Below are 71,761 nucleotides of genomic sequence, written 5' to 3' on the forward strand. Positions count from 1 at the left end.
CACCTCTGAAAAATGAGGTGATTTTTTCTAGGTGACCAATTATAAAGTTAGATACTCACAAGTTTGAAATATTTTTGGGTTTTGGGAGCCAAGGGATAAAAGAATAATGTCCAGCAAAATGATTGCAAAATCAGGGGTTTTCGGGGAAGGTAAACGGTCATGTGTTAGCCTGCTTCTAAAACTAAATCTGTTTTCCGTGTTTCTGTGGGAAATCAGAGGATGTTATTAACTGAGTCATGCAGCTGTTGACTTTAGCAAGCAGGCAACTGATATAAATAGAGAAACACTAGTGAGCCTTGGACAGAAGTGATTGAGAGGTCTTCTGTAAGGGCTCATAGGACACAGAGGCAAAGATGAAAATGAAGATCCTTGCTTTCCTTGGGTTACTGCATATTGCATGTTCTTATGCTTTCCCTGTGGCTCCAGAAAAGGAAAAAGAAGATATGCAATTTGCTCAGGTAAAGACTATAGACAAAATACAGAGAACAATTTATTGAGAAAATTAATATAGTGATGAGGAATATTTTACTAACAATGCTCTTCCATTGAAAAGAAATATTTATGCTCTAAATTGTTGCTTTTCTTTCCCTATCAGAAATATCTGGAAAACTTTTATGATTTTAAAGAAGAGAAACACTCTCTCTTTAAATCAAAGAACCTCGACCACATGGCTGACAAAATCCGAGAAATGCAGTCATTCTTTGGGCTGGAGGTGACTGGGGAGCTGAATCGTAAGACAATGGACATGATGAAGCAGCCCAGATGTGGTATACCAGACGTTCATTCATACAGCACCTTCCCACGGAACCCTAGGTGGAAGAAAGAAGATATAACATATCGGTAACGCATACTAAAGCATGTTTCTCTGTATACCACTGGGAAGCTTTGTGGCTGCCAGGCAGAAGTGATGCCAGCAGGTTCTTTACTATTTTCTCCTGTATTTATCCTCACAAAAGCCCCATTCAGGATGACAGGGCCAAGAATGCGGTGAGCGTTTAGATCTTTTGCTTTAGGTTTCCAAACAGTGATAAAAGAGACCAGAACAGTAATCTACATCAGTTTGTTAAAAGCATATTAAATAGCATAATCAGTGGATAAGAGGGTTACAACTGAGAATATCTATGTTAGGATTTCTGAAAGAGATGATACCTTCAAAAACTTCCTCTATTATGTAAGCAGATAAAGAGAAAATAAACAACCAGACCTATAAATAATAACAACCAGTGATTAAAACATTTGACCTCCATACTATGTGTCCTAGCCACTTGTGATCTGCTTGTTTTTAATTCCTTTTGTCTTGTTTTACAGGATTTTGAACTACACTCCAGACATGCTGCAAGCTGATGTGGACGAAGCAATTGCAAAAGCCTTCGATCTCTGGAGCAGTGTCACCCCTTTGAGATTCACCAGGATCTACAGTGGTGATGCAGACATAATGATCTCCTTTGCTGCTGGATGTAAGGAGACCTCCTGTCCTAGGAATAAGTATTTGTTACTTTTTCCTACAGAGCCGATGAAAAGCATCTCGTTTTTTTCTTTTTTTTTTTTCCTTTTTAGTTCATGGTGACTTCTATTCCTTTGATGGTCCAGGAGGAACTCTGGCTCATGCCTACCCCCCCAGCAATGGGATAGGAGGAGATGCTCATTTTGACGAAGATGAAAACTGGACCAAATTTACCACCTATAATGGTAAGTAACCTTAAAAATTGTTTTGTCTGTTTTTTATTAGACAGCGTTTGTCTTGAAGACACTGTGAAGTCACAGACACCATGTCAGTAATTCCAGTATTTGCTGAGGTGTAAAGTGTCAGCATAATTTAGTACAATGATTCTGCATATTCTGATCTGCAGAATCACTTTTTTTAAAATAAGATTATTTAAAATGATGGAAATCTTAAAATTCTGCAAATGAAAAGAAAAAAGAAAAACAAAAAGGTCTTTAATTTGTTGATAGTATTGAGGTTTTCTGGTGTCTACATGATACTGGTCTTTCTGAAGTAGTTGTCAGATGTGTTCCATGTCATTTATGATATTTGAAATGTGACCAGATGATTAAAATGTCCTCATCTAATTTTCAGTCTACATTAATATTAAAGAATCTTTGATTCTTTGTTGGCAGTAAAATTTTTGCAGCATGAACAGTGTTCCCAGATTAGTTTCCCTGGAAACTCATTTCTTTTCCAGGGTGCCAGAGAACCTCATACCCCAGACATAGTTAAATTTTGCTGTGTTGTTAACACCATGAATGATATGTCATGAATGAGAAGATGAAAATTTGTATCTCACTGCCATGCAAGAATACTTGTTCAGTGCTTGTTCTCTGTGCTGGAATTTTGTTTTAGGATACAACTTATTTCTTGTTGCTGCTCATGAATTGGGCCACTCACTGGGTCTTGGCCATTCCAATGTCTTCGGTGCCTTGATGTATCCTATATATATGGCCAAGGATACGAGAAACTTCAGACTTCCTCAGGATGATATTGATGGCATTCAGGCCCTCTATGGTAAGCAAGAAGTATCATTTTTGTTGGACAATAGATAAGCATTTATAAGAAATTTTATTCTGAAAAGTACTGATCTTAGTACTATAGAAAGGATGCTGAGATTTAATTTCCTGATATTATTTTGGGTAAATTGCTCAGTTTCTTTGTGGCTAAAAGTCAACAGCTGAAAAATGGAATCTGTGGGCTGTGTTCATGCCACTAAATCAAAAAGTCCAAGAGCTTTTCTCTAATGCTACTGGAGGAACAGCATATAACTGTAGTATTAACCTATCTTACCTTCCACAAAAGGGCAAATATGCACAACTGCCATTAGGAAATTTTATTTGCTCTACGTTAACTCCAGAGCACATACATTTTGAGAGAGCAACAGCATATTGAGGCAAAATCATACAAGACTATTTTAACAGGTTAATATGTTTAAGGCTAATATCTTTAACCTTAAAGAACCTATACACTTGGGTCAGTGGTGTATATCCTGAACTTCTGCAACATGAAACCCTAATTCATCTTCCAATTCCACATTTATCTGTTCCCAAAGGACCCCCAAGGGAGTCTCCTGCACTGCCAACAGAAGTGCTTCCCTCACAAGAACCAACTGAAATGACACCTACAGAAGTACCAACAGAAATGTCACCCCGAGAAGAACCAACAGAAATGACACCCTCAAAAAGACCAGCGGACTGTGACCCTCATTTGGCATTTGATGCTATCACTACTCTTCGTGGGGAAATATTGTTCTTCAAAGACAGGTGATTTCTTTTCTAACAACACCTTCTTCCGAGACTCACAAAGGCAAAACATAAAGTTCAATTCAAGGAACTTATCTTCCCTTGGTTACAAAGGAAGATACTTATTTCTGAAAGTACTAAGGCAACTTTGCAAATTTGTACTAGCCCAGCAAGAGCTGAGTAAGAAGGTTTATTGACAGGTGAGTAAAATGTTATAAGCCATCATCCATCATCACCCAGGTCTGTTACAATTGCACAAGACTGAATAATCCCAGCATCACTCCTCATATGCAGCCACAGCCTTATCACGCCAACCCACATCTGGGTCATGGAGCTGTGGAAAGCACTGCTGATGACTTTAGTGGTTTTCTGACCTAGGGGCCCACACTGAGCCAGTGCCTAGTACTGCCTGTAGACAAGCCCTGACATTAGAGGTGTCATTTTGGGTATGTTCTGACACTGAGTGCTGTAACAAGGTGGTACACTCCCACCTTGGAGAAAGAGGACAGCATGTCAGGCCAGCATTTCACGCACTTCTTGGGTGGGCAATTGTGTTCCGATTGAACAAACTTCTTTTGATGAAGTGTGTCTGATTCCTCTCCGAAAGCATGTAATGAAGAATTGTAGCTTAAAAACATTTTAGGAAAGGGGAACAAGGAGCAATTCCTCCTTATTTTGGGTTTGGACATATTCTTCAAGACTGTCTAGTGAGTATTTGTAAGCAACTTGAAGTTAAGAACAAAGCTGTGCCAGCCCATATGGAACATGATGAAGACAAAGCTTCAATGGTCAGCACTACCACAGGCATCACACTTTGATGGGCAAGCCATCAAGGTATCAGTGGAGCAGTCCTCAGGTCAAGAGGCTCTAGGTGGTCCTGCTTGCACAAGGGTATTGGACAATGTGACCTCCAGAGGTGTCTTCCAATCTCAACCATTCTGTGACATCAGTGCAAGCAGAAGTAAGGGACAAATGTCTGTGTGAGAGCAGGGCAAAGTATAGCACTGCATCCCAAAATGGGTAATGGCTTTGCCATACAGGACTGTCTTCAGCACCAGACGTGGGATTTTAAGTACATTTCTGTGCCATTGATCTCCTAGTGAAATTGGAACAATGAAACATTGTTTTTTTCATTTCTATCAGCTACGTCTGGCGTAAAAGTCCCTACTTCTCAGAGATAGAGCATGACACCATCTCCACATTCTGGCCGTCGCTGGCAGCTGGCTTTGATGCTGCTTATGAGGTTGACAAGAAGGATCGAGTGATTTTTTTTAAAGGTATTTCTCTTATATTTCCATCAGTCCTTTTCATGAATAAGTGAAGTAATGGTAGTTCTGCTAGCTTGTCTATACTTGTGTATGTGATGGAATAATGGGAATAATATAGTAACAACATATATTCTTAATATTTAAACCCATTTTCATTTTTAAAATGCTCTTAATGTCATCAGTTAATGCTGCTTCATGGCAGTCCTGCACAATATGATGTTACTCTTTTTAGTGATGTTGCTCTTTTCAGTGAGAGAGATCAAAGCTGTGATAAAATTCTTTGAATGCATTGCTATTCATATACATTTTAAAAGATGACACACACACCTAAAAACATGCTGAGTTTTAGCTATTGTGTTTTGTAATACCATACTGAACATTAAAAATGGAAAATCCGATATCCAGTCTCTGAAATATTCAAAATTATGTGTGTCCTAAAAAGACATTCTCAGCTGGACTTCTGTGCTACTTGGATGCACAGAAAACTCTGGGACTTTGATAAAAAGGAGTTCAGCTTCTTCAGGAATACTTAGTAATATTTTCTCTTTTTCTCAACAGACAACGAGTACTGGGCTGTCAGTGGCTACAATATAGAGGCAGGATTCCCCAAGCCTATTCAGAACCTAGGTTTTCCCAGAAGCGTCAGGAAAATAGATGCAGCTGTTCATGACCAAAATACCAAGAAGACCTATTTCTTTGTAGGCAACAAGTATTGGAGGTAAGGCCAGTTTCTCTCTTGTGTAGGAGAGAATCAAAATAGCTTTTAAAAAGTGAAGTTATATTAGAATTTATACAGTAAATTTGTGGACTCTTGTCAGCCTTCTTAGCCAATATAAATCTGAAACTCAGAGGCAATTACTCAACTCTATTGTAGCAAAAAAAAAAAAAAAAAAAAAAAAAAAAAAAAGTTTGTAAAGAAAAAGATAAAGATATCCATTTGCTATTGCCAGTTTGTGATTAAGAGACACAAGCAAATGAGCTTGTAATTATTGTAAAGCAGTATTACATGAAATTTGTACAAGAAATAGTACAAAAAAAGAGTGAGTAGACTTTGTCATCATGTCATGCACTAAATCTGTAGCTGTTAAGGGTCAGCACTCTGAAAATTTTAAATGAAGAATCTATTAAGAAAGCTATGGAAAGAGATCAAAATATTGATTTCATTGATTTCTTAAAGAAACAGTTCTGCTAAACAGTATTATTAACCCTAATAATTGAATTGTAATAATATTATCTTGTAACAGTGTTAATACACCAGAACTTTACATTACACTCATGGAGTCACTTTTTAGGTTGAATACTGTCAAACTGAAATAATCAATTTGAATAACTATTTACTCTATGCTTAAGATTATTACTCAGTAAGAACCCTGTCCAGCCCTATTATCAATCTCAGGGACCAGAGTTGAAATATTTAGCCTAATATTCTGAAAACAGCCTTGCATAGTCCAGTAAAGATGTGAATATTCACACAGGCAAGATTTATAGAGTTCACTGAGTTCAATATACAGCTCATAGTTACTGGGTTTTCAGTAGGCTTAGTTAGTAAAATTTCCACCTGGTTTCAACATTGACATCACATGCTTGTTTCTTGTTTTCATTAATTTCTTTATTCAGTTTTGATGAAAATACTCAGTCAATGGAAAAGGGATATCCAAGAAAAATTGCAGCTGACTTCCAAGGAATTGGCCACACTGTTGATGCTGCCCTTCAGAAAAATGGTAAATACATTTAAATGTAATTAAGAACAAAATAGAAGACCATCAGCTAATACAAACAAAAAGTATATGCTCCAAATATATGTGTTGAAATGATATATTTTTTTTAATTATCAAGGAAAATACCAGGTATAGGTCAATATGTATGTTGAACTTAAATATTAATTTGCCATTGTTGTGTCCATCTAATTCTAGGGCATTTCTACTTTTTCCATGGATCAAACCAGTATGAGCTTGATGTCAAGACCAAGAAACTTGTCCGTGTAATGAAGAGCAACAGCTGGTTTGATTGCAAGAAGTATTAAATGATGGTGCAGGACTGCATTTGCCCCAGAAATGTTTTTTCGTGTTCCTATAGACAACATCATTCAGCTGTTACTGTGCATCTGATTCTAAAATGACGGCCTTTGAAAAACCTAATTTAAAATCTTAATAATGTAAAACTTAATGTACAGGTTTAATTTATTTTTTCCAACTATTTATTAATCAAAATTTTTTTGAGTAATAAAAGTATTTTGCTGGAGAATAGCATCATTTGTGTATTTTGGTTCAATCCTGTGGTGTCAAGGCACAAGGCAGAATTGAATGCAAGCCTCAATAATCCCAGGACCCCTGCAGTGTTTTTAGTAGTGCTGTGCCTGTAGCAGGGAAGTTAAAGAGAATCAGAGGCAGTTGAGCAGTCTAGAGTGGCAATGAAAAAAGACCTGAGAGAGAGAACAGGAAAGAAAGACACTAAGGGAAGTTGTGGGAAAAAAGTAGAAACAGATCCTACAGAAGGAGATCCCATATAGTAGCACTGGGAAGGTTTATGGTAGCTGTGACCTCACCTGCCTTGACCCCATGGCGTTGGGAAAGAGGATGTATACCTGTTGGTGAAAGGGGAACATGGCAATGTCCTGAGGGGACACATGTTTTGATTCCTCTGTGAGGTGGTTTTGGTGGGCAGAGTTAGGAGGTTGGTATGGCAGGACAAGAGCAACTGGAGAGGAGTCAGTTTGGGGATAGAGACAGTATGCAGGCCAAATGAGATGCAATGGAAGTACAGTCACAGGGTAATCACCAGGGAGTCAGGAGATCATCCACACTGAATTGTGAACATGTCATGGGAATGACATCAGGGCTGACTGTCCAACTCACAATGCTAGACAAGAACCACTGACAAGAACCACTTCCCACAGCAAACAAGTCAAAGTGATAAGAAAAAAACAGGATTTTCATGTAACTACTGGAGATGACTCCTCTAGAGGAAGAGTGGGAAGACACAAACAAAAGCACACGCACTTCCTCTGTCCATCGTGTTTGGGTTGCAGTGTGAACCTCCTCATAGTCTCCCCTGCTACCTGGCCCATCGTGTCATGACATGTGCTCCCTTGGCAAAGCCATGCCACTACCCACATGAACACGTACTGTGATCCCTTTGCAGTGTATGTACATGCAAAGCAGTGAAAAGACAGACTGTGGATTTACTCACTTCTCCTCAGTCAGCAGAAAGACTCATGACCCTCCCTCCACTAGTCCAAACTAGTGAGGTGTTGGGCTGTTCAATCCACCAGCCAGAAGCCAGCACAGAGCTATGACATTGTCCCTTCTTGTCCCAAGGCTATGTGGAGTAAAAAGCCTTCAGATCAACCTGATTTCTCTGCACCACTAGCTGAGGGTTGTGAAAATCCGGCTTGCTGAGGAAAGACATCAACTATTCAGAGACCAGCTTGGTGAAGCATTGAGCTCTCTCAATTGACTGTTGTTGAGGATCTGAAAACTTGGGGCATAACAATATCACCTGAAATTCAGGGCCAGGTTTCTGAAAATATCTTGAACTGCAGCAAGACGCTCAGCACTGCCTTTGTGTGAGGGATTCCCCTGCTCCTGAGATCACCACACCTAAGGCTCATCCTCACTGTTCGAGGCCTTGCTGGTGCCAAGTGTACAGCCTGATTCACACCTGGCTGGACTTGAGGCTGTGAAGCTGGGGAAATGGCTGCATCCCCACAGCTCCTGGGCTGGGCTGGCACCCCACAAGTCAGCCTGGAGTGTAGGCTGCGGAGACATGACCCAACTGCACTTGCTCTGTAGGCATACACGTGGTTGGGCACCAGGCTTACTTGTGGTGCACCAGCCTGGCCAGGAGCTTTGGGAGGATCTAGAGTCTTAAGGACAACACTTAGGGCACCAGCACAGTAGCTGGGGAGCAGCCATGATAGGTGCCTTGGTTAAATATAGCTCTAAGCTCTGCTGTTTCCAAACAGACATGTTGCTGCGGAGAAATATCTCAGTGACTAATATACCCCTTGGGCTGTAAGAAAGCTTGGCTGATGTCCATCTGCTCCTTGAAAGGATTTGATCCCATCTCTTATAACACTGCTCTGGTGATGTGATTTTATGAGGAAGCTGACTCCTCTTAACTGTTCCTCTTTCTCTAGTAGAATCAGAAAAGGCAGTGAGAATGAATGGGAACGACTGAAGTCTTCCAGTTCCCACTGTTCTAAACCTCTTGTTCTGTTGTTCATGTTCTGTTCATTGTGTAAGAATTGTGGGTTACTAGGTGAGCTTTGCTAAAACGGGACCTTGCCCTAAACCAAGGCAGGAGAGAAACTAAGCTGTGAATCTCAGACTGGTTTAGAAGTCCTGTAGGGACTGAGCGGCTCAGCATTACCTCAAAGGCTGTGGTGTACCAGGCTGAAGTCATGGGCTGAGAAGTTGGTGAGCTCACCTGGCAGAAATCCAGGCAGGGAAGATACATGGTAAAGCTAGTGTTGCCTCAACATCTCCCAGTATCTTTCTCAACAGTTTTTGCTGTGTACACAGCCTATACTGAAGAAACTTAGTCCAAGGACAAAAGATGCCTCCAGGGTGAGGCAGGGCACTTGTGAATGCTCCTTATACATTAAGAGTAGAGTTAAATCCCTTTGATTTTAAAAGTGCCTACACGCTTTTATATCCAAACTAGATACCTGCTTCTACGTCAAGGCTACCTGTGGAAATCAGGCCTTTAGGCCCTGTTTGTTTGCTGAGTGGTGGAAGTGTTGCAAGAGGAATCAAAAAGAACATCTCAGCAATGGAGAGGCAGAACATTGATGATGTTAATGATGTTAATAATGACTCACCATTGCCATTATAATAAATATATAATATAATATAATATAATATAATATAATATAATATAATATAATATAAGTTTAAAACTTATTTATTTAACACAAGACTGGTCCTTTTTCTTAGTTATCACCTCAGTAAGACAGCTACCTGAAATTAAAATGCTGTCTCCCACTTCCAGGTGTTAATCAGCTTAAACTGCTAGTATGTGAAAAAAGCAGTGGCAAGGCCGGAGGATAAGGTAAAGGCCCAGCTGAAGTGCATCTACACCAATGCACGCAGCATGGGTAACAAACAGGAGGAGCTGGAAGCCATCGTGCAGCGGGCAGGCTACGACTTGGTTGCCATCACGGAAACGTGGTGGGACCAGTCTCATGACTGGAGTGCTGCGATGCCTGGCTACAGGCTCTTCAGAAGGGACAGGCAGCATGGAAGGGGTGGCGGTGTGGCTCTCTATATTAGAGAGTCTTTCGATGTTGTAGAACTCGAGGCTAGGAATGACAAGATCGAGTCCCTTTGGGTTAGGATCGGCAGGGACAACAAGGCTAGTGTCCTGGTCGGGGTCTGCTATAGACCGCCGAGCCAGGATGAGGAGACGGATGAGGAGTTCTACAGGCAGCTGACAGAAGTTGCGAAATCGTCGGCGCTTGTACTCGTGGGGGACTTCAACTTCCCTGATATATCCTGGAAGCACAACACAGCCCAGAGGAAGCAGTCTAGGAGGTTTCTGGAGAAAGTGGAAGATAGTTTCCTGACGCAGCTGATTAGTGAACCTACCAGGGGTGGTGCCCTGCTAGACCTTCTCTTCACAAACAGAGAAGGACTGGTGGAGGATGTGATTGTCGGGAACAGTCTTGGGCAGAGTGACCACGAAATGGTGGAGTTCTCTATTCTTGGCGGGGCCAGGAAGGGAACCAGTAAAACCACTGTATTGGACTTTCGGAGGGCTGACTTTAGGCTGCTCAGGACACTGGTTGGTGGAGTCCCATGGGAGGCGGTTCTGAAGGGCAGAGGGGTTCAGGAAGGCTGGGTGCTATTCAAGAGGCAAATCCTAATGGCACAGGAGCGGTCTATCCCCATGTGCCCTAAGATGAGCCAGCGGGGAAGACGACCAGCCTGGCTCAACAGAGAATTGTGGCTTGAGCTTAGGAGGAAAAAGAGGGTTTATAATCTTTGGAAAATTGGGCAGGCCACTAGGGAGGACTATAAGGATGTAGCGAGGCTGTGCAGGGACAAAATTAGGAAGGCCAAAGCTCATCTGGAGCTCAAGCTGGCTACTGCCGTTAAAGATAACAAAAAACGCTTTTATAAATACATCAACACAAAAAGGAGGACTAAGGAGAATCTCCATCCTTTACTGGATGCAGGGGGAAACTTAGTTACAAGAGATGAGGAAAAGGCGGAGGTGCTCAATGCCTTCTTTGCCTCAGTCTTTAGTGGTAAAACTGGTTGCTCTCTGGATACCCAGTACCCAGAACTGGTGGAAGGGGACGGGGAGCAGGATGTGGCCCTCACCATCCACGAAGAACTGGTTGGTGACCTGCTACGGCACTTGGATGTGCACAAGTCGATGGGGCCGGATGGGATCCACCCAAGGGTACTGAGAGAACTGGCAGAGGAGCTGGCCAAGCCTCTATCCATCATTTATCAGCAGTCCTGGCTATCGGGGGAGGTCCCAGCTGACTGGCGGCTAGCAAACGTGACGCCCATCTACAAGAAGGGCCGGAGGGCAGACCCGGGGAACTACAGGCCTGTCAGTTTGACCTCAGTACCAGGGAAGCTCATGGAGCAGATCCTCTTGGGAGTCATCATGCGGCACTTGAAGGGCAAGCAGGCGATCAGGCCCAGTCAGCATGGGTTTATGGAAGGCAGATCCTGCTTGACGAACCTGATCTCCTTCTACGACAAAGTGACGCGCTGGGTGGACGAGGGAAAGGCTGTGGATGTGGTCTACCTTGACTTCAGCAAGGCTTTTGACACCGTTTCCCACAGCATTCTCCTCAAGAAACTGGCTACTCTTGGCTTGGACTGGCGCACGCTTCGTTGGGTTAGAAACTGGCTGGATAGCCGGGCCCAGAGAGTTGTGGTGAATGGAGCCAAGTCCAGTTGGAGGCCAGTCACTAGTGGCGTCCCCCAGGGCTCGGTGCTGGGGCCGGTCCTCTTTAACATCTTCATCAATGATCTGGATGAGGGCATTGAGTGCACCCTCAGTAAGTTTGCAGATGACACCAAGCTAGGTGCGTGTGTCGATCTGCTTGAGGGTAGGAAGGCTCTGCAGGAGGATCTGGATAGGCTGCACCGATGGGCTGAGGTCAACTGTATGAAGTTTAACAAGGCCAAGTGCCGGGTCCTGCACCTGGGGCGCAATAACCCCAAGAAGAGCTACAGGCTGGGAGAGGAATGGCTGGAGAGCTGCCAGGCAGAGAAGGACCTGGGAGTGATGGTGGACAGTCGGCTGAATATGAGCCAGCAGTGTGCTCAGGTGGCCAAGAAGGCCAACGGCATCCTGGCTTGTATCAGAAACACTGTGACCAGCAGGGCTAGGGAGGTGATCGTCCCCCTGTACTCGGCTCTGGTGAGGCCGCACCTCGAGTACTGTGTTCAGTTCTGGGCCCCTCGCTACAAGAAGGACATCGAGGTGCTTGAGCGGGTCCAGAGAAGGGCGACGAAGCTGGTGAGGGGCCTGGAGAGCAAGTCCTATGAGGAGCGGCTGAAGGAGCTGGGCTTGTTCAGCCTAGAGAAAAGGAGGCTCAGGGGTGACCTTATCACTCTGTATAAGTATATTAAAGGAGGCTCTAGCGAGATGGGGGTTGGCCTGTTCTCCCATGTGCCTGGTGACAGGACGAGGGGGAATGGGCTAAAGTTGCGCCAGGGGAGTTTTAGGTTAGATGTTAGGAAGAATTTCTTTACTGAAAGGGTTGTTAGACATTGGAACAGGCTGCCCAGGGAGGTGGTTGAGTCACCATCCCTGTAAGTCTTCAAAAGACGTTTAGATGTAGAACTTAGGGATATGGTTTAGTGGGGACTGTTAGTGTTAGGTCAGAGGTTGGACTCGATGATCTTGAGGTCTCTTCCAACCTAGAGATTCTGTGATTCTGTGATTCTGAAGGGTAATCCAGAAAGTTTCCTGTGTTTTGGTCTGATCTGGACCATAAATGCAAGACAACATGGCATGTTTTTTACCCTGACAGAGGGACTGCTGAGTATTATTAACTGTGGATTTTCCATCTGTATTTCCATTTTGTTAAAGTCTTAAATTTTGGCAAATAAAGAATCTTATTTTGGTCTGGGAAAAGCAAGGAAATTCCTGGCAAATGATATAATAATAAGTAATTCAGATTGTTTTAGAAACAGGAGCTCTGGAGCTGCCTATCCACACTTGGTGAGCAAGTGAAAATTTCTTGTTGCTATGATTTCATTATAACTCATAAATGGTTGCTGGAATTAAAGGTCTCCTGGATACCAGTGGGTGAAATTTGCCTATAGACATAGTTTTAAGAACTGATTCCCTAAGAATATGGACTTCCCCTGGAGTCTGAGGCTGGGTCTGCAAAAATAGATATATAAAAACACCACTTCTCAAATTCATCACTGCACATCTGTTCCAGACACACTCTACTCTCTTGCACTTCAAAACACATTCAAAAACTTAATGGCTTAAATGACAGTTTTATAAGGTCTTTACAGAATTTTAGCTGTGTTAACTTGTAACAATGTGTGCTGACACAAAAATATCACAACAGGTGGCAAAAACAATCTAGGGAATGCCTACTCTCCTGGGACTTCAGCTACATGTATATACCAGACGCTTGTAAATGCTACAGCAAAGCAGTGGACTCCCGACAAAATGTAAAGCTGTTCATTCACAAGCACTCAGTCTACGGTTGGAAAACTGGTTTAATCACAGTAGGTGTAGTGTCATATGTTGCTTTTGGGGAAGGGAAAAAATTGTGTCACACAGAAATCTTTGGAGATGTTATGAGAAGGATCTTCCCATGGCAGAACTGCATTTCCTCTTCCTGGCCAGATTTTCGAGATTGTTGTTTTAGTTGTGGAGGAGATGTCTAATATATGTCTAAATATATGTCTAATGCTGTTCTATGTGTCTGGGATTTAAGATCTTCCCTGTCAGGTTTTGCATACAAAGCAAGTCTCCACTCACAGAGACAGACAGCACTGCTACCAGTATGGAGAAAATGAAGATGAATTAAGCTGCAAGGAGGCACTGGATACTCAGCACTGGAGAGGCAGTGTAACCTGTGTGCAAGCTGACCAGCACAAGAGGAGCCCTGCTGGTGAATCAGCATTACTGTGATAGAGACAGATGAGAAATAAAAACATCATACGATGGGTGAGCAATTGGCTAACGGGCAGGGCCCAAAGGGTTATGGTAAATGGGGCTGCGTCAGGCTGGCGGGCGGTCACTAGTGGGGTCCCTCAAGGCTCCATTTTAGGGCCGGTACTTTTCAATATTTTTACAAACGATCTGGATGTAGGAATAGAAGGCATTTTGAGCAAGTTTGCTGATGACACCAAACTTGGAGGAGTTGTGGACTCGAATGAGGGTGGAAAGGCCTTGCAGAGGGATCTGGATAGGTTGGAGAGCTGGGCGATCGCCAACCGCATGAAGTTCAATAAGAGCAAGTGCCGGGTCCTGCACCTGGGACGGGGAAACCCTGGCTGCACGTACAGACTGGGCGATGAGACGCTGGAGAGCAGCCTAGAAGAGAGGGATCTGGGGGTCGTGGTAGACAGCAAGTTGAATATGAGCCGGCAGTGTGCCCTGGCAGCCAGGAGGGCCAACCGTGTCCTGGGGTGCATCAAGCACGGCATTGCTAGTAGGTCGAGGGAGGTGATTGTCCCGCTCTACTCTGCGCTGGTGCTGCCTCACCTCGAGTACTGTGTGCAGTTCTGGGCACCACAGTATAAAAAGGACATGAAACTGTTGGAGAGTGTCCAGAGGAGGGCTACGAAGATAGTGAAAGGCCTGGAGGGGAAGACGTACGAGGAACGGCTGAGGGCACTGGGCCTGTTCAGCCTGGAGAAGAGGAGGCTGAGGGGAGACCTCATCGCAGTCTACAACTTCCTCGTAAGGGGGTGTCGAGAGGCAGGAGACCTTTTCTCCATTAACACCAGTGACAGGACCCGCGGGAACGGGGTTAAGCTGAGGCAGGGGAAGTTTAGGCTTGACATCAGGAGGGGGTTCTTCACAGAGAGAGTGGTTGCACACTGGAACAGGCTCCCCAGGGAAGTGGTCACTGCACCGAGCCTGACTGAATTTAAGAAGAGATTGGACTATGCGCTTAGTCACATGGTCTGAACTTTTGGGTAGACCTGTGCAGTGTCAAGAGTTGGACTGGATGATCCTTAAGGGTCTCTTCCAACTCAGGATATTCTATGATTCTATGATTCTATGACTGTAATATAAAAAACAAGTTGGTCCCACACTCACTTTATGATATTTTTTGGGGCTGCACAGTGTTTGAGGCAAAGCCAGGCAGAAGACACTGAGTTAAGCACTGCTCAGCAGTAGCACTGGCAGAGGCTGGTCAGAACCATCCAAGGCAGAAGACTGACTCTGGAAGAGGGAAAGGTAAGGACAATCTTAAGAGATTATCCAGGCTCTTTTAAGGGTCAAAAGGAAGAGAACATAACAATTTTCACACTCACGTCTTTAAGCCAGAACATGAGATTGTCATTACATCTTGTACTACTTCTTGATGAAGTTTTGTCAAAAGACAGCTTCAGAGGAGATTGCTGAGGAATGTTGTTCATAAAACATATTCTTGGTGGTCACAAGATGTCTGAGGAGGTGGCTGATCTCTTGAGGGCAATAGAGAACAGTGAGAAAAGTGAGCATTTGAGAAAGCTGCTCATGAGAAAACTGTATAAATTCTATCAATACCCTGCTTGATTGTTTCTGTCTTCTCTAATGGCCCTTCCATTAGAAAGAAAGATGAGTGAGGAAAATGTACCAAATCCTACAGGTTGGAAAGTTACTTCTTTCTTCTAAGCCCATGGAGACACTGTACACACATAGACACATTGAACACTAGATTAAAAATTGCACTTTGTATGGGAAGAGAGAAAAGTTGGAAAGCTACAGTGAAATAGCTAGAAGCTATTTCTACAAGTGATATTGTGGGTGTGTTAACGGCATAGGAGAACACTGCATAGAAGTTACAGATTTATCTCACCCACTCAATGTGAGACACCTAACAGAACTACATAAGCACAGCCATTATTAAAAGCTCCTTGTATGAGCTCCTTAAGTGGTTCTCTTCTCAAAGCAGCTCAGCCATCCCAGTTCCGAGTTGTTGTCTGAGCATGTCCAAGTCTTTCCAGGGCCAGAGAGGGAGACTTTTCCCCTAATATAAATTCCTCAGTTAGATGTCTGCTCACAGGATAGGAATTCCACCCTCAGTGACCAGGCTTCCCCTGCAGAGCCCTGCCAGATGTCCTCTTCCTTCCACTTTCCTGGGGTCTGGCCCTGCTCCATCTGCTTAGATCTTGCAGTCTGTTCTCCACAATGCTCTCCACAATGCTCTTCAGCAGGCAACAATTTCAGCAAATATCCCAAGCACACTATTTATTTATAACCTCTCTTTCCATAGCTCTATTCTGCTACCTGCTCTGTGGAAGGGGGGCTTATTTCTCTGAACATACAACATCCCACCTGCCCTGCAGTGTGGCAACTGTCACCTAAATCTTGTGTCAGGCCCACACAGAAGCCTCAGACAGAGTAGGTTGCCTCCAGTGATGGTATAGTACTCTTCAACACCCATATGATCTTTACCAACTCACCTCTACTTTGTCCTCATTTGTGGTAGTGCACAGAAAGTGTGATGAGGCATGTAGCTGTTAAAGGGGACCTATGTTGGGATAGACCTGATGTTGAATCTCAGCAGTTCTTACCACCAACAGGAGGCACAGAGGAGAGAGAACCTCCTCCTTTGAAAGACAAAACCGCCTGAGAGTTCAGGTCAGAAAATCTGAGTGCTTTTTTAAACCTTAAAATCAGTATATAAGAAAGAGTCTATGGAATATGAAGTCATCAGGCAATTTTCCAAGAATGCTGGGAATTCCTGTAGAAAAGTGACATACAAATTCCTCAGCCCAACTTGTATTATGAGCGTAACTTGATTATGCTGAGTAAAGTTCTTTCATTTCTTTGTGGGGCTTCCACATTTTCCTGCAGACAAAAGAATGTTTAACACAGATGAGAATTGTATCAAAGAAAAGCTGCACAAAGCACTACTTCAACAAACCATGAGTAACAGCACTGACCAGCTAATTTTGAAGGACTGTGCCAAGGGAAAGATGATGGCACTATTATAATCTCCAAAAGTACAAAAGTACCTGTTCCTGTATGGATAACAACAAACAAATAAATAAATAAATCTATTTGAAGTTTAAAGTTCTGTAACTTTCTATGAATGTTGTAGGGGTTTTTTTGTTTGTTTGTTCCATTTCTATTTATTTATTTATTTAACCACTTTAACAAAATTTATTTACTTAATTCAATATTAATATTAATAATCTAATGTTAATATTAATTTAATGTTTATTTAATTTATTTAACCGAATTTATTTATTTAACCACTCAGTTGAAATCAAAAGGAACATTGGATGGAAAATGTTATAAAGTTATGCCCTAGGTTTTTACAAAGTAAAACTACATTTTAATACTTAAAAAGTTAATGATCCTATTAAAAAGAAATTTAATCCTATTAAAAAGAAATGTAATGATCCTATTAAAAAGAAATACAGGTCTGTTTTCTCCTCATTAATCATATTTCCATGTTGCAAAACCTCCAGAAGGGTGGAACCGGATGAAAGACAACAATCGATCTTTTTGTGTTAAAACTGTTTGGCATATATTCTGTTGCTAACTAAAAGTTGTGAGAAGTAGTGAGTCAGGACTGGAGAACGCTATAAAGCAAATGAGTACTATATAAAGGTGAAACTATATAAAGGTGAAAAAGTGAAAAAGTGAATGAGTACTATATAAAGGTGAAACAGGTGAGTGTTTCTTCTTCTACAAAGAAGACTTTTCTAAAGGCAAGTGAAAAAGAGAATGGAGAACATTTCATTTCTCCTGCTGTTGTGTGCAGCACTTTCTCATGCTTTTCCTGCATATACAAGGAAGGAGAAACAAGAAGGCATGCAGCTGATTCAGGTAAGGAGGGTAGGCCTCTGGAGCTGAGATCTCTATCAACCATTAAGCATCCATTGTGGTCTCTGGAATAATGCTAGTATGTAATAGCTTGACAGATACTATGTATTCCAGTATGTACTGCAAATTCCATTAGAGTGAGTAACATGATTATTTCTCCAAGTAGGGGGATTTCTACTCTCTACTGTGACGTCAAAACCTTCTTTAACCTTGACTCATTCCTGTATTATTTTTTGTAGAGAACAACTAAAACTGCTGATGCATTCACTGCATCAGTGTTGAGTTGATTAAATAAATAATTAAACAACTGAGTCAGCGTATGTTTGACCTGTAGTCACGTGGAAATGTGGTTATTTATGTGACTTCTTGTATTATGAGATGTAGTTCTTCATAAGATAAGGATTTTTATTTTTTTATCCAAATTGTTACTCTAAAAAATGTGGGTAAATGGAATACCACTACTGAAATTTTGCATATATAGTCATATATTTCAATGAGTTTTTTCACTGCCTGCTCTAAATGACTCTGGGTAGCCCTGGAGCACAAGGTTAGTGAAGGACACATTACCAGAAAATAATCAGTTTATTAGACAACTGCTAAATCTGAATGTATTCTGAGTAAAACACAAAGCATCTGTAGTGATAATATAATACAAAATAATTGTCATTAAGAGAAAAATATTCATACAGGCTTTAACAAATTCTATTATGCATGTTCCTAAGGAACAAAGAAAAGTAGCGAAGATACGGGTCTGAAGTGGTATTAGCATAATTTTTAAGAGCTTCAAAAGTGAACACATTTGACTGTCCTAAAATGCTTTGTTTTCATTAGAAGTACCTGGAAAATTACTATGGCTTTAAGAAAGATGGGGAATCTTTCATTTGGAAAAGCAATAATCCAATGACCAAAAAAATAAAAGAAATGCAGGAATTCTTTGGACTGGAAGTGACAGGAAAACCAGATTCTGGCACTTTGGACCTAGTACAGAAACGTCGCTGTGGATTCCCTGATGTAGCTGGGTTCTCCACCTTCGCAGGAGAGCCAAAATGGGCAAAACAAGTTCTGACATATAGGTAATCATAATGCAATCCTTGATGTAAAGACAGTGTGTTATGTAGTTAAGTTGTAAGGACACAATTTTTCTCTATGTTATATTGTAAAGATTACTAAACTCTACACCAGACCTACACCCAGCAGATGTCAATGCAGCAGTCAAGAAAGCATTCAGCGTTTGGAGCAGTGTGACCCCACTAAAATTCATCATGAAGGACAGAGGTGATGCAGACATAATGATCTCCTATGGAGCCGGAGGTAACGGCCTACATAACCATAATGAGCTATTGCCAAATACTGCCAATATAAAGCCATTGACCTAAAAAGGTCATGATTCATTCTCATGTAGTGCACAGAAAAACACAATTCCTGCTCAAGATGTTAAGAAGATGATCCTTGAAGATGTTTGAGGGAGGATGTAGAGGGAGATGAAGAGAGGGGAGAGAAAATAAATGTAATGAGCTGCCTGTAGATCCCTGAAACCGTACCTAGTGTTAAACATACAATGTGTGCACAAACCACAAGGGGATTGGGGCTTGTGGAATATGCTCAGGTTCAGAGCATAATTGAGTGGGTAGCACTAGTTACACTCCTGGGTTACTCAGATGTTCTACGTGAGCTAAAAAAGTTCTAGACATACTCAAGGTTTGTATTTTTGGCATTGCCCTCAGGGTAGTGTTACCAGCAGCCTTCCCTCTTACATTAACAGTCATTCATGCATGCACTCTCCGAGTCAGCTCCTCTCTTCCCACCCAAATAAACATATCCACTCATTTGGGTTCTGAAGAGTGTGCAAGCACTGCATGTAACCCTTAAACCTATGCTATTAAGTCCTTTTCTGGAGTTTCCATTTAAGGGCTTACCAGTGAAGGGTTCACATTGTCCTCCTCAGGACCTTGCCATCAGCACTGAAGTTAGCCATAAGGTCAGGTTTAAGTAGTAACCTCCTGAGGGCTGCTGGCACAGAGCTTGGAAAAAAAAAAAAAAAAAAAAAAAAAAAAAAAAAGTATGATCAAAACAAAGAATAGATTTCAAGCAAACCTGTTTTGCCCTCCTCCTCACCCATGGAAGAAATAGATAAATGTCCACCCACATCTTGAGGAAGCCAAGTTTTCCTTACCAATGCATCTGTTTTCTCTATGAAAAATAGACCTTTTGGCAAATCTGTGTGGAAAGGGACCTTGAAAGTTTACAATCAGCAGAATAGAAAGCTCTGTGCATGACTGAGGTCTGTCACCCACTCCCACTGCTCCCTCCCTGTAGCCTCCAGTCATCTCTTTGTGGGATTTGCTTCTCAGGTCACAATGATTTGCTCCCCTTTGATGGCCCAGGAGGGTCTGTTGCTCATGCCTATGCACCCGGAAAGGACCTTGGTGGAGATGCACACTTCAATGAGGATGAAACCTGGACCAAAAGCACAGAGGGTAGGAAATTCAGTTCTCCAATCCCTACCTGAAGCAGGATATACATGGAATCAAGAATGCAAAGTCTGTCTCCTCTCTCCCTTAATAAGTGCTTTAAAATGGGGCTGATTTGAAGGAGCATTAGGCAGCTCTGGTTTCTGTAGTCATAAAAAGTCCTTGAGCTCTCTGATTTTAAAAGTTATGGCTTCAGCCAAACTTTTGCCCTGGACTGGGTGGAGATTTACTTGGGAGGAATCTAAGGGAATGGGCAACCTCCTTCTCCCCACCACTGCACCCAATTTGTCTCCCCTGTCCCCCTCCTCCCCTCCCCCCCCCCCCCCCCCATGGTTACATCACCTGCACTAATCCAGGGTCCTTCTCCTACACTGAAATGTTTAATGATTTCATTATGCTTCTTTCTGACCAGAATTTTGTCTCCAACTGAATTTTCCACAAATAGCTTTACTTTCTCGGGAAAGCAGTTTTGATAACCTATTATGGCCTGCATGTTTTGAGGACAAGTGAAAAGACACAGATCTCCTTTCATGCCTTTTGGTTGTTGTTTTCAGGTACGAACCTGTTTTATGTGGCTGCCCATGAGTTTGGACATTCACTTGGACTTTTCCATTCCAAAGACACCAATGCTCTGATGTACCCAGTTTATAGGAAATTTGACCCTTCAGTATTCCCTCTTCATCAGGATGATATTAAGGGCATTCAGTACCTCTATGGTAATTCCCTGTTATTAATCTTATAATGCTTGTAATTTCAAACATTTTGGAATACCTGTCAATAACTTTGTGTACTGGATATATGTGAATGACTCAGCATTTCAATTTCTTCCATAAACTGCTTCCTTTAGGACTTTCTATCACCTACAATGACCAAAGTGAGTCTGCTGAGATAAAGGACCCTACTGAGTCAAAAGAGCCTGCATTGCCAAACACCTGTAGCCCTGATTTAACTTTTGATGCTGTCACCACTTTCGGTGGGGAAATAATGTTCTTTAAAGACAAGTAAGTCTGCTTTCTGAAAGTATAATGCCCACATGTCATTTATAAATTATATACTACAGCATAGAAAAATAACTTCATCCAGAATATTGTACAGCTGCTTTTCCTCACTGTGGTCTCAAAGGGGTTCAGATGAGACAGAGATCTACACTCTGAGGTAAATGGCTAATTTGAGAAGTGGCTTATGAGCTCCAGCCTGCACAGGTGTTGTTACCTCTCTAGCCATCTGGGTGATACCATCCAACTTCAGTGACTTTCCTTCAGCCCTGTGAATGACCCTCCAGGAGAGGCCAACCTCAGCTGGTCACCAGAGGGGCTGAGCTCAAGCACTGGCTGGTTGAGGTGCCTGTGGTCACATTGTCTCTCACTATGCACAATCAGATGTCTGAAAAGAGGCCCTGGGCTGTACCAAGGTGTTCAAGCTCTCTTCCTTTACTGTTACGTGAACCAGAGCATGTATGAGTGTGTATGTAAATAATCAGGGCAATCGGGCAGTTCACACCCAAGCACAGGCTCAGCTTTGTGCTGTAGTGATAAGTCATATCTTATATCTCTCCCCAGTACTGGCTGCTGCTCTGCTATATCACTGAAAGCTATTCTCTCTACTTTCAGTGGAACGGAAGTGCCTAAATCTCACAGAGGATATTTATCACTTGAGTATCACTTATTATTTGTAGAAAAATTCACTTGAGTGGTTGCAAGCTTCAAGCTATAGCACAAATAGTGCAAAGCATTATAACAGCAGTCTGGCTGTTAGAGTTGAAACAAGCACCATACTCTGATTTATTAGAGAAAGTTCTGCTAACTGTATGTCTTATTTTATCATCTGTTAATAATTCTGATTCTTTCACTGCAGTAATCTCTAAGAGTGAAATCTATAATGAAGTGCTAAAATCGGTGTTTCTTTTTTGGGTTGTACAATATCTCCAGACACTCAGACACCTAGGAGAATTCAGCATCAGCAAAAGACACCACCAACATTGGGACTCTCAGCACCTTCATTCTGTCCTTGCTTTGAGCTGAGGGTGTAACTGTCCTGAGGCAATGCTTGTTTGAAAAGCCCCTGCAGTGGTGATTTAGTACAATAATAAAAAGTAAGGGTAATTGATTCATTGCTAAGCTCAAATAAACTGCCTGTCTCCGAAGGCATGACAGCCCAAAGATTTGGGAGAAGGGTATAAGAACTGCTTCAGACTCTCCCCAAAATCAGCATTAAAGGGAGCTTTAACTTCAGGGAGCTGAGTCCACAAAGCTGGACAGGTGTTATTTTGCAGAAGATACTTATGTACTCCAACTGTTTCTCTAAACTGTTGGAGGTAACACTGGGGTGGGGATTCATTCCCCAAATCAATCCCCAAATCAGTTTCTTGTACAAGAACCAAGTCTCTCTAGCTGGTCTTCTGCATAAAAGGAAAATAATAGCTGGTTAGATATGCAACAGTTCATCTGCCCTATCTTAGATGTCTGCATCAAGAGGAGAGGAATCCTCGCCATGGAAATGACATTCTTTCCATCAATATTACAAGGAGATTAGGGTGACTAACACAGGGTACATGGCTGAGTTTAGTCAGATAAATCCTGTCCCTGTTGCCATGGCATGGTTTCATGCATTCTTGTGTGTAAACGTCTGATTTTATTCAAAGCCTGTACTATGTTTACATCAGGCACTTTTGGCGCAAACATCCTGCAGTAAGAGAAATTGATTTTCATTTAGTAACTTCATTCTGGCCATGGCTGCCCTCTGGTGTTGATGCTGCATATGAAATCCCCGAAAAAGATGAAACTCACCTTTTTAAAGGTAAGATTTTTTAATATATTTATTTGTTTAAATTTTAATGCCAACTTTCCTAGTAGCTTAGAGAATGTGTCTGGCTTGAAAAACACTTTAAGGTCTTTCTGTGGTATTCCATGAACTTTAATTTAGTTCAATAAATTGGGATATTTCAATCACAGAGATAACAAACATATTATCCAAGATAAGGTACGTGTCTAATTTTTTAATATCAATAGAGAAAAGTTTTCATGCCAAAGTAAATGTCATTATTTTTGTGTTTTGTTTCATTTTCTGGAGAGTTATTTATTGAATTTGAAAATGATAACGTTTGTTTCTAGTCTGAGGAAAGCTAACATAAGTAGGAGGGAAAAGAGGAGTTTTAGTTTTTGTAAAATGTGGTGCACTCTACTATTCTTGCATGTTTTTGGACTGCAGAACTAGACTGTAGAATGTTATCAAGTAATCAGTAGCTTCTCTCTGTATTTTTTCATTTAAAGATTAGTTTTCACAAAAAAGGACTGCATCATTCCTGGAAGATTCTGATAATGTTTTCAACATTTTTTCTTGATAGGAAATGAATTCTGGGTTGTGAGAGGAGATACCATATTACCTGGATACACCAAAAAAATGTACATCCTGGGATTTTCAAAGGATGTTGCCAAAATTGATGCTGCTTTTTATGATAGAAATAAGGGGAAAATATATTGCTTCATAGGGGACAGACAGATTTTGGAGGTAAAATTACCTGTGTTACTTTCCTAAAAAGGAACAAGTATTATCAATATCCTGTCATGACTTAAGATGCATGTCACACTGTTTTGGTCATCTCTTTCACTGCCACAACTTTCTATGGAAAAAATATTTGAAAGGGAATTGAAACAATGTTCTTAGATCTCCTTTTAAATGTTTTAGTTATTTAACATTTATTTATTTATTTAAATTTACTTACTTTGGGGGGAAAAAAAAAAGTAAAAAGAAAAAAAAACAAAGCTATCTTACGGTTCCACAAATCAGCTCATGAAATCAGTCAGAACCATCTTAATACATGATTTTTATCAACATCAGTTCTGTGGGTTGAATATCCCTCTTTTCAGTTACAAACAGGGCATGAAGTTTCAGACAAATGTTTAGCACACCAAAGAACTCTCTGCTGTGCCCGGATATGATTTTCTTTCTTCATTCAGTCTCTGCTGCTCAGGTCTGTGTTGCAGGCCATATATTTCTAACTGAAGGAGGTGCTCCCATAACAGAAGCAGTAGGTAACCAGCTTTTGTAAGTGAATGACACAGCTTCTGTCTTTCATACACATGTATGTCACGCATACAGAGATCATCCTGGAGTAGCTAGTCAGCTACAAACTTACAGTTTGAACAGAAAACTACAATTCTACATTTTCATTCAAAATCTCATAGTCCAGAGGGCTTCATCTGAGTAATTTTTCTGATAATTAAAGCTCTTGCTGAACAAAGCAAAATGCTTTCAGCCTTGTTGTAAGCAAGTATGTTGCAGAATTCCAGTACTGATAAACTGTACTTCACTCAAAATTTCACGGCTTGTTGTAAGTAAACTGAGTAAAATAACTTAATCTATATTATAACTTAAGAAAAAAAGAAAAAAGAAAGAAAAAAAGAAAAAAAAAAGAAAGAAAAGAAAAAAAAGAGAGAGAGAAAAAGAAAAAAAAATCCTGATAAACACTTCTTGCAAAGAAGGATCAATAAAGCAATTTCTTTATAAACTTACAGATCTAACTTATGCTGGAGGTAAGATTATCTACCTCTTCTTTACATACAATCTGTTAAAAACAAAATAATAGAAATAGGGCAGATTTGTGATAATGGCTTACATACTAAGTATTCTTAGATGTATCTTAGATGGGGTCATGTAAACGGAAGGAATTCTTCCAATGCAGCTCATAGAGTAATAATTGTTTATGAAATCTTGGACCTGTCTCAAGGCTGTCTAAATGCTATTGAAAGTCTTCATTGAACTTGGATCCCTGGGGTGAAGTTCTTGGGGTGGGCTGGATTAATCATAAGTTTTTTGCACTTTTAATTTGCACCAGGTTTTTTCTTTTTTTTTTTTTTTCTCAGTTATAATCAAACAAATGAGTCCATGGACAGGAGGCCCAGACTGATAAAAGATGCATTTCCAGGAATGAATGGGAAAGTCGATGCTGCTTTTCAACACAAAAGTGAGTCATTTTTCTTGAATAAACTTGCACTAAACGACCCAGGGAGTCTCAGGGTCATGGGGCTGAGAGTGGTTAGACAGAAAGAGGCTCTTCTTCAGGCTCCTCATAGCCCTGAGGCTGACCCCTGAGACCCAGAAACAGTCATGTAAGACAGCTATGCTTTACTTTACCTCCTTGAAAAATCATGTTGATGACAGAAGAGCACCACTCAAGAACACACTGAGGTCTCAACAATGTAAAGTCTGCTGTGAGCCATGCTATCACAATTTGATCCTGTGACATAAAATGTCACTGCTTTGAGAATAATAATTGCCACTATCTTCTTCTGCACAACAGAAGATGTTTGCTGGGACAGACTCAAGTGTAAGTCTGCACTGCCAGATGGTACAGCTACCCAGTTCTCTCCTAGCTCTTCATCCACCTACCACCAAAACCCTAGAATGTTAATTGGAAGTCTATAGTTTCCTCCAGAACAAATCCTATATGTGAAGGTGGGAACCTGTAACTGCAGTCCTCACTCTTGGAGGCTGTTCTGAGGCTGGGTCTATCCTTACCCCCACATTATTTAGCAGCACCCTTGCAATCTTACTTCCTCTTGCACCCTACCGTGCTCTCTGCCACGACCCAGGCTGTGCAATACCCACTCCCAGATCCACAATAAAAGAAATGCTTCTGGAGGCTTTCAACAAAGCCTTTGCATGATAGTAAACGTTTTAAACTGCAGAAACACACCCAAGATAAATTTGTTGTAGAGTCATCTCATGGGCTTCATTAAGTAGATCATGCAGTGTATGTATGGCTGGTTTGCTGTGGAAGGTGCTAGCCCTGAGCAGGGTGACCCCGTGCCATGCTGCACCCTTTTGCAAAGGTTACGCCTGGGAGCAGATAGTGTTGGCATTGCGTGTGTATACAAAGTTTTTTCAACTCTCTCCAGCTTTTGTTAAAGTAAACTAATCTTTACACCTGCAATATCATAAATTAACCTGGCTTTTTTTTTTTTTTTTCTCTCTCTATAGACTTCCTTTATTTCTTTCATAGAAGAAAGCAATTTGAGTTTGACTTTGATAAGAAGAGAGTTACATACCTCCTAAAGACAAACTTCTGGTTTCCATGTTAGGAAAACAGAATCTACAGCAGAGTAGGAGATAATGCAGTCTTATTGCACTAGAAACACTTTTTCTTTTACAATTATACAGAACATATAGGTGCTTCAGAGTCAGTCATCACACCTCAACACCTGCATTTTCCTTGTGTGTTTCTGTAAATAACAAAAGAACTGTATTTATCATACTATGGTGTATATATACCAGAATTGTTTACTTACCAAAGAATAACACAGCTTTTACATTTGATAGAAAACCATGTCAATACACTTTTTTCCATAGTCTTTTCAGTCTTCATGCTGTAAATCACCCTACAAAGAGCCCTAGCATTGCTTTCAACAAGTTCTAGATATAAATTAAGCAATCAGAGCTACCTCTCATAGTTATGGAGAGACAGACAGGAGCTCCAGAAAACAATTCAGAAATCAACCTGAGATGGGCGCATAGGGACAGAAGTGCTTCTTCCTCAGTACTGGCAGCAGCACCATCTTGTTTGAGCAGCTTATGTTAGATGCCTGATTGTAGGTGGCTAAAATGGTGTGATGAATCCTACCCTAAGATATTTATTGATATTTATGTGATTAAAGGTTCATGTCCACTGACACAGGAGATTAGGAGCATCCTGGCACGTGGGAGAGACCCAGTCACCCCTGACCTGTCCCATGCCCCTCCATTTGGCATAGGGGAACCTCAGACTTTGGGCCAGGGGAATACCTGTCACTATGTGTCAATGACACAGAGCCTCCATCTCTCACAAACTGAGGGGTCACTGCCACTGTTCAGCACTGTTGACAATAATCTCCCAGGCACTGGGGTCAGGCATCACTGGCAACACTCCACAAGTGGGATTAAAAGAGTCATTCAAACTCTTAAGTACGCAGACGGACAGTTAGCAAGATCTAAGGTCTTAGAGAATGTATATTTTATGCATGAAAAAAAAAAATTACCTGGTGTCCACTGTCTCCCTTGTCAGACAGATTACCTATAAATAAATACATAAATATATAAATGAAGTAAAACATAAAAATAAAGTTTTTGATTCCTCACAAAATCACAGAAAGGTTCGGATGGGAAGGGATCTCTTGGTCCATCTGGTCCAACCCCTGCTCCAGCAGGGACACCCAGAGCAGGTTGCCCAGGACCACATCCAGGTGGTTTTTGAAGATCTCCAAGGAGGAGACCCCACAGCCTCCCTGGGCAACCTGTGCAAGGGCTCCCTCACCCTAGTGGTCACTGAAATATCTTTGTTTCAGTTTGTTTCAGTACACATTGCCTCTTATTCTGTTGGAACAAAAGTATTATATTTATATATACAATTGTATTATATGATTGCAATATTTCAACATGCATTATGGGACTTTTTTTTTTTCTGACATATATTTAGCCCCCCTCCTAGTAGCAGGTCTACCCAAATGGGACACCAATGTGTATTTAGACCATGAGCAAATTTAATCTGAACTTCATTGAGGTCAAAAACATGGTACAGCAAACTCAGTCTTGCAAGACACAGACATTGCCATTTGTTTGTTCCTGCAGCAAACAGTGCAAATACTGCTGCCATACCCTGCGGTAGAGCTGACAAATAGGACTTTGCTACGCTGGCAAAACTGGAGACAAAATGATTAGATTGAGCTACACCATGTCCAGAAAAATAAATAAGTAGATCTGATTGTTGTCTCATATTGCCAAGTTCAGGGAAACAGGTTCAATTCTTCTAATTTGAATGTCTGTATTGAATAAAGAAGGAAATATTTCAATTACATTAATTTGTTCCTTATTATTTGCCTCACACTCTTCTTGTTTCATAATTCTGTTATTCCTTCACATTTCTGGCATGGCTTTCTGAGTGGTCTCATAACCACAAGATATTTTAATGTCTTAATCAGTCCTCAGTCTCAGCTACAATAGTAAAAGCCAAAAAAGATGCATGAGTGGTTTGGCTCACACTTTATAGGTTTTATTTCCTCAAGGAATTCTCTAACTGCCTCTCAGCTTGGGTGGTTTTCTTCAGTTCTTCCTACTGCTGATCATCCTCTATAGTATCTTTGCCCTCCACAGCACTGCCATGTTATCTGACTGCATTAGAGCATGTTTCATTTAAACATAATATAATAATCTCTTCTGTCTCTAATCTTCCAGACATTTTCTGAAATACTCTCTTTCAGATGGGATTCTAGCTCTCAGAGCAATGCATACTTGTCCTAGATCTTTTATGATTGTTATGGCTCTCAAATACTTCTCTATTTCTTCATTTTTTATTATTTCTGGCGAGTTGGGACTCTACTTCCTTATTTCACTAATTACATGCCCAGATGATCATGCTAACTGTTGAATATGAAGTCATAGAATCATGTTGAATCAGAAGTAGAGCTTAATCGTCTGTAGTAAAATGTGTTCTAAAATAATTTAGGTTTCCTGTTGTATGTCGGTGTCTTATTTTTCTTCCCAATTCTTATTTTGAAAATATCTGGTACTGCTGACAAGTCAGCCTCATTGTTTGTGTGAAAATAGGCTTTTTAACTGTAGGCTATTGACCTACATTTAAGATCCTGCGTTCTTCTGAGATAAACTTTGAAACCAGGAATCTTAGCTGATATTATCTGTGATGCACTCAGTCCAAGTGTTTCAGTTACAGTTTCTCAGCCTTCTAAATGTAGCAGATTTTCTATGTTATAGCAAATTTCTAGCCTGTTTGCCTCAAAATTGAGTGAAGATAAAAGTCTCTTCACGAGGAACATTTTCATGTGATTCTTTTTCCTAGAGAATTCAGAGCACAAAAATGACTGTTTTCTTTAATAGTGCATATATAATGGTCTAATTTGCTGTGGTTTTCACCTCTTGTTTTGGAGGGTGTTTGGTCTACATTTGAATGTATCTATCTGTTTTCTGTTCACCAAGGACTCCACAGTGTGTCAATAAGACACAAGCCAGGATGTCCAACCTGGAAGGTCCAACAATATCTACCCTAGAAAAGCAGTATGGCTTGGATGCTGTTTTTCTTATCTCTTATTGGTTTTCTTGGTTTCACACAGTCACCCTCACTGGTAGGGAAAAACCTCCTTTGGCATTGTTCTTGGTATGATTATATATGCATCATCACTATAACTAGGACTGTGGTAATGAACTGGAAACACACTGTGTAATGATTTGGACACCCAGAACTAACATACCACAGAGTATTACCTAAATAAAACAGACAAAGATAAGAGAAAATGTGCTGGCCAAAAAGAACAAAAATAAAATGATTACATTTAACAGGGATTTAGGAAATGGTTCCTAGTGAAAACTTGGCTCTGGACTCCAACCAGCCCATCTGTGTTTGCTCCCTGACAGCTAGACTTTGCATGTTCACAATCAGTAGCTCCCAATGGGATGTTTCAGCATTAGTGCCATGCATCAAGCCTATAGCAATTCCTGTACGTCCCAAATGGGCCAGAGTCCCTGGGCATATGCAGATATATTTTGTAGATTAGTGCAGGGACATTTATCTCTTCATGGTGCCTCTTTCAGGCCAAGTTTTACAACTGCACACCTTCTGTAACAATTGCCAGATTTAAAGGTGAAGGACTTCACACATGTGAGATCAGCTCTACAGAGTGACTCGATGATCTTGAGGTCTCTTCCAACCTAGAAATTCTGTGATTCTGTGTGTGATTCTGTGAGTGTCCTATGGCTTGCCTGCCATCAGGGAAATGCTGCCTGGGACACAACAGAACAGTTTCCAAGCCCATGCAGCAACTCCTGTGGGGATAAAGTATCTGATTTGATTTTCCTGTGTGTTCAGGAAACAGGTAGGTACTTGGCACAGAAAGCGGCACTCCTTCCCTTCTTGAAGCTACTGATTTCAGTGATGATGCCATGTCTGAGACTTGTGCAAGTCACTGAGGTGTAACTCAGGCACTACCCCAGTCTGTGACCTGTCACATTGCATTGCTCCTCTACAATAGAATAATTAGGGCTGATTCAGCACCGAACGTCCTCAGCCCTATCGCAGTGGCCTTTGGACTTGTGTGTGGTTTGAGCTATGCCATTACGCTCCTATCACTGCCCAGCACAGCATCCTGGTTCATATACGGCATGACTGATCACACTCTTGGAGTGGAGTCAACAGCATTTTTTTAAAGGAAATGTATAATATTGGCTGATAGGAAGCCACAAGCTTGTGCAAACTTTAAAACATCTGACTCGGACGATTGCGTTCAGCTTTTTTATCTCACTATTAAAATGTACCTTTCTCATTAAGAGAAAACTCTTATGAGAAAACTCTTAATGAATCTTCTAACTTTACTAGGATATCTGGCAACCAGCTGTGTACTATTACACAGTGACATGACATATCTCTGACACTTCGGTCTTCTCAGGAAAAAAGATTGCTTCAGGATAACATTCTAGTTTTGTGGAAAGATTTTGATTTTGCTGCTTCAAAATGTATCGGAAACATGTGGAGAGATTAGGATATGCGTAGCAGCACAGAACAGACAAAAAAGTACTTCCTTGAAGAATGACGACTGTACTTTCAAGTGCTGCCTGAGAATGAGAGAAATTGCAAACATCAATGGGACAAATTATAAGTTAACAAGCAATTCTTAGAACAATGAATTAGCAATTTTCATTTTTGTAATATTAAAAATATGGAACTACCAATCATAGTTCCCCTTTCAGCAGTAGTTTTGTAGCGAGAGACTGGTTTAGGGAAAACCCACACATGATTCACATTGTGCATTTATTATTTCATTATTTAGTCAGGGATGTAGGTGGAAGTTTCTCCTTAGAAAGAGAAGAATGAAAGGCATTAAAAGATTTAAAAAATTGATCAGATATAACTGTAGCAAAAGAGAACTAGTCTGAAGGGTCACATACAAATCCTCTATAAGTGATGTATAAAGTAAATGGAAATCACCGAGACAGAAAATTGTTGGAGGCTGAAAAACTCTTCTGCGGAATTACTTCTCTTCTAAGACATCTGCTTAAAGGTTTTCTTCAGTCTGTGCTGAAAAGAGGATAGATGTAGAAGATAGATGTTCTGGATAAACCTCTGCAATGCTTGCACTCCTATGCAGATTTGAACAAGGAATGATGAGTTGAGTATCTAGAAAAGGGATTCTTGGGAGGTCTCTTGCCTCAACATGAGCAAGAAAGGCACAGTTTTTCTGAGGAAGAAATGTGCAAATAAAGTAAGGTTGTTGCTAATGCAGGGAGTCATAAGCCTGTACTGTGTGTGGAAAGAATGGAAACCCCTCTGAAAAAAAAAAAAAAAAAATCCTTTACTCACAAAGGCATTAACCCCTTCTTCCTTAGGCACCCAGTTTGGCAATGCTGAGCAGATGGGTCCTGGACCTGGCAACCTGGGTGATGTATGGATGATCACTCTCCAGGCAAGAGCTGTCTCTGAACAACAGTTGGGGGTAGGTAAAGCTTACCTTTCTCCAAAGGTTATATAGAGATGTTAGGCACACTTCAGGCAGAGTCAGTGTGTTAGGAGACGCCACATCCAGTACCCTGACAGCAGTGAGGCTGGTGCAGTGCCATGGGTCCAGGTAGTAGAGATGCTGAACATGTGTTCTCAGTAGCTCCATCCACACCGTGGATGTCCCAGCAGCTGGGCTTAGACTCCTCAGCCATCCTGCAGCTGCCCTGGGATGCCCTATTGTCCCCCATTGTCTCATGCACACTCACACAAGCAGGTCGTTCTGCTGACTCCACATCCCACAGTCTCCCTCCTAGTCACTGGCTTGGCCTCCCAGACTCTCCAGTAGCCAACCCACAAACATCCATATCTCTCCAGTATCCAGCCAAGGCTTATGTCCACTTTGAAAGTCAGCTCCCAACCTCTTATCCTACTCACTGACTCATCAGCTGTGTCTTCACCAGTGCTCGTACACAGATGTAGTAGGTACTCATGTGACACATATCCCAGTCTTTCCAGTTGCTGGCATCACAGACACATGGGTCTGCAGCCCCTGGTCCCATCACAGGAGCTATCACTAAGACCCCACATACCTGTGCACAAGGGAAAGAGCCCCTTAACCAGGAAAATTGCTAAAAGTGGTGTTTAGTGAGAAGCCAGGACTGTGCTGGTCACATGGGGGGCGGGGGCATGATCAGGCAATCAGAAACCTGCTTGCACACAACCAGCCCTTTATTCCCTTATCCTGCTGTTTTCCCACTTGTTCCTCTCCAAATCACCGTTAATCCTCCTGCATTAAATATCCTATAATAAGTCTTGTGCAATCTCAAAAATGCTCTTCCCCTGCACCCCATCATGAGTCCCATGCCCTTTAGGAAGCAACCTACCACCATGTGATGAGGATGCACCAGCCCATATATTGAAACTCCCCCAGAACAACCTAGGGGCTTGTGGGGTGAGCTGTGGGCTCTGGTGGCCCAAAGAGGTGGCCGGGGCTTCCCAGCTGGCCAGGGTACTCCTCTGCTCCTTTGTGTGTGAAGGCGAACCTCTAGTCACTCAATCTAACACAAAGGTCTCACAAGCAAAGCGAGGGACTGTGTAGGCACAGGTCAGCACTCAGTAAATTCAATTTGGCACATTCGAGCTTTTTTCTGCTGGCTTTTGAGGTGTTTTTTTTTTTTTTTTCTGCAGACTTGGAAAGAAGAGGGTGACAATGAGAGAACGGCTGTGTGATGAGAACAGCAGATGACTGAAACCTCTCTTTCCATCATTCAAGGGAGATGTGCTGAAGGACACGCAGTGGGAAGCCAATGCAGATGGTGAAATGGGACATGACTTTGTAGCCCAACATGATGGAAATTCCCAAGGCAGAGTGAAGCCACTGCTTCTGCTTTCTCTTCCTGATGCTGTTTAAGATTTTCATTCGATGACTGTAAGCATATAAGCAGCTCCCACAGCTAATGCTGGAATCCAGGACTCCCTAATTCTGCCATTGGCTATCCTAAAAATTAATTTATTTGAAGTTTCCAGGAAAACAAACAGATGTCCCCTCCTGCCCTCTGCCTGACTCAGTATCCTCCTTGTCCCATTACTATTTGGCAAAAGACCCTTTCCAGAAGTGTGCATAGCAGCAGAAACTTCCTGTACAATCTGCAGCTTATGATTTCCTAATGTTCCCATCTCAGACCCTTCTGATTAACCTGCATCTCTTTGCTTGTATGTGTTTAAACATCTTATGTCTTAAATAAAAATAATAAAAAAAAAAATAAAATTAAAATTAAAAAAGGAAAAAAAAAAGATAGATAAATATCTAAGGAGTTCTTAGGGAAGACTTAAAAAAAAAAAAAAGATGAAAAAAAAGAAAAAAAATGAGGCACTGAATAAGGACCTATACAAGCAAGCCTACAGAAACATATGAGGAAGAAATATTTACAGGGAGGAAAAAAAAATCTAGTTTAGAAACTGAATTAGAGAAGTTAAGCAGTATTTCACTAATCCCAGTATCATGTGAGATGTTGCAGACTTTGGAGATGTATCCAACACGACACTTTTTGTTCATGTCTGAAAATCATGACGAATTAAGAATAATCAACAGCAAAGTTTCCTTGGACAGTGAGCCATGAAGCTGAATCTATTTACTGGTGTAAAAGCTGTACCCACTGATCATCTTCCTAGCAATTTCAAAGACAAGCACAGGATTATTGCTTTGAAATGTCCTGTATTGTCTTTATTCAATCACTACAAATAAGTAATATGACTCACCCTGGAAGATATAAGGAAATCTGCTTTTCCCAGAAATAGCATCTCCTCCGTTAAATCTCAGCATGACTGAGGGGTGGCAGATGCTGCACTACAGTGAGGTGGAAATATATAGTAAGTACATTATATTTTCCTGGTGTTTGGGAACTGATTTAAATAATTTCCAGAAGGATATTTCCAACTCCTTAGAAGCTGGACTAGATAGTCCTTGTGGTTCCCTTCCACCTCAGGATATTATATGATTCTAGAACAATTAAGTTTTCACCCTGTATTGACCTTCTTCAGAGCAAAATCTGATCAGATATCAGAGACAAAAGAAAATGGTACATATTTGCCTTTTACCATCTCACACTAGCCTTTGTTTTCCCTGTCAAGACATTGAATCATAAAAAAATGGGTTTCAAAAGACCTCTGTAGGTTTCCACAGAGTGCATTTATCTCTGGCAAGGACAGCAATACCAAAAACATCACAAAAGATGTGCAGTCTGTACTTGACAACTCCCAGAGTCAGCAAGCACGCAGCAACTTCAGACCATCTACTCTGGTGCTTAGCTCTCCTTGCAGTTAGAAACGTTTTCTGGAATTTAGGGATCTATATTACAGGTGCCCACATGTCCAAGGTATTTAAAATCCTCTTATATTCAACAGACACCTAGTCAATACAGTCAATAAAGTATAAAGAGCACTTCAGTTGATCTTAAACTCCATATCATACGGTCAGTAGTGTCACTCTCTAGAATCCATTGCCCCATGGGAGCAATATCCATGGGAACTTAGACACCTACATCACATGCAGATATCTATGCATCAAAACATTTAAAGCTGATTCTACATCAGAGCATCATTAATTTGTCCATAACTGAAACACCTACTTGGGACTGATTGACATGACACAGGAGGTATGGAGACCTACATCATTGTAGGAGGGAAGAATGGAGACATACATCTGTGTAGGATGGCTGGAAGTCAGGTTGGATTCCCTAGAATATCTCAAATTGTACAGATGCTCACAACAAACCTCATATCTACATTTAATCACTCTTGATTAAGACTATGGTAGAGTTATGGAGAACATTCACAGATAGTCATTTGGGAACAACTCTTCATATATTTAACAATATTTATCATACATACCTCGTCTTGATGAGACAGGGAACGCAAAGTCACAAAATAGTTTTCAGTCTTTATTTTTCACACGTATGTTTATGTCGGGTTTCACAGAGTCTTTCTGATCAGAGCACATTACTGTGCTTGGATCCAAACACCCTATTGCATGTCCGCTGGCAAGAGTATAAGCAGTATTTTATTAATCATACATATACAATTTCAGCTTATATGTTCCAGGAATCTGACTGATTTTTTAAATATCAGTTGAAAATTGTTGAAACATTTTAGTTCTTATATTTGCTAACAGCACGAGATTGTTTTAGACAGAACTGCTAATTAGCTGATGGCAGCCCTCATGGATTTATTGCACTAATTACTCCTAATTAAGATCAGTTCATTGCACTTTTATATGTTATTTCTACATATTTTGACAATGTTTTATTATTTATTATAAAAGAACATGTGTGTTGTTATTGATTATAATGCAATATATTATGTTACTGTTATATCTTATTCTGATTTTTATTCCAGTTTGTCAAGACCTTGTGCCATAGATAGTTTAAAGGTATGATTAAAAAAAAAAAAAAAAAAAGAAAAAAAAAAGTTTATGAAATGTAATGTAATTTGGAAATGAAATGTAATTTTCACCTTTTATCTGAAGAGTACTTCCTTATTTACTAAATAGACTATGAAATTGCCCAAAACAGAAGGCTAAGGAAAAATAAAGACAGTAACATTAGTTAAACACATTTCATCACTCCCTGATGATGAAATGGTTATGCATCATTTTTACTAATCAGAGGATATTATGCAGCATGAGTCAGACTGTCACTGATTTACAATTTAGCTATATAAACAGAGCTGAGAAGCATGCTCAATAGCTCAAGACTTCAGCGAGTAGCTGAGCCAGAGAGCATTTGACAAGAATGAAGGTCTTTTTGCTTCTGCTGTTGGTGTCTGCGGCTGTCTCCTCTGCCTTCCCTTTGGGTCCAGAAGAAAAAGATGAAGGACAAACCATAAATCTCGTGGAGGTAAATATTGTCTGGTGCATTTCTAAATACAAAATAGTCTGAGAGATAACTATAACTGTAATTCTTCATAGAATATGATTTGAAATTAAAGATGTATCATTTTGCAGGGGTTTCAAGAGAAAGCTTTTCCTACTAATCTGGAAAATCTGTGAAAATTTTGTGGAAATTATTTACATAAAATTCATCTGAAAATTGCATAGCTTCTCTTTTGATAATGCTAGTAAGGTAATAGCAACAATAGAGAAGCATGAGTTCCAGCCACAAGGCTCTAAGGTTGTGCAGAAGTAGTCAAAATCGGCAACAGTTTGCATTTCATTGTGCTTTGAAACTTGTGACATGACTGGTCTTGGTAATACAAGGGAGGGAAACTCACTTGAATCAGAGTTTGATTTCAGTATTTTGTTGAATGGATTTTTTAGAATATTTTTAAAGAAATAAATCTATGAGAAATTAAACATTTATATGGACGTAAAATGTATACACTATATGTCTCTACGTAATATATGTCTCTATTTATTGGAGACAACAATATTAAAATTTAGTATGAATATCTGGTTTTCTAAAATCTCTAAAATCATATTACACTGCTTAAAATAAATGGTATGACTTTCCAGCTGTATTCACCAGCTTTTTCAGGAGTCCTAGCTGTCTGGGGTTTCATTGCCAATCTCTATTTCCTTGAATGGGAGAAATGAAGTTATAAATTTCCTCATAAGTTTTGCTACTAAAGTAATGGGTTACAATAAATAAATGTGGAATTAATTATTATTATTAGCAAATATTAGATTTTAAAGACATTTTCTCCATATATTCCATCAGTGAAACAAGACATTTAGATAAGTATGAAAAGTGTAAATTATATCTACCTTTTCACACCAATTTCTGAAGAAAATTATCTGTCCTAGATTTTGGTAAATACAAACCTTGTTGATAAAATAATTTAAGGAGAGTTGGAAAATTTAAGTGTGACTCAACAGAATATTGATATGCCACAATATAATGCCACTTCTTTTTTTGTATTCTGGTTCAGACTTATCTACAGAATTTCTACAATCTTCAAATAGATCACCAGCCCCGTGTAAGACACGGGGGTAAAAATCACCTTGTTGAAAAGCTCAAGGAAATGCAAGAATTCTTTGGACTAGAAGTGACTGGAAAACCTGATCTTGAAACTTTAGAGATTATGAATAAACCCAGATGCGGTGTTCCTGATGTTCAGCAATATGTATTCACACCAGGGAATCCAAAATGGAAGAGAAATAATCTGACATACAGGTAACTTCCTAATCTGGTTCAAAAAATAAATAAATAAAATAAATAAAAATCTTGCATCTCAACTTTGGAAGCCTGAAGTAAAATACATTATGCCATAAATATATCTTCAGTGATTAACTGACTTCTTGAAAGAAACAGGCACTCTATTCTAAAACGCAGTATCTAAACTGAAGACATTATTGATTTTTATTACTGAAAGAAATACCTAAGATTTCTTACTTTTGTATTAATTATTATTTTTCAACTAAAACTCCATATTCTTAACATTATATAATGTGTTGGGTTTGCTTTGAAGGATTGTGAATTACACCAGAAAGATGAGACAAACTGATGTAGATGAAGCAATCCAAAAAGCTCTGAATGTCTGGAGCAGTGTGGCACCATTGACATTCCAAAAGACTGAGGACAAAGATGCAGATATAGTGATCTCTTTCGCTTATAGAGGTAAAACTGATACCTTTACATAGTAAATAGCCACCTGAAGTTATAGAAATAACTTTATTCTAAATTATTTTTTCTTCATTTTAGATCACCAGGACAACTCTCCTTTTGATGGCCCCAATGGGCAGCTGGCTCATGCTTTTCAACCAGGTGAAGGTATTGGTGGAGATGTGCATCTTGATGAGGAGGAAGCCTGGTCAAAAGATGGAAGAGGTAAGGACTCTTCAGGTAACTGGATCCATTTATCTAGTTTTACCTTGTGCAATATTTGCATGATACTTAGCTCCTAAGCCTGATTGCAGATAAAATGTGAGTAGGAGGGTCAGAACTTGTCCTTTTAAATCACTTTCCTCCACATTTCATAGTTCCATACTATCTAGAGTATCCAAACATCTTCAAAATTTTCATCCCTGTGTCTGTTATGAAGGATTGTTCTGTTGGATCACGGAACATCCAACATCATTGGAATTATCCTTGATCCTGAGCATTTTATGCAATAATAGGAGAAACAGGATTTTTGTTTAAAACAAGGAGACCATAATCAATGTCCAACATTCTTCAAGTACTCATTTAGATCTTCTGTTACAAAATTTATGAGTTGTAATGTTGGTAGTATTACTTACAGCCTGTCTTGTACCTGTAGCATATTTTGGGAAGACACATAAAACTTTTTCCCATTTAGTCAACTGTGGTGAATACTGAAACAGATGTTACATTTTTCATATGATTCTTATCCCACAGGATACAACTTGTTCATTGTTCTTGCCCATGAGCTTGGTCATTCACTGGGTCTGTCCCATTCAGATGATCCTGGAGCACTGATGTATCCAACTTATGCCTACACGGACCCCAATGAATTCATTCTTCCTCAGGATGACATTGATGGCATCCAAGCTATATATGGTAAGAAAAACTATTTTTTTAGTATTTCTACTTGGAGGCTGATTAATAGTGATAAGAATATATTTAAAATATGCTTATTCCACTAAAATGAGAAATCTAACTGTTTTAAACAATGGATAACAAAAGAAGGAAAATTTCTGGAGGCTGTCTTCATCTGAAGTCCCATTCTGCAACACAAACATTTTGGAAAAATGAACACAACTGTTTTTAGCAATGTCAAAATTCTGCTTTTAGTGATAGACATTTAGTTTATAGCCATATGCCCTCTCATTCTCTTTAAATAATGTTCTTGACATCCTTGGACAACTTCTGAACACTGTCTTTACATTTTTCCACATTAAAAGACAAAATTTTCTTCATTTATCTTCCTATAGGACAGATTAATGCTGCTGTGCAGCCTACAGGGCCCAAAACTCCACAAGCCTGTGACCCCAATTTGACGTTTGATGCTATTACTACCTTGCGTGGAGAATTAATATTCTTCAAGGGCAGGTAATACCAATAAGCATGTGTGTTATCTCATATATATTCAATAGTTAACAAGAAAAAGAAATGTAATCCATGAGGGAAAACTATCATTTTGAAATGTAGTACAAAGAGAAACACTAGAAAACCACCATGGTACCCCAGAAAGAGTTCTCAATTCATTAATCTCAAAAGCCTTAATTGACAAGAGCAGTTAAGGAGGTGAGGACTTACAGGTTATTTCCCAACTGTTTTGCTGTTATGGCCATTGCTGTGACAGACATGTCTCTGGAGTAGATACGGCAATGTATTCATATGTCCCACACTACAATATTTTCACTACAAAAGCAGGGACAGGACTGAAAGTACCAGTATTTAGGAAGACATATAAGGTAGTTACTGAAGCCAACTCTCAACCTTCCTATGCTACAGAGAAATAGAACTTATATTTATCTTGCCTGATTTTTGGTACTAAACAAGGTGCTAAACTTAAGAGTGCAGTCATGCTATACATTCAGTGGAGAGGGATACTCATGCCCTAATGAGTAACTCATACATTAGACAGACTAAATCACTAAGCGGACGTACTCATCTCCCTCCTGTCCGGGAGTTACAATCGTTGTTTTGCATTTATGATGACTGGAACTGTTCTAATATGTAAATTTTCTTTTAACCAGATACATGCTGCGCAAACATCCTGAGAGGGCAGAGACAGAGCTCAATTTTATCTCACTGTTCTGGCCAAAATTGCCGTCAGGAATTCAAGCTGCCTATGAGAACATTGAAAAGGATGAGGTTTTACTTTTTAAAGGTAATGGAATCTGAACTTCTTTTTCTGATGATATCCTCCCTTGACCTTTACAGACTATGCAATTACAAAAGTCATAGTGATTCTTTAAGGAAGGTCAGTGAAATAGTCTCTTATATATCTGAAAATAATTAAACCAGAGCATGATAGAGCTATAATGTTAGAAGAGCTCTCCAGAAGTCATAGTCCTAAAAAAATCTTCCTGCTGTGTTTTAGCTAAAGTGCTGAAAAACAAGACATAATTATTTCCCTGCTTCAAATCTAGTTTTCTTCAGATAACAGCATTTGATTTATGCATAAGGATTTTTGCTCTTAACACATCATTCAATTGGCAAATACAGGAGTTTGTACATTACTGTTACTGTTCTCACTATTAGCATGGAGTATACTATACTTTTACAAGATTGTTTAATATGATTTTCACCAAAAATATTTGAAGTCTTATGTGAAGTCTTGTTTAAAAAGGGAGTAAGAGAATTAGTTACTAGACTAGTCTTGTTTGTTTGTTTGTTTGTTTTCCTGGAAAGATATTTCAAAAAATATCTTTTTTGAACTGTATTTCGAAAGCCAAAGAGGAAAAAAAAAAAAAAAAAAAAAAAAAAAAAAAAAAAAAAGGACTTTGGGCAGTGTTTGGAAAACTGAAATGCTTATTAATATTTTGTCATATTTTACAAAAAAAAAAAACAAGTGTTGGTGAAAAATTACACTGTGGGAGGAAAAATGTGTGTTCACTGGGGAAAAAAAAATCTTTTTCTTTAAAGTTATCAAATACATTTTAAATATCTAAAATAGCTTCATTATTATTAACTTCATAATGTATCCAATTAAAGTATATATATATATGCTTTGTACACATATATATACTTTAATATGTGTATATTATATGTGAAGATGTAGTATATATGAAGATGTTCATTGCACCTAAAATTACCAAAGCATTTTGATTAGACATGCATTTCTTAATAGTTTAATGCACATGATTTAGCATTAAAATATTATGTGGATCTATATTCAAATCACATGTTACAGAAATGTAATGAACTCCCGGCATCCTACTCTATGTCAGTGGATTAAGTCATCAACCTCCAGCCCAGCACAGGTTGTTAACTAGACAAATATATTATGTTCATTTGACATAAATCTGGGGAAAGTACTATCCATACACCTTGTCATTCTAGTGGTTTTTACCCATAAAAACAATGGACATTTCCACTCTCTTTATGACGTAGTTCCAATGTATGTATTAAAACCATTTTCTAAAACAATAAACTGAAATGGAAAAACCAAATGAAATGTATTTATATTTTTCAGAGGACAAATATTGGGTTATCAGAGGATATGACATTCCACATGGTTATCCTAAACCAATCCATCGCTTGGGGTTCCCGAAGACTGTTAAAAGAGTTAATGCAGCTTACAGTGATGAGACCACAGGAAAAACATATTTCTTTGTAGCTGACAGATACTGGAGGTAAGGTGTAATATTCATCTACCAGAAAGTGGTTTTTCATTTGTCCCTGAGGATGGATATATTACTATAAAATTAAAATGTAATGATGCTTAAATCAGATATGCTTCAGAAATTTAAACGGGTTTCTCTGGAAGTTTAAGCATTTATAGAAGTTACTATGAAATGCCAAGATTTCTATTGGACTTTTTGCCATTCATTAAATTGCTATAGTGGCAATGTATTTACTTGCTACTGGATGAAACATCTGTTTAGTAAAACAGCTATTTTCTAGTAAATTATTTACTTTTTCTCCACAACACTGATGCCTTTCTGTGTAATGTTATGATACAGTACACCTATCACTCACATTTCAAATGAAATGAACTACTAATAAAAAGTACTGTAATTGTATTACCCTTTGAACAATCAAACTGTACATAACCTCCTATTGTACAGTTGGTATTATTTGTAATTTAAATGTAGCTCATGATAAATTTCAGAGAGTACCTGGCTGACAGTAATATAAGTATGCTTCAGGACTGTGGTACAAGTTTTTCTATTCCCACACTTTTTGCTATGCTTTTAGAATGAACTGGATATCCAGTAGCTAGAAATAGAAACATATTTTAGATGCAGATGATGGCCAAGGCTCTAGATTGTCCAGAAATTCATTAATATATCCCTGGGCTTCATTCCCAGGATCCATGAAAGATCCGTGAGATTTTTAAACTTCAAGACATTCATCAGAACTTTAATATATAATTAGAATTAAAAATCTACTTTAGCTTATCCTTATAAGACTTAATACTAAGAGTAGAGTTGCATAGGTGTATGAATTTGCTTTGAACTTTCAAAATATTATCTGCTTCACTACAAATTTTAATGATGTTTCTTGTTTTAAGATATGATGAAAACAAAAAATCCATGGATCAAGGTTATCCCAGGAAAATAGTCCATGACTTTGGAAAAATAGGCAGAGTAGATGCTGCTTTCCAGACTGATGGTAAGTAAAACATATGTTTAAACTGGGTTTATTTGAATATTTGACCTTCTTTAGATAGAAGCATTTATTTTCAAAAACCTGTTATTAGCCCTGAAGCAAAGCAATCGAGATGGAAATGAAAAATAGAAAGTATATATAAATGTTGTTGTTTGTTTGTTTTTCTGCCAAAAAGACACCTATTAAATATAACTGGATTTAATTTTACTTTTAGGCTATGTCTATTTCTTCCATGGAACAACTCAGTTCCAGTTTGATCCTCGGTCCAAACGGATTGTCAGTCAAAGGAAGAGCATCAGCTGGTTTAATTGCTAATTGCAATGTTTTTCTATATGCACACTGTATATTTTTATGTGCTGATTTTTTCAGCATTTTATGGCTATCAGGTCAGAATGATTTTCTGCCCAGATTTTGTAAGAGTACAGTTTTAATAATTATTAATTGTAATACAAATGCATTTATATAACTTATTGCACTTTCACCCACCATATTAATATTCCTAATAAATTATATTTGTCATATCATTTTGTCCTTGCTTTTTTATTTGTGTTAATACTCAAGAGTGAAGTCTAGCTTCAAAATACTAAAAAAATTGTTTTGGCATGAAATATTGCATCTTTATCCCTAGCTAAAGAAAGGATCAGTCCGCTGGCTCTGAGACTTACAACCCCACACAAGTTCTGGTAAAAATTCTGTGGGTAATTAAGACAGTTGGTCTAGTGTAAATCCATAAAATTATCAGTCACTATCTAGTGTCAGTCTACAAAATCATTAGTGCCAGTCAACAAATCCCACTTCCATATTTGTATTTAAGAACTGAATTTAAGACTGGAAAAATGTAAGATTATAAAGAAGGTTGCTGAAACCTTTGCCCTGCTATCACAGGTAGCCACATTATGTAATATATGAGGTGGATAAACCTCCTCATTCAGGGAGGCTCTTTTAAGTACTTAATACTCCAGTAGTTAGTCAATCTCTTCTGGTTTCAGTGGAATAAAGGATAAAGAAGATTGCATTAAAAATGAGAATTCTTAGCCAAAAATATTTCTGATACAAGAATTTCATGAAAAAGATGGCTTTACATCCACAGTTTTTATTTTCAAATGTCTTCAATTAGAATGGTTTCTGAAGGGTTATCCATTTTCTTTTTTTTCTTTCTTTATATATATATATATATATATATATATATATGGCTCAGCTGATACCATTAGAAGCCATATGTCCCATAACAAGATGTATCGTCTCATTCTTCATCTGCATTATGCAACACACATACTTCAGGGGAAGGTTTCAGGTTAATGTAATAAAATTCACAGGGTTTTGAGAAAAGAACATATAACCATACAACTTTTTTTCATTACTTGGCTGTCTGTATTGGAAGCCTATTAAATTGCATCTTTTGTAAATAAATAACAGACAATAATTTTTACCTTCATCAAATTCAAGAGTAAAAATTGATCTAAATTCAAAGATAAGAAACAATAATTGGAAATGGAGGTGAATATACATTATATTACTTATAAAACCTAATAAATAAATAAAGAAATGTATATCAGTAAATTGAAGACTTAAATAAATAATTTATGTGGACCTTGTTCTCACAAAATTCTTAAATTTGAAGCTTCAGTAACAATGCTATTTTATATTTGTCTTGTGCAAACCAATGCCACTGAACAATCAATCTAAAAGCTGTTTTAAACGTATATGTCTAAATTGATTATGTTTTTGGGGGGGTTGTTTTGTTTTGTTTTAATAGAGATCACCTACAGTCCTAGCAACAGAAGATTTAGAGGGAAATATAATACTTCTTTCTAGACAAGGTCTAAATTAAAAAATAAAAATTTGGGGCATATATTTCCTTCAAATGGGAAGGTTGTGAGGTAATTCCAGAATAGCTCCTCAGAGTTAGAGCAGGACCACCAATTCCTCTCTAGAACTAAAAATTAGGGGTACTCATTGGAGCAGAGAAAATGTTAAATGGGGTAAGGAGGTGGTTATTTTTTAAAGGAAAGAAAGAAAGACGAAGAAAGGGTAATTCACAGCCCATAAAGATGAAGAGTTTAAAGAGAGGAGAAAGTTATAACAACATATTTTTAGTCCACGCCTTTTGGCATGCTGTAAAGTTCTGATTTTCTGTTCCCGGGCACAATTTCAGGAACTTGTTTTGTAAACCTTCTTTGAGCAGGAAGACCAAGAGCTCAAAATGAAGTGATTTTTTTGAGAGAAAATTTCCCCCAAGCTTGAATGAGTGTATTTTTTCTTTTCTTGCATGATTGTAGCAATTGCTCCATTTCAGCCAGATAGAAGGACAGATGGTACAAGCTCCTGGCACAAGCACCAGTTCCAGTAAGTCTGACTCTGGTTGTCATTACCTGGTATATCCATGCAATTACCTGCTCTTTTGATAAGTTCATGGTCCTATTTGCTAATTACGTTAGCAAGGTAGAGTACTGTACCTCTCCCTAGTGTTTGTTATGTTTTTTGGTTTTTTTGTGTGTGTAGACCCCATTGCTATTAACTGAGACAGATTCACCCAGGGAGGTATTAAATTGTCTAAATATGTGTTTAGTGCACTGGTATCCAAGATGACCATGCAGGTATGAAACAGAACTTCTGGCAGATCAGCACTCCCTAAAGCTCCACAGAGCCTATGCTGTCTCTTGGCACCAATGTTTGGATGGATGAATCCTGACCTCACAGAGTGCAGTCTTTGCCAAGGGTTTGTTACGGATCTAATACATTATTTAAGACATTTGACATTGTCCTATGATTTTCACTCAAGCTGAGTAGTCACCTTTGTTGAATCCACGGTCAGATTGATAGGACAAGGGGTAATGACTTTAAACTAAAAGAGGGTATGTTAATATAAGGAAGAAATTCTTCACAATGGGTGTGGTGAGACACTGGAATGAGTTGCCCAGAGAAGTTGTGGATACCCCACTCCCAGAAGTGTTCAAGGCCAGGTTGGAAGGAGCTTCGGTCAATCTGGTGTACTGGGTGACATCTCTGCCCATAGCAGGGGGGTCAGAATTATATGATCACTATGGTCCCTTCCAACCCAAACCATTCTATGCTTCTACTATTGAGCCTGAAAAGTAGTGGCTCATATAAGCTACTTGAACAGGTATCTAGTACCATTAAGTTGCCTGAATTTTTCCACATGGCCTCCCAATGCCAGACTAGGAGCCATGTGTCCCCTCTAGGTCCTGGGTCACAGCCACCTGTGTCTATGTCTCAGGTTCACTAGACTCTCAAGAGAACAACACACCATTGTTTAGGCAACTAAATTGAAGCCTAAGAGTTTTCATATGATCTCAGGCTTAGGCTCCCATGATGGTCAATGGTGTTGGTCAAGACATTTGGTGAGCTCCTGAGAGCTGTATAGATCATCCTCTGTTTACATCTTACATGTGGTCAGAAGAAATGCTCTGTAGATGTCATCTGACCATATTTATTAGATTTCTATTGATATTATGCAAGCCTAGACAGTTAACTCACATAGAGACACCCACAGTGTGAACTCTTAGGAGATCTAAATCCCTGATTGTATCATATTAAGATGACCATGATGCAGTGGTATTGAGGATTGCTATAGCTCTCTGTGTAGTGTCACTTGGTACTAGTGATGTGGCAAGGACAGCCACTGACCTTTCTAAGTTAAAACTTGGGTCACATAGCCGCAGTCTGGATGAAACCTATTCTAGGAAAACAAAGGAGGTCACTAGGCATAACATCCTCTAATTCTAACCAAAGCTAAAGATAAGAAGAAGGAAACTACAACCAACAGCTGTTTCACAGCTACTTCTTCTCTCAGACCTCAAGGCATGCTATAGACAAATTTGTGTAACATCTTTCATGAGAAACTGCATTTAGACTTCTCTCCCATGAGTAGTGGGAACTGGCTGCTGTGTTATGCAGGTGGTCAAGAAGCAAAAACCTTACACAGGCTTTGAGTAATGTAGGACTCCATCACCTGGCACACAGGTCTCTTCTGAGCAAATACTAATGTAGCTTGAACTATTAGCTGAAGCTAGAGGCATAGTCTAAATTAGTTGTTAAGCTGTTCTACATTCAGTAAAGACAGCAAAAGAATACCTGAAAAGCGCAGTTCATCCCATCCTAAGACATCTGGCTCAGTCACTCTCTAGAGAGACATATTTCTCCATTATCTATGGACAAATACTTAACTAATAAATGTGTAAAACTAGGTGCAACAAATCTTATCCTAGCTGTTTTCGCTGTCTCTGTCCTTTCACTGCTGTACAGCAGATAGCTGTGGGAACTGATAGCCAACCACAGCAGGAAAAAAGATAATAAATTTTCCCGGTTCATATCAAATCTCAAAATACTGCCTTGATTTTTTGCAAAATTAAATTGACAACAGCCAAAACACCTTTTCCAAAAGGATACTCTAATGCCATTGGTAATTACACTTTGTGCAAAAACAACTGTTTTTGTTTTTGTTTGTTTATTTGTTTGTTTTGAGACCTTTGACATGTATACAGTCAGATGGTAATGTCTTCTAGCTTTAAAACCATTGAGGCTACCAAATATTTCAGTTTTAAAATGGAAAGAAGAGCTCAAAAAAAAAAAAAAAGCATTCTGTATTTCTGGACAAATGCACATGGAATTTCTAGTTTCAGTTCTGTGATATTCCCTATTTCAGAAAATTTGTTGTCACAGTTTGTACCTCAGTAACAGAACTAAAAGGGATCCATGGGTCTTGGGTCTCTTACCTTATCACAATAAAATGATAATAATGACAAATTAAGGGAGGTAGGTGTTTTTATTATTATTATTATTATTATAGCTGAGAAATACTGTTAACAAGAAAGTTTAACAAACAAGGGTAGATTGTGAAATTTGGGCTAGAAAATTCGTCATTAATGTCTCCAGCCGGAGAAAAGTTGGCTGCAAGTGACAGCAAAAAGCCAGAAATACGGAAACAAGGATTTTCCCGAAATAAAAAAAAAAGCCGCAGTCCAACACAAGGATATTTCTTATAAGTCTTTCGTAAATGTTGAGCACGCACTGTCAGATCTCCTTGGAGGTCCCAAACACCTTCAGCTCCCATTGCTACCAGTGAAAGAGGAAGGTGCTTGGCTGGCACAGGATGAAACCCTAAAATTTGTCACAGTTTGTATGACTTTAAATTTCCTTTATTCTGAATTACTTAAGACAGGAAATAATCATTTCCCCTGTGGTTATTGTGGTTAAACTGAAGAAGCCTTTCATGATGAAAAGGCAGATAGACAGATAGATTAGATAGATAATTGATAGAAAGATAGATAGCAACATAATAGATAATTGATGAAAGAAATATAAGGATAGAAAATATAAAGAATAATAAAAGGAAATATAAGGAATAATAAAAGGAAATAAAAGGAAAGAAAGAAAGAAAGAAAGAAAGAAAGAAAGAAAGAAAGAAGTGTAAGATTATTCACATCCTTAAGGCTTTTTTATAGTGTAAGGTCTTTTTTGTTTATGGATATCTTGAATTTTACCACTATAATTTAAAGAAAACACACAGCCTTTCCAAAGAGTTTCAGGCAAGAGAAGGTGAGTGAGACTTTGTTCTATTTTCTAAAACAAACATTCTCATTTACTGGATAAATTTAATGAAAAAAAAAAAAATCCTAGAAATGGCAGTAATTTGTCCCAAAGTTTTAATTTCTTGGATGGGGTGCCCATCTGGTGCATGACTCCTATTCTCAGACCAAGAGTGGATAACACTCCCTCTACATTTGGAGGTCCCATTTCACACAGGTGGACTGGGACAACCACTGTGCTCCATTGCATCTGACATGAAATTGCTCAGATTCTCTAAAATTCTGTCTAACACATCTAAAATTGAGTGCCAGGTTTGAAATGGTGGCCAAGCAGCTCAGGAGTATTCAAGTACTAACTGATTTCAGATGGCTGTGAAATCGGATGGGTTTAATTAAGCTATTGTGTCAGCCAGCACAGTGTTATAGGATGTCTGGAGGTAATCAGAGCACGGTAGACTCTGAGTCAGTCTCCAGCTGACTCTACAAAGCATTCTATAACCATACTAACTGGAATGTGAGGGACGATGCACACAGAGCAGAAAGCAGACTGCTCTCGTATGAGGATGGAAAGGAATTTAAGAATGAAGAAAATTTTGCTTTTTCTTTTACTGTGTGCTGCTGTTTCTAATGCTCTTCCTGTCCACCCAGAGAAAGACAACAAAGAAGATGCAAAGCTTGTAGAGGTAACTCTGTTGTCCGTATCTGAGATCTACAGCCCTTTCCTTTTAGATGTAATCTGCATGTTCTAGCTTTGCAGCAGTTTGCTGTCTTTCTGAGGCAATGCTATTACACAGAATTCTGTTGCCCAAACTTTATTAAAGTAGGATAATCGGTAGAAACTGGAAATGTCAAGTGAATAAGAATCAGAGAAAATTTTGCCTGTTTCTGTTTAACTGTGCTCCTCAGGAAAACAACTCTTGTGCTCTGAAATCATAGGCAGATGATTCTACTAGCACAATACACAAACAATATCAGTCCTAAGGTATGTATTTAAGAAACAGACCAAAATGTGAAATGTGTTTGCTTTTTTTTTTTTTTTTTTTTTTTTTTTTTTTCATTAGGACTATTTAAATAAGTTCTATACTGTTGAACCAGATCCAAATCAGCTTGGATGGAAAACAAATGCTGAATCGACAGCTGAAAAGCTCCAGAAAATGCAACAATTTTTTGGTTTGAAAGTGACTGGAAAACCAGACACTGAGACATTAGAAATGATGAAAAAACCCAGGTGTGGAGTTCCCGATGTGGGTCTTTATGGTGTCACTCTGCCTGGGTGGAAAAAAAACAAGCTGACTTACAGGTAGTATTTCCATAATTGTGTTTCTGTGTTTATATTGTGGTTTTGTGGGTATCCATATTTGTTATATTTAAATATAACTTCTATAGCAACTGTTTCCATCTGGGAACACAAAAATGTTTTTGTTTCTCCAGCTGTTAGCTAAGTATATTCCTGAGAAGAATCTCTGAGATTCAAGCTGGGTATTTTACATTTTATGAGTCAACTATAGTATTTTGCCTGTCTTGTATCACTCCTAACTAATATTCTGCGAGCCAAACAGAAATATCAGTTGCACCCTGTGCAAACCCTCACATCTTCAAAATTTGCTAACACCAACAGCTTAGTCACACGATCACAAGGAGACAATTTTCCTCATGCTCAAGAGACCACCCCCTGGATAAAGGCCATTTGGAGAAAAACTGATACTGTGTAAACAATTATTTTTATGCAAAAGACATGTTGGGCGGTTATTATGTTAAACTTACTCAGTCCAAGATCAGTTTGGGGAGCTATTGGATTACAGGGTAAATTGCTTCTTATACATCTCTGTTCATCATCTTAACAATATTAGATAATTTTTTTTGTAACTGTAGAATCATGAACTATACACCAGATATGAGCAAAGACGATGTGGATAAAGCCATCCAGAAGGCATTTAAAGTGTGGAGCACTGTCACCCCACTGATTTTCACTCGCATTCATGAGGGAATAGCAGATATAATGATTGCTTTTGGGACCAAAGGTAATGCACTAACTGCAAACCAGTGGTAAGACTAATTTAAAGATTTTTCCAGCTGTCATGACATAAACTCAATGTTATTTCAACATCATATTATTTAGCTCATGGGCATTGCCCTCGTTATTTTGATGGCCCCCTTGGTGTCCTCGCTCATGCCTTTCCACCTGGCGATGGTTTTGGTGGTGATGCACACTTCGATGAGGATGAAGATTGGACCACAGGCTCAGATGGTATGTAACAAAAGGTATCTAAAGTGTTATGACAGTGGTAAATCCCTTTATGACTTTATTTAGGTGAAGGATACACTGAGACAAAGCACAGCACTATCAGTTCAAGGATATTGCAGACCATCCTCAAACAGGAATACTTAAAATGTCACGTGAAAAACAACCTGATCTACTCTAGACCATATTTGCCACCAACAAAGGTACCAACAGGACAACCCTTTTCAGATATCAGTGCTACAGACTTGTGCTGCTCTTACCTGGGGGTCAGTGGGGCCCATCCCCACCAAAGCTCTACAACCCGTGGTAAAAGCTGGCTCTTTTTCCCCTCCTGGTGCACATGCTGGTACCAAGCCTGCACCAGCACACCCTGCAGAGGCAGCACATCGTGCCTTGCAGCAGCCCTTGCAGGAGGTTCCCTCCATCTGAAACTCATCTGAGCCACCAGTGATAACAAAGTCCTCACCAATAATATACCAGATAGGTCCCACTATATTTCTACTTTTACAGCCAGCAGCTGGGAGTCTGAACATGTCATTTTGGCTGCCCACAGGCTGAGATGCAGGGTGGAGAGTTGACTACAAATGTGTGCCACTAGCCCCATAAACAGAGGGACATCAGGTGTTCAACCATCCACCTGGAACCCTCCTGCTCCCCTCAAGTCCCTGGCTGGCCATACAGCATGTACTGCCTCTGACAGATCTGTCACTGCAGGGGCATGTTACCCTGTTGTATTTTAAACCCTTCACTCATCCACTTTTTGTGATGGAAAACAGCAGAGGGAAACTGCACTGCAGGAAAAACAAGGAGCTAACAAACAGGACGGTGTTGCAAGAGTACTGCACAAGGAGGAGAGATGTGGGCTTATTGTGGCAGGAAAAAAAAAAAAAAAGAGCAAGGGTTGATGGCTGGACTTCCATGTAGACAGAATGTAATGTTTCCCCCCACACTGGGAATGAATGGGTCAACCCCAGCTTTGCTATTGTTCCTCAACAGCGTGACTCCAGCAGTGATGTATTGCAGAACTTGTTGGAGAGCTTAGGAGGCTCGTGAGAAGGGAGCACAGGAAACGTGTGTGGAAACTTGAGGCTTTGTTTGTTTTTTTGAGAAATGGAAATGTTGTATTCAGCCAGCCTGTGTTGGGCAATTGATGACATGTTCTCTGCACTGCCACAGGCTTGTGATCTTCACTGTTGATATTGCTGGCTCTTGGACAGCTGGGCAGATGATTGTTCTTTCCTAATTCAGAAAGACATTTTACTTGGAGGGATGCACATAATTAAATGCAATTTGAAGGAAATCCTATTTTTATCTGTTAACTATGTTAATATTTCACTGGCAATAAGCATGCATAAGCATAATATTTTTTAAAGATTTTTTATTTGACAAGGCTAAAGAGAAGCCATAAGCTTAAAAATCCTATGATGAAAAGGTAAACCATCCAGGTAAAATTATATTTTTCTTTACCTATTCATAACCTCACCTTTCTTACCCAGGTTTGTGGCAGGTGTGGGGAGCTGACAAACAATGACAACTTGGTACCTCAACTGTGCACAGAGTGCACCTTCTTCTCCTTTCCCTGGAGAGCTGTTAGTTTTACATGACTCACTATCTAATCAGCTCTAGCTCAGCTGGGAAACCATGCCAGGACATTCCTCAGGGCTGCGCCCACACTCACCCCCAGACAGCTATTCATGCCACACATGTGTTTTCAGTAGGTAATAGAAAGAACAGGAGGAAAGAGGGCTGAGAGTCACTTCCTTCTAATGTTGGAAGAGCACAACCTGCCTATATAAAATGTATGTACATGTGTATGCATACCCTAGTGAATTACAGTATATTGTATGGAAACCATCACAGCAATAGCCCTGGTTTGCTCAGAATGTATTAGCCATTCGCAGACCAAAAGTAGGCTAATCTCTATATCCATTTCTTAAGGATTCAACTTGTTCCTTGTTGCTGCTCATGAGTTTGGCCACGCACTGGGTCTCTCCCATTCTAATGACCAGAGAGCCTTGATGTTCCCCAATTACGCCTACGTCAGCCCCAGCGAATTTCCTCTTTCTCCAGATGACATAAGTGGTATTCAGTCCATTTATGGTGAGTAAAATCCACTGCTTAAAAAATAATAAAAATATTCATACATGAAAAACTTCATGTTTCTACAAATGTGGTGGATTCTCCCTTAGGTTCTCCAACAAAAATCCCAGATAAAAGCCCACCCAATCCTACAAGACCTAAAACCTGTGGCTCCCAGATATCTTTTGATGCTGTAACTACACTCCGACGAGAAATCATGTTTCTAAAGGGCAGGTAAATATTGATATGATGATTGACTCTGTGAAGTTTGTGTTTTAGTCCGAATATTCTGGTGGTTAGCATGACCATGATTATGGGATTTACAATGAGACAGATGGATAGATTTCAGAATCAATTGTTCACAGAAAAAAAAAAAAAAAAAAAAAAACTGTCAGCATGTCAGCAGATAGGAGTTATATTCATATTTTTACAGGATCCCCTGACAAAATAGGCTGCTTATTTTCAGAAAACCACTTGGTCCCAGTAAATTTTTATTCCCAAAAGTATAGATGGTTACAACAAGCAGTGAAATGAATAATTGCTGCAACCAATTCCAAATAAATTAGTATGCTCTACGATACAGTTGGACCATTATCTCTTCCAGTTACCTATTCAAGCCCTAAGTCTTGTATCTGGGTATACAGAGAATAGCCAGTCAGGCTCCCCTGGGACCCTATACCTCTCATATCACACAGTACAGCAGCAATCTGAATTTACTACTTGCTTATAGCTGATATTATTAATCAATCAATACCAATGGGAATTACCATTGAGGGTAATTCCACAAAGAAGTCAGAACAACAAAAAAAGCACCTTGTTTCCCACAGAGGGGAGTTTTCCTTTCTGACACATCAACCCAGGTAATTCCACTGACAAGAAAGAACTTGTAAGTCACAATGTTGTCACATTCTTGTGCATATATAGAAAAGTCTTTGGTTTGTTATTTACTATAAAAATTGTTTCATATTTTAATCAGACATTTGTGGCGAGTCTATCCTGATAACTCAGAAGTTGAACTTGAATTAATTTCTGCCTTTTGGCCAACTCTGCCATCTGGTATTCAAGCAGCATATGAGAACATGAAAGATCAGATCCTATTTTTCAAAGGTGAAGTATGAGATTTTATTTAATTTTTTCTTACTTTTAATTTTGAAGGAAAATATGAGGGAAGAAGGGCAGCTATACGTGAATAAAATTCACTTTTCAAATTAAAATAAATAAATAAATAAATAACACTAAATGTCTTTCATCTAGTTTTCCTACAGCCTATGCTGAGAAAGTATGTTTTTCTTTCATTTGGTTTCACAACATCAATGGTAAAACTTTACCTTTTTTTTTTTTTTTTTTCAATAGGCAATATGTTTTGGATTATCAGTGGATATCAGGTGTTGCTTGGTTATCCAAAGAACATCAACACACTGGGATTTCCTAAAGGTGTTAAGAAAATTGATGCAGTTGTTTGTAATAAAAATACAGGGAAGACAGACTTTTTCATAGGCGACAAATACTGGAGGTAAGAAAAAGAGACAAATATTTTGTTATGATTGACTCCAACATAATCTATATGCAATTAAAATTGCACATTAGACATTATGTAACATTAGGTAACACATAGAAGTGTCTGTTTGACTCCTGCAGGGAGAATAATATAGCTTTGACTTTTGAGAATTTAATGGTGTGCTGAAACAGCCATTTAAGATGGCTCACTCATTTTGATGCATTATACCTAGAAGCTGAAAAAGTTCCTACATGTAGACTATTCTTACAAAAAAAAAAAAAAAAAAAAAAAAAAAAAAAAAAGTAGACAAAATTATCTCTAGAAAATAAGGAACAGAGAGCTAGCCTGTTTCAGCAGAAGGCTGACTGGGACAGCGTGTACAGTATTTATGTGATTTCTGAAAAGTCCTAGATTATTTCACCTTTTTCAGAAAAGTACCAATCACAGTTCATTTTCCTTCCTTTGGCTGATTAACATTAGATTTACAATGTGCTTCTTTTAAATCCTATTCACTATCTGTATGAGTGATTCCCCATTCTTGAACACCAAGCAAACAGAAGCAAAATGTCAGCTTTGAGAAGCTGATGGATTCCTCTCATGTGCAAGGAAAACTGATGCAAAGGCTTCTGCAGGCAATCAGGAGCATGTACAGGTCAAATACACTTTATTATGACTATTTGTGCTGCTCCTTAGTGAGGCATACAGTGTCAGCTGGATTTTTGGCTGCATGTGGTTTCCTGCCCTTTGTTTTTGATAGTTTTGGAAAGAATGTTCACAATATCTTGTGCTGCTATTTTACTGCCTTGGTCACAAGACAAAGGCATGTAAGAAAACCACGGCATGGATTTCTTACCTAGTAACACCCATTCTCTAAGTCTCAAATCCTTGTGAAAAGTATTTCTTGTATCCAACAAGAAGTAAAACAAAGGCTTGTTTGTTTACTTGTTTGTTTTTTTTTTTCCTCAAATTCTTCAAATTTTTTTTTTCTCAGATCTTCAAGGACCTTAGTTCCTCCTTTCAGCCCTCAAATTCAGTCTCATCTTATAAAAATTGTACAACTTGATTTGACTTGAAGCCTCCTCTTCTATGTACAACATTATATGAATCTAAGAGGAGTATAAAATTCATGTAATAAATTTGTGCAGTCACTATAGAGATGGTGAATAGCATTCAGCAGCTGCTTCATTCTTTGAAGAATTTGTGACTAAATTCTGTAAAGCTACATGTCTCCTTTTATATGATTTAGATATGATGAACGCAGCCAGTCCATGGAAAAGGGTTATCCTAGACGGACAGTCAATGACTTTCCAGGAATTAGCCAGAAGGTTGATGCTGTTTTTCAACATAAAGGTAAATGAAAGAAGCTTTGGCTTTTAAGTAAAATCAGTTTACTTTTTAAAGAGTACAAGTTCTGGAGTTATTATTGATGTCATTATTGGTGTATTCTGCAAAAGATAGAACTGAACAGATGCTCTTTTGTGTGCACAAAGATGGTGTTATGTTAGACATGTATGACACTATGTAAGAATGAAGCTCCTTATTCACATAACATAATGTTTTACTTTTTTATTTCTAGGATTCTTCTACTTCTTCCATGGTTCAAGGCAGTGGGAGTTTGACACTACTGCGAAAAAAGTTATTCGTGAAATGAAGAGTAACAGCTGGTTTAACTGTTAATGTCATTAAACTTTCTTATACATAACAAATGAGAATAAAAATTCATTCTAGATTTCTCAAAGGTAGTTCATGTATACACTATTATATGGGAGAAGCTATCGGACTACTTTTCATATACGTCTACTATTTTAATAAAACAGTATGTAAACTCTGTTTCCCTGATTAAGTGCAAAACATATGACATAATTTATTGTTTTATACTTGGTGGGGAGGAGGGGACAAATAATTTGGAAATATATAGTTCTAAGTTTGAAGTCAAGTATTCTCTGCTTCATCTCTTGAAAGCATTTTATATCTATAAGAAGGTGTGAAAGACTACATATTAATGTGCCAACTCTAGTATTCAAATATTCTTCCAACTTAGGATATTTGTATTTTCCTTTTTTCCCCAGACATCTTCAAGAACCAGGCTTTTCATTACCTTATTATTCTTCTGTCTCATCTCCTGTCTTCTTGTCCTGTTCTTTGGCTATTACAACCTTGTCCCTTTCATATCAAATCAATATTGTGTCACAAAAATCACCTCTTTGTCAGTGTCCAAGTACATTTACTTACCCTGATATGTTTTCCCAGTGTATCAATTAGCATTTCATCAGGAGCTATTCAGAACCAATTCGCAAACCTTTGTGAATCTATGAATGACTTCTTTTATAAATCAGCCCTGTCCTAATCAAGAAATACTTTCATTTACCATGTTGTAGTGCACAACCTTTGCTCTGCTAGTACAAAACATGTGCTTTGAGTACAAAATGCATTATTTCATGCTGTCACAGCACACAGGGCAGCCTCCTCACAAAACCAAACCAAATCTATAAAGTCATAGCCATATCCTCTTCAAGTATTTCCTTTACATTTAATTCTGGAAAGAGGCCCAGAACAAATTTCCAAATGCTTGGCTATATCATGTGCACAGCTGGATATATCTGAGAATATGGTCTCATTAGTATAGGTTTGTCCCCCTGCTCCCTAGTTCTCATATGTCTGGCTGTTTTACACACTTATTCCATATTCAAGTAAAAAGTTTTCTTTTTGCTATGTGCTTTTACAGTGCCAGGTGCAACAATGCAATGATTGCCACCTGAACCTTAACTACACAATTTGGTTTAAAGGGTGCTGTCATTATGTTGCTGCTATTATTATGAGAGCTCCTCTGGCTTGTTTTCCACCAGGAAATCAAAAGAGAGGCTCAGATATGCTGTCTCACTGATCTACAAAGGTAGTCATGGTGAACAGCAACATACTCTATAACCCTAACAAAATTTAAACTTAAAGTGGAGTAAAATGGTAGATGCTTGAGTGAGATTCATCTCCCAGCTTTAACTTTCTATCTCTCTGTGTACTTACTCTACATGAATTAGGGAAGATCCCTGTATGGAAAGAAGAGGGAAATTCTCCACAATGTTACTCATCTCATTCAAAGACTGTCCAAGGGCAAATCAGCACCTCCACCCTCTGGAGAAAGCGTCTCTTAGCAGAGGCAAGCCAGTCAACTCAATTAGAGTAGCTAAGTTTCCAGACAGCTAACGTTTATTAAGTGTGTTGAAAAGACTAGTGTCTTTGCTTGTGTATTTTATTTTTTATGGGATCAAAAACAGAAAGACATGCTGTTTTTATCCACTCTGATATTCACTCTCTGGTGAGATAAATCATCAGCTTTTAATATGACCACAAACCAATGTTAAAGTTGAAGGCACCTGCTTGGACCACCACTACCTGGAGGGTGGCCACAATAAAAAGGAGCAGAACACACTGAAAGCAGGCAGGATGGAGATGGTTCCCTACCTGTTCCTCTGTCCTGGCCTGCTTAAACTCTTCTCCACATAATACAGACAACAACTGTCTAGAAAGCACAGCTGAACATCATGTTCACAGAAGCTGCCAAGCCAGTTACACCTAAATGTTTATACTCAGAGGCAAACTTATTCTTTCACACACTCTCTGCTTGGTGTGTAACACAATCGTAATCTAAACTGCAAGGAACGTTTAATCATTGAGTCATCAAGGAGGTTACTCAGTGCTTTACAATACTTGGGCAAGTTCCTCTACTTCACATACATAAACAAACATGACTATCTGTACTCCCTTCTTTTCTCAGGTGTTTCATTGTTTCGCAACTTGTATAACTTGTCTCAAGGAAAGTTAATTTTTAACAGAAAAATACTCTTAATGCTTTCTGACTGGCAGCTTTGGCATTATGTTAAACCAACATAGGGCGCATGTTGATAGGTCACCTGCAAAAATAAATAAATCAATGAGTATTTTTTTTCCTGTATTTGCAAAGAAGGTCTGAAAAGTCACACCCAACACAAAAGGGCTTGACTTTCGCTTAGTGATAACAGCATGGCCACACTGTTTTCGCTCTTCATTCATTGTTTCTTTGGTGAAAAACCAACTGGAATAGGATCATCACAGCAGAAATCCGGTAAGTGATGAGTGCTCACTGGTAATCCTTTCCCCTCAGTCTCTGCCAGGAGCCTAGCTAATGTGGGATTTAATGTGGGATTATGTCTTGTACCTCATTGCAGCCTCCCACCCTCCCACAGCCCTTGAGAGCTCCAAACAGCACCTCCCCAGCACTCTCTTGCACCATCTATAACTCCTCATAATGCATATAATTTCTTACCACTTTCCCATACTGCGTTTAGGTTACCAGCTGGGTAATGCTCTGCGGTCATGGGCTGACCAGACAGCTGGACCCACAGCCCAGGCAAGGAATGAATCTTCCTTCCCTCCTCCAGTAACAGGGGTTTTCTCCTCTGGCCAGCTGCTATTTCCACAAAACCCCTAGGAACTTCAGTGTCTTGGTTCAGTTTGGCTGAAGTTCGCCGGTACATTCAGCTGTTACTGTGGGAGCAGAGGGACACACAAACAGAAAACAGGATCCCACTTGGTCAGCCTGAAATAATTTTCTTAGTGTTTTCACTGAACATCCTTCTTGCTTTCCACTGCACATTTCTATTTGGTTTTGTAATGCTATATTCCCCCTGCTGTTAACCAGAGGAGTTTGGAAGGGGAGACAAGGCAAGGAAAAAAAGACATATGAGACCAAGGAGAAAGCTAGCCCACACTTGTCTTTCCAGTTGCTTTGTATCACAAAGAGACCATGATAGATAGTTTCTTAGCCAATTTATATTTAATGCTTTTTTAACAGCTGTATTTTAAAAAGATTGTAAGATGGTGATGATGAGACTGGATTAGGAAATAAGGAAATTATGCATCCTAATGCAATGTGTTGCTGAGACAGTGTCTGTGGTGGGTTATCCTGAAAAGTCCCTGCTTGTTTCTCTGCATGCAAGAACCTGGATTCCCAGAACGTCTGTGGAAGTGCTTTAGCTACTAGTAGTGCTTAAACCCATTTCTTCCTCTCCCCTTTTCAGATGAACATTTCTTCTTCTTCCTCTTTTCAGATGAACAGCCTATCTCCTGTGCTTTTGAGTGGCAGGCAGATACCTCTGTCTTCCAAAACCTCAAGAAAACTCATCCTATGGGATATAAGGATCTGGTGCCTTAAAATCAGAGAAAAGATATGCATCAGAGCTTGTCTGTGAAGAAAGAACTTGTATGTGCATAGTTCTTCCTTGCACTTAGTGGTAATTTCATGCGTTTTGCTGTTAATTGCTCAGACTGATAACAGAAGAGAAAACTGCAGGAACAGTATTTAAGCACTGAGAACCAACACACTCTTTGAACAGCTTAATGAAATTAACCTTTTTGAACTCTGGCCCTTCAGCATGCCCAAAGCAGGGCATACCCAAAGCAGGGCATTGACACTCAGTACTGACCATACAGGTGCCAAGGGAGGATGCCAGTAAGAAACGCAGATGAGCTTCATGATGTACCTGGTGCCACAGGTTTCTGAGGGCTACATATGGAGGCAAAGACCCTTGCAGAATGACTACTCTTAATGACACACATCTCAGGGACACTGCCAAGCAAGTCCAGTACACCTAGTTTATAGACAGGACCTGAGGTTTTGAGATGTGAATTCCGTGGTTCTGGCTGTGAGTTTTTCATGGTCTGCCTGCATTCTTTAATTAAAGTAGTTGATGGGGTGTAGGAGAGCAGGAGGTGGCTGTGGGAGTTTCTCCTCATGCTTCGTGTGTTTCATGTGTTTTTGTGCCCTGCTACCTTTCTGTGTGTCACTAGACATTGGAGTGGGGGAGTGTGTGCGTCCCACAAAAGCTCCCAGCCCACAGGTGTGTGTGGGTCTGGGCAGCCTCTGTGGGGCTCCACAGGCCCAAAGGGGGCTAAAGGAGGAGGGCATCTCACCAGCTACATGGAAATGCCTTTTGAGTATTTTGCAAAATATACTGCTGGTAAGACTGCGGGCAATACAGCTTCCTCACAACTGACCATTACAAGCCTTAAAACTATCAGATGAAAAGTTAGCACAGGCTGACAGAGAAAATGCTGATTCTTACAATATGCTGGCGCTAAGAAGCTCATAGTGCAGGGCAGGGCAGGCGTCCCATGGCAGAAGGCTTCAAGGAGCTGTGGGCACCGACCACCACCAGCACCCAGGCCGCTCAGTGCTGGGCGAGGAGGTGCACGGCTGCCATCCAGTGGCCACTGCTGCTTTGGCATCTCCTCAGGGTTAGCAGCAGGTCCCTGGGATGGATTCAGGGCCGGGGCCAGGGGCTGAGAAAAGGGAGAGGCCGTGGGGATGTCCTCCAGCCCCGCCGCCTGCCCACTGCAGGCCCCGCTGCTGGTTGCTCAGCGTTTGATCCAGTCAGCGCAGCTCCTCAGGGGCTTGGTGTTACTTGTAATATCACTAAGTAATATTTCTTGTAAAGAGAGAAAAACCTACAAGGAAAATGACAGATTTGATAATGAAAATGCTTTGTTGAATCTAATTAGTACCATAATTTCAAATAAAGTAAACTGAATGGTGTGTTTACCACATTTTTGGTGATTCAAAAACATGTATAAAAAAATAGAGTACTAGAAACTATGCCCTGAAGGACTGAGTACCCTAAATTGTCATCAGGTACTACAAGAACTGGTAAAAAGACGTTTTACTTTAGATTTAGAAAGTTACACTGATTAAGTTGAAAAATCAATATTTGAAATTGAAGGTGTTTTGTGGAAAAAAAAATGATGTTACATGTCATTATTAAACAGAAATTGGTAATAAAGGTAAAAAATACATAGTTTACAAACATCACTGAAGAATATTTTTCAAACTATGTATGTATATGCAATACAAATATATATGCACTTTATTTCTAACTATGTTTCAGACTATCTTCATTAATTTTGTAAGCACTGCTTTTGATTTTCTCTCAGGAGTATAGAGGAAGTGATTCATAAAATGAATAGATTATTTACAGTATTATAGCTTAGGTTATTGTATTTTTCCAAGCAGTTGATCAGAGTATTTAACACTTCATACTACCCCAAACTGGATTACTGTGAACAAATCAGGCCCTCAGTACAAATGAAATACACTTTGTTCAAATAAGCAAGGAAACTGTATGAAGTTCAACAAGGCCAAGTGCCGGGTCCTGCACCTGGGGCGCAATAACCCCAAGCAGAACTACAGGCTGGGAGAGGAATGGTTGGAGAGCTGCCAGGCAGAGAAGGACCTGGGAGTGATGGTGGACAGTCGGCTGAATATGAGCCAGCAGTGTGCTCAGGTGGCCAAGAAGGCCAACGGCATCCTGGCTTGTATCAGAAACAGCGTGACCAGCAGGGCTAGGGAGGTGATCGTCCCCCTGTACTCGGCTCTGGTGAGGCCGCACCTCGAGTACTGTGTTCAGTTTTGGGCCCCTCGCTACAAGAAGGACATCGAGGTGCTTGAGCGGGTCCAGAGAAGGGCGACGAAGCTGGTGAAGGGCCTGGAGAGCAAGTCCTATGAGGAGCGGCTGAAGGAGCTGGGCCTGTTCAGCCTAGAGAAGAGGAGGCTCAGGGGTGACCTTATTGCTCTGTATAAGTACATTAAAGGAGGCTGTAGAGAGGTGGGGGTTGGCCTGTTCTCCCATGTGCCTGGTGACAGGATGAGGGGGAATGGGCTAAAGTTACGCCAGGGGAGGTTTAGGTTAGATGTTAGGAAGAATTTCTTTACTGAAAGGGTTGTGAGGCACTGGAACGGGCTGCCCAGGGAGGTGGTGGAGTCACCATCCCTGGAAGTCTTCAAAAGACGTTTAGATGTAGAGCTTAGGGATATGGTTTAGTGGGGACTGTTAGTGTTAGGTTAGAGGTTGGACTCGATGATCTTGAGGTCTCTTCCAACGTAGAAATTCTGTGATTCTGTGATTCTGTGATTCTGTGATTCTGTGAAAAGTTACACTGATCTTAGAAAGAGATCAAACTGCTACAGGCGTGTTCTGGAGCAACATGCTGTGAGTTAATAAATACAGAGTACAGAGTTTGTGTACAGATGTACAGAAATTTCACACAGCTGTGTATTTTAATTAGCATGTGGAAAGAGAATGGTTACAATAAAAGAAGTCTTTCATTTCCAATGATAAACTCTTTCTTCCTTTCCAGGATCACAGTGCAGCCTGTGTAAATCATTACAAGTGGACAGGCTTTAATTAGAGAAAAGGGCATGCCAAAATTCAAACACTTATTTAAGTAACACTACTTCTGATATCTTTTGCTTAGTCAGAATCCTAGTGGCAACATCTGTGTTCCTTATGACCATAGAAATGTACTGCCATAGCAAAGCTCACACAAAGTGCGTCCATTCCTCAAGCACTTGGCTGAACAAATGTGCCTTCAAACCAAAGTTCACAAACTGTTACAACTAAACAATTTTGTTTGTTTGTTTTTATCAGCTTAGACAAGCATCAAAATATGTTACATGTTACATTCAGAATGAAGTTATCAATTTCTGGTGCCTTGTGCAGAATTCTCTGTATAGAGAAAAAGAAGTAAAGTGCAGTGTTAAGTTTCTATAAGAAAGCCTAGGAGGATGGTAGCAGGTGGACAGTAAGTACCCAGTGGACTCACAGGACTGAATTAACTTATGGGAATATGTGGGAAAATACATCAAATCCTATACTTCAGCAATGTGGACTATTTAGCTTTGCATGAAACAAGCCTGGACCCCACCATCCTTCTTCCCTGAGTGGTCCCCTCGAGTCTCATCCACATAGCTAAAGCTCTCAATGCACTAACCCTTCTGCCTCTGATTTTGAACAGGTTATTTGCAGGTTCAAATTATTGGAGGTCATAATTTTGAGAACCAATAAAAGGAAGATGGCTAAATAAACTGTTAATTGCACAAAGGAAAATACAGAGGTCACTATTTTCCCTATTTTTGATTATGTTGTGGGATATTTCTGAACATCAGGAAAAACTTATTTTTTGTGAAACTAACTGAGCACTGGCACAGGTTGCCCAGAGAGGCTGTGAAGTCTCCCTCCTTGTAGACGTTGAAAAGTCATCTGGAGATGGTGCTGGGCAAACTGCCCTAGGTGTCCCTGCTTAACCAGGGAGTTGGGCCAGATGACCTCCACAGGTCTCTTCCAAGCCTCAGCCAGTCTGTGAGTCTGTGATATTTTTGCATACATATATTTCTGTAAGAATTTGTTTAGACTGTGAAGACTAAGTTCTGATAATTAATTTCCACTCATTTTCTTGTGTCTGTGTGTCCTATTGGATGGTTCTGAGCCTTCAAAGATGCTTAGTCACAAGGAAAATGTTAGTTTCTGCACTTTGGGGTGAGTTTGACTACCATGACCTCATCCTTAAAACTTTAAAATAAGTGTAGAAGGAAGATAAGGATATCCATAAGAAAGGATACTGAACTTTGACTAAGAACACAGTCGCAATGGACAAGAATAAGGATGATATCTCTTAGAACATCTGCTTGGTATGGCGCACAAGGGAACCATAGATTTTAATAAACTGGGATAAACATGCCTAGAAAGGCTGAATCTACATTAGCATTTTGGTTGAGAGCAGCAGTGTGGTTTTGAAGCCAACCTCCTTATCATCCTCACTTGCCATGCATGGTTTCAGCTTGCAGAGCAGTTTGGGGCCACAGAAATCAGATCCCTGGTGGAGGACACTCTGCCACAGATGCCCATGCATTGAAAGAGGTATCAGGGTTTGAACCAAAAAATGGTCCTTTGGGCACTTTCCAACCATATGGTCACAGGAAAGAGCTTTAGCACCAGAAGTCAGTCCCAATTCTCCTCTGAATGCTTTGTCTACATGTAGCTAACAGTGGGAGTTATAAAACAGATGGATTTAGTCCTCTGGTAATGTTTCTATCAGCAGCAGTTATATAAGTGTAATTGTGCATGACTGGAATTGTGCTGGAATATGTTTGTGGTGTTCAAGGCAAACAGATGAGTATACAGTCTGGGCAGCTCTTCCTGACAAACGTGTGTGTTTATGTTTGCTGGCGGTAACCACAATCATCTAAATCAATATCATACATAAGCCTTCATTCAATTTTATTTGCTTAGAAATTGCAAAATCAGTCAGTTTTTCAGCAACTCAACTGTAAAGTCTCTGACAGGAGTAAACATCTAGTATAACACATAGGTGCTAAGCAGTTAAAAAAAATGTGCAGGGAGGAGAAATAACGGGAACCAAAGTCTGTGTGCCTAATTAGGGGGTGTAGCTATCCCACACAGGTTGCCTGCAGCTATCTGGAATCCCAAAGCTTTATTTCAGGGCCATGCTTTGAAAGGTTATTGCCTATCCAAAAGTCCTAGGAACAATACTGAGCTCTGTGTGAGCATCCAAGTGTGGCAGTGCAAGCTGAATCCAACAACTCTGCTGGAAAATCAAAGGACTGATCTCTGTTTTACACAAAAGGTGACGGTGCTGTAGAAAAGAGAAGTGAGCAGCCAAAATCTGTGTAAGAAACCTGACTGGGCATCCACATGTTCCTTCCATGTATCCCTGGTCATCCCCTGATCCCAGATTATCATACGTTTCTTTAGAAGTTATTACTGGGTCCAAGATGTCACGTATTTCTTTTGGGAGTCACATCCAATCTACTTTGTTCTACAGCCCTACAGCCCTACTCCTCACCGTCCTTTTTTTTTTTCCACTCCCCGGCTATGTTTTAGAAGATAGGTCTTGGAATTTCACATCTAAATTCAGACTCTTGTTCTCTTGCTACTTGCAAAGGGCCTGAAGGGCTGCTCATTCCATAGCAGTTATGCCTTGGGAAAGGCAGGAAGGAGTGGGACAGCCATAAAAATTTGTTATAGTCAGTGGATGGCTGACACCCTTGTCCTTTAGCAGTTCACAGAGTTCATACCCTGCCTAATTCATTACCAATCCCTTCTCTTTCTCAAGATTTGTGTGTCACTTATTACTGTTTCCTTCCCAAGTGGTTTAGACACATTTTTTTGTTTTCCTCTGCAAACCAAACCCACCTTACTGGGAAAGCAGGAACATGACAAAGGAGGGCACTGAGGACTAACTACTGCAGATGAGGACCTGAAGGTCTGTGGCAGAGGATGGACATGGGCATTTATAAACATGGGCATTTATAAACAGAGGCATTTATAGAAGGGCTCTCCCCATTTCATTTTCAGTGTAATAAAGATTTATTATTAGAAGTACAAGAAATACTTAAGAGAATAAAGCATACTGAACTATCACATGAAATAGTAACATGATAACATACAGAGTGTTGTTACTAAAATATGGGTACATTACTTTTCATTTGTCTTTTTTATTGATTAGCAGAAAAAAAGCTAAAGTCAGCTGTATACAAACGGTCAATAAAGGGCTTGTGAACTATACAAGCCATTACATAGTCATGTGGAGGTGGAGACATGGTGCTCAAATTTTAGACCACTTGGATTTCAGTCCTGATTAGAAAGCTGCTATTCCTGAAGCAAGTTTAACTACTATAAACACCAGGAACTATCTATTGATACTATTGAGTGTCATAGTGCTTTACCGGGGAACTAAATATATCACTTGTTTTCAAACTTTAAAGAAGAAAACTCGTGATACAGTAGAGAAGTCCCATTTTGATTCCTAGGAAGTGCTGAGATCTTTGTTTAGATTGCCCTCTAATTATTAAACTGTTAAGTTAAAACAATATTAGAGGTCTATCATTTGGCCAAAATAACAACTGCCAATGTGTTCTTCTAGAAACATGGAAAGCAGAGAGACTGAGCTCTTTTTCTGCATTTCTTCTACACAACCTTGGGTCATAGAGTGGCCTCTTTGTTTATCTAGGCCTCAGTTATTTTTTCTCCTCCAAAAGGCAAGTTATTACGCTCTCAGATGGAAGAAAAAAAAAAAAAAAAAAAAGAAAAAAAAAACCACAGAACTACATTCATATTTCTGTACTGACTATTCTTATTCACCTATGTACTGTGCCTTTGTAGAAACCTCCACATGACTTTAAGGCCTAAGTTCTGTGTTCAGCTGCTTAAGGAAATCCTTTCTCTTTCTTCTTCACTCCTTTTTTTCCTCTATCTCATGTACTGAACAGCTGCAACTGAGAGAACAACTTAATACAAAATGAAGAGTGGCTACAGTAGTGTTAGACACCTCAGTGGAAATTTCATAGCCAGGATACTCCAGGAGTAGGAAAAAGTCAGACTTTGATGGGATTAATGTCACTATCCCTAGACATTGTCCATGCACATGACTACATCTCAACAAGCTATCCTCGATTCCCTGTATTACCAATAAAGATAAATGACCATTTTTAGGAACTTCAGGATGAGACAGATTGCATCCTGTGAGTGCTTATTTCTCTAGTTCAGATGTAAAAGCATTCTCTATAGATATCTACATTTCATCAGATGAATCCCCCTGTGACCTGCAATGGAATATACTGTTATGAGAGTTCAGTGAGTCTTGTTCCTTTTCAATAAGATTTTGTTCATACCAGAATTTGAAATAAACATATTTCAGTTTTCGATATAATTTGATATAATGAGTATTCTTATTTTTCATGTACGATAGAGATGTACATAAGAATGGTCTCACTTTGGACAATGGATATATACATACATTGCTTATAGCATACATACAGAATGGATGACATAACACACAATAAACAATTGAGGTTAAGAGCAAAATAATTCTCCAACTGGTCACTGGATTAGAAGCAACATTTTGACAATACAAAAAAAAAGGGTGTATTTCAAAATGCACAAAATATTTCAGAGAGAGAAAATGGCTTGTTTTTAATTTATAGACTATTATGTCAGATATAGGTTTAACATATTTTTCAAACTTTATGAATTAGATATACTAATTAAACTCGTTGATAGATAGCAAGTTTATGCTATTGCTATAAGTTCTCAAGAAAATCAAGCCAATGCAAAAATTATTTTAGTGTTATATTTCAGCACAAATTCCATTTATATTATTTGTATTATTTTATCAGATCAATCTGATAAGCTCTAATTTCAGTGCAGAAGGATGGCAGAAGAGCATATACCTTCCAAATAGGTTGTTGTCTAAACAGGGAAGATGGACAAAGAGCAGTGAGTGATTTTCACTTGTTTTCAATGAAGTGATATTCGTAGGCACCCACAGTACTAACAGTGAAAATAGAGAAAATTCACAGTACCAAGGAAGATTTTAGATTTTAACTATATTCTAGATTTTAACTAAAAAGAGCAGACTGGTAATTTAAGATAAATTATGTATTTGAAATTTGGTCTGTGATAGGGGTCTTATAAAGACAGTACCAATGCTTATAATAAAAGATCTAATTTCTGCAAAAATAACCTTTACTCTCTATGTGCTGGTAACTGCTCCATTTTCTTTGCTATTAATGCTATGTTCACCTGAGGTATTTTTAAGTCAGCATTTCATACAGTAAAATGTGAAAATCATTCCATTTATTTCTATGAATATGTTTATGTGTCAATGAGCAATTTTTTATTATTATTTTCCTGGATTTTAGGACTCTCTTGACAAGTATTAAACAGCAAAGGGAAGGCATCAGACAGGGGAGATGGCAGCAGCTGATATTCTGTTGACAAGAAAGCCTAGAGACATGTAGGCCATTGCTTGGATGACTTAAATGGATAATTACCATTTTTAATTTTTATCAATATTATCTCCTGTTTGTTATTCATATCTCTTATCTTCATTATGAATTCAGCACAACTTCATAGTGAGTCTCTATGATTTCATCATAATGTACTTGGAATTACAGAAGAACTGTATTATTAAAAGGGCACAAATTCAGACACAAGATTGTTTGTTTTAGTGAGAAATATACAATTCCTTCTATACCAGTAAGTACATTACATGAAGAAGACTTTATATTTAAAAACAGATTAGATATCACTAAATGATCTTGTGATATGCTAATCACTAAAATTTTCCCTGGTATGACATTTCTAACCTTTTCTTGCTTTATCTCATTACTATTACACAACACTGCCACTAGATGTCACAGTATAAAGCAGACACCTAGTCCCCACATATGTCTGAATCCCGTCAACAGATTAATTGAAGGAAAGTATTGCACGTAAAGATACAAGGGGAATGGCTGGGAATAAACAAATAATCATTAAGAAAAAAAAAAAAAAAAAGTAACTGTTGATCTTTAGCTTTTGGCAGTAGGAAATTATTGGTCTTCTATGAAGACTCCACTGTTGCAACATGATGATACAAGAAAGCTCATTATAAAGCCACCTTTTTCCTGGGCTATTACAATATTTTTACAGAATCTTTCAAAATGGATCCTAACTCTTTACTGGAACTCTTACTGGAACTCTTAGGCCTTACCACAATACTAATACTAAATAATGATAGGAAAAAAAAGAGACACGTAACTTACCCAATGCAAATTAAAATCGTATAAAGGAAAAAAAAAAAAAAAAAAAAAAAAAAAAGGTCTAGTTCCTTCAATCATCATAGACTTGCCTATATTCAATACTTCAATACTCAGCTGGCTCAATGCCCTTGCTCTTCAGCCCCATACATGTTCACAACTAGATTACAGGCTCAGTGATAAAATATTGTTATAAGGGCTCATTGATAAAATACTGTGCTATGTATACATAAAAGCAGGTTGTCAAACTGGACACAATAAATAAAAGGAGATTTGGTACAACTTTTGTGCCATAACACAGTTAATGAATACTCTCCAGAACAGGCTAAGGAACCTGACACAAATATCAGAGTTATGGAGACAGCCCTGGACCACATCCTGCTATCTAACAGAAGGACCAGCCTTGGGCCCTGAATAATGTCATGATGGTCACAACTTCCCAGGACAAGAGCTAGAGATGGGTGGGACAGGAAAAAGGCAATGTTCTACATAAAAATACAAGACAAAAAAGCTTCCCACTCTCACCAGAGAGAAAAATCTCTGTATTCTGTGATTATAGCAGTCTAATCTGGTTGTTCTATCCATTTTTACATTTACAAAAAATGTGTTTCTTAGAACTTCATTTATGAGTATCTTGTGTAAACTGGAATTATGCAAATGAATTTAGATCACAGTGAATGATACTAAACCACTGTAAAGTCTTTTAGTCTGAAGAATGCAGGTTTTCAACTTTTTTTTTTTTTGCCATTTTTCAAATGGATTTTCCTACCACAGTTTAGGAAGGTCTGAGCAGCATGTACAAAAAATAATATTCTTGCAAACTTTCCCAACAGCGTTTCAACACAACTGGAAGCCTAGGCATGGAAACACTCATGTGATATTCACTGAGAATTTACCACAACATAATGAATTCCTTCCCTTTCTGGCTACAAATGGATGTAGACAGACTGGCTTCCTTTCCTTTAAATTTGTATCCTTGTCCACAATGCATATTCTGGGACAGTTGTGTTTCACCGTGGTCCAAAATCTAAGGCTCTATTTTCTTTAACAACTGGGAAAAAATAAATTCTTTTTCCTGTCCTACATCTTGAGTTGCCAGGCAGCATACACACATACAAAAAAATAATATTAATAATAGCTCTAGTCACCTCTTATTAACATACATAGTGGACTGAGAAGCCATGCAAAATCCTGTCTTTTGGGGTACTAGTACACAGTAAAGAGTCTAAAAACAGTCCTTTCTAAGCTAGAATTCTACTTAGTGGTGGCTCGAGTTACCCTGAATGTCTCACAATGGCCTAGGCTGTTACAGGCAGTCTGGACCACAGTGGAAATTCCCAAGTGATCTTCACTAAACCCCAGGACTTTCGATATTGAATCAATAGAGAACTAAATTGAATCAAAGAGAACTATCCAAATTTCATGGCAACATCTGGCATTCCCACTTAACTTCTAAAAATTAGTAGAAAGTGCCATTTCCTGGGGGGGGGGGGGGGGGGGGGGAAATGGAATCACTGAAAAACACCATTAAACTCCTGTTATTTTTACAAAACAAACTGAAAATGTCCACACTATCAGAAAAAAAAATAATGAATAAATTATATTCTAGTATCTGAATGCTTATTTTGAGGAACTATACAAAAGAATGGAAGGCACACTAATAGATTTTTGTCCTCATAGGATAATGAAATATATTCCCAGACTAACAGATTATCATGCAGAGCTGGGCAAGGCCATGGAGATGGTGTTACAAATGTGAAGTTTTGTAGCCCCATTGAACTTGGTCAGTCAGCACAGGAGAAGCAGTTATTATGATATCTTTTGACAGTAGAAGACCACAGCTGATATCAGATTTATCCCTTCCTAGCTAGAGAGGTAAATCCATGGAGCAGAATGCATATAACATTCAAATCATGAGTTAATTACTTGGAATGAGAAAATGGTTTTATATTGCTCAGAACCACACTGTAATATTACTTCATGACATTGCACAGCCCTACCCCTTCAGATGAATGCTCTAAGTGGACACAAATCATTGTGTTTGTACTACTAGGGATATGGATGACCTCTTTTCTAAATCTTGTTCTCCTTCCCTTAAGTGTCTAAATAAATCCCTTTCACCAGAGATTTTCAGTCTTTGTTCATGAACACAGCTCTGAAAAGGCACCTTCTCTCAGTCTATGCTTCCTAGGTTAACGTTGCATGTGCTTTCCTCACCAGAAAAATGCACATCAGTACTCATTACGGATATAGTTTCTGAACCCATGTGGTGTGTTTTCTCTTTCTTCTACAGTAATTTGCTAAATAATCAAGACTCCTGTCCCTCTGATGGCCCACATGGGCAGTAGTTGCATGCTTTTGCCCCAGCTGAAGGACTGGGAGGGGGCACTTAAAGCAGAGAAGTGGACCACTGGAACAAATGAAAATAACTTATGGAAACAGCTTCTAATTTTTCAGACTTAAGGAACTAAATATGAACTGGTCCTTGAAATTAACATCCAGAAATCAGTCTATTCCTGAGGTAGCTGGAAAAAAAAAAAAAAAAAAAGTGTAACTACCACAGACACACTCTCGCTCCCCCTCCCCCCTCCTCAAACTGGAAGGGGGAGAAAATATAATGCAAAGTGCTCAAGTGTTGAGATAAGGATGGGGAGATCACTCGACAATTATCGTGACAGGCAAAACATACTCAGAGTAGGGAGATAATAAGATTTATTACCTATTACAAACAAGCTAGAGAAGTGAGAAACAAAGGAAATAAACAAAAAACACCTTCCCCCCATCCGCCCTCTTCCACCTCCTCCCCCTGAGTGTTGCAGGGGAACGGGTGAATAGGAGTTGTGGTCAGTCTATAGTGCTTCATCTCCACTGCTCCTTCTTAGTCACTCTCATCTCTTGCGCAGTGGGGTCCCTCCCACGGGATGCCATCCTTCCCGAACTGATCCGGTGTGGGCTTCCTGCAGGCAGTAGGTCTTAAACAACTGCTCCAGATATGGGTCCATACCATGGGGTCCATCCGTCAGGAGCAAACTGCTCCAACCTGGGTCCCCCATGGGCAGCAGCTCCTGCCAGACCCCCTGCTCCTGCGTGGGCTCCTCTCCACGGGCTACAGGTCCAGCCCAGAATCTGCTCTGGCAGGGGTCCTCCACAGACCACAGCCTCTGTCAGCAGAGGTCCACCTGCTCCACTGTGGTCCCCTCCATGGGCTGCAGCATGGAGATCTGCTCTGCCATGGTACTCCATGGGCTGCTGGGGGACAGCCTGCTCCACCATGTTCCTCTTCACAGGCCGCAGGGGAACTTGTGCTGCATGCCTGGAGCACCTCCTGCCCTCCTGCACTCACCTTGGCACCTGCAAGGCAGTTTTTCACTCCTCTCACTCTCCCAGCTGCCGTTTGTTTGTTTGGTTGGTTTGTTTTGTTTTGTTTTCTCTTTCTTCAATTTGCTCTCACAGAGGTACAAACAACATCGCTTATTGGCTTGGTTCTGGTCAGCAGCAGGACCTTTACCTAACATGGGACAGCTTCTAGATTCGTCTCACAGAAGCCACCCCTATGGCCCCCTGCTACCAAAACTTTGCCACGTAAACCCACTACAGAAATATGAAATCCAACATTAGGAGATATATTTGAGGTCAGTATGGAAAGTGAATACTACATGAACAGACTGATAAGCCTTAATCCGAAACAAACTCATTGAAGTATTATAAAATAAAAATCAGACAGAGAGCAGAAGTTGCCCTGTGGCCCATGGAGAGGCCCCTGGTGGAGCAGGCTGTCCCCCTGCAGCCCATGGGTCCCCCATGGAGCAGATCTCCA

General features: G+C 39.5%; 4 protein-coding genes across 4 annotated transcripts; all 4 read left to right on the plus strand.

Moving 5' to 3' along the window:
* Positions 1-290: 290 nt before the first annotated feature.
* LOC101794349 (interstitial collagenase) lies at positions 291-6,743 on the plus strand. Its single transcript, XM_005010499.6, has 10 exons — positions 291-458; positions 596-840; positions 1,309-1,457; positions 1,558-1,689; positions 2,342-2,503; positions 3,042-3,252; positions 4,375-4,508; positions 5,058-5,217; positions 6,117-6,220; positions 6,413-6,743. Exons 1-10 carry the CDS (start codon positions 354-356, stop codon positions 6,520-6,522), a joined length of 1,512 nt encoding a protein of 503 aa, XP_005010556.1. The 5' UTR covers positions 291-353; the 3' UTR covers positions 6,523-6,743.
* A 10,644-nt stretch (positions 6,744-17,387) lies between these two features.
* Positions 17,388-26,037, plus strand: LOC101798488 (stromelysin-1). Its single transcript, XM_072033076.1, is given in 11 exon segments — positions 17,388-17,489; positions 18,318-18,559; positions 18,649-18,797; positions 19,838-19,963; positions 20,512-20,673; positions 20,805-20,958; positions 22,620-22,753; positions 23,301-23,446; positions 23,448-23,464; positions 24,820-24,920; positions 25,937-26,037. Coding segments are annotated over 11 exon segments (1,434 nt in total).
* Positions 26,038-35,685: 9,648 nt separating this feature from the next.
* On the plus strand, positions 35,686-42,663 carry LOC101798298 (interstitial collagenase). The gene is made up of 10 exons (XM_005010518.6): positions 35,686-35,827; positions 36,858-37,102; positions 37,398-37,546; positions 37,631-37,756; positions 38,285-38,446; positions 38,821-38,938; positions 39,589-39,722; positions 41,031-41,190; positions 42,072-42,172; positions 42,384-42,663. The coding sequence occupies exons 1-10, from the start codon at positions 35,723-35,725 to the stop codon at positions 42,482-42,484; spliced, it is 1,401 nt and encodes a 466-aa protein (XP_005010575.1). The 5' UTR covers positions 35,686-35,722; the 3' UTR covers positions 42,485-42,663.
* Positions 42,664-48,176: 5,513 nt separating this feature from the next.
* Positions 48,177-55,367, plus strand: LOC101794181 (matrix metalloproteinase-27). Its single transcript, XM_005010498.6, has 10 exons — positions 48,177-48,401; positions 48,780-49,018; positions 49,591-49,739; positions 49,838-49,966; positions 51,899-52,060; positions 52,150-52,273; positions 53,016-53,146; positions 53,393-53,552; positions 54,784-54,887; positions 55,114-55,367. The coding sequence occupies exons 1-10, from the start codon at positions 48,243-48,245 to the stop codon at positions 55,212-55,214; spliced, it is 1,458 nt and encodes a 485-aa protein (XP_005010555.1). The 5' UTR covers positions 48,177-48,242; the 3' UTR covers positions 55,215-55,367.
* Positions 55,368-71,761: the final 16,394 nt, after the last annotated feature.

Source organism: Anas platyrhynchos, chromosome 1 (genome assembly GCF_047663525.1).
Source record: "Anas platyrhynchos isolate ZD024472 breed Pekin duck chromosome 1, IASCAAS_PekinDuck_T2T, whole genome shotgun sequence".
NCBI classification, from domain to species: Eukaryota; Metazoa; Chordata; class Aves; order Anseriformes; family Anatidae; genus Anas; species Anas platyrhynchos.

Excerpts from the sequence above, each read along its gene's own strand:
- LOC101798298 (XM_005010518.6), top strand. The coding sequence starts at position 35,723 with ATGAAGGTCTTTTTGCTTCTGCTGTTGGTGTCTGCGGCTGTCTCCTCT. Across the intron at positions 38,447-38,820 it reads TGGCATCCAAGCTATATATG|GACAGATTAATGCTGCTGTG; the intron begins GTAAGAAAAACT and ends ATCTTCCTATAG. Across the intron at positions 41,191-42,071 it reads GTAGCTGACAGATACTGGAG|ATATGATGAAAACAAAAAAT; the intron begins GTAAGGTGTAAT and ends TCTTGTTTTAAG.
- LOC101794181 (XM_005010498.6), top strand. The coding sequence starts at position 48,243 with ATGCACACAGAGCAGAAAGCAGACTGCTCTCGTATGAGGATGGAAAGG. Across the intron at positions 49,967-51,898 it reads TTGGACCACAGGCTCAGATG|GATTCAACTTGTTCCTTGTT; the intron begins GTATGTAACAAA and ends CCATTTCTTAAG. Across the intron at positions 54,888-55,113 it reads TGCTGTTTTTCAACATAAAG|GATTCTTCTACTTCTTCCAT; the intron begins GTAAATGAAAGA and ends TTTTATTTCTAG.
- LOC101794349 (XM_005010499.6), top strand. The coding sequence starts at position 354 with ATGAAAATGAAGATCCTTGCTTTCCTTGGGTTACTGCATATTGCATGT. Across the intron at positions 459-595 it reads AAGATATGCAATTTGCTCAG|AAATATCTGGAAAACTTTTA; the intron begins GTAAAGACTATA and ends TTTCCCTATCAG. Across the intron at positions 5,218-6,116 it reads GTAGGCAACAAGTATTGGAG|TTTTGATGAAAATACTCAGT; the intron begins GTAAGGCCAGTT and ends TTCTTTATTCAG.